At 44.9% G+C, this 72,089-nt stretch overlaps 1 protein-coding gene and 3 non-coding genes across 4 annotated transcripts; 2 read left to right on the forward strand and 2 right to left on the reverse strand.

Moving 5' to 3' along the window:
* The first annotated feature begins 9,651 nt into the window (after positions 1-9,651).
* LOC116976550 lies at positions 9,652-9,843 on the forward strand. The gene has a single exon (XR_004412968.1). It is a non-coding gene; the product is annotated as a U2 spliceosomal RNA (small nuclear RNA).
* A 14,013-nt stretch (positions 9,844-23,856) lies between these two features.
* On the reverse strand, positions 23,857-23,949 carry trnai-uau. The gene is given in 2 exon segments: positions 23,857-23,892; positions 23,912-23,949. It is a non-coding gene; the product is annotated as a tRNA-Ile (tRNA).
* A 4,645-nt stretch (positions 23,950-28,594) lies between these two features.
* On the reverse strand, positions 28,595-28,687 carry trnai-uau. The gene is given in 2 exon segments: positions 28,595-28,630; positions 28,650-28,687. It is a non-coding gene; the product is annotated as a tRNA-Ile (tRNA).
* Positions 28,688-30,889: 2,202 nt separating this feature from the next.
* Positions 30,890-57,188, forward strand: haao (3-hydroxyanthranilate 3,4-dioxygenase). The gene is made up of 10 exons (XM_033025551.1): positions 30,890-31,098; positions 31,629-31,707; positions 38,083-38,166; positions 40,550-40,656; positions 43,884-43,973; positions 46,703-46,746; positions 50,966-51,114; positions 51,743-51,808; positions 55,516-55,598; positions 56,787-57,188. The coding sequence occupies exons 1-10, from the start codon at positions 31,025-31,027 to the stop codon at positions 56,866-56,868; spliced, it is 858 nt and encodes a 285-aa protein (XP_032881442.1). The 5' UTR covers positions 30,890-31,024; the 3' UTR covers positions 56,869-57,188.
* The last annotated feature ends 14,901 nt before the right edge of the window (positions 57,189-72,089 follow it).

A 72,089-nucleotide genomic window follows, 5' to 3' on the forward strand; every position in this document is an offset into this window, starting at 1 on the left:
GTTTTTTGTTTTTTGCACTAATTACATGTCTGCACTGAGTAGGAGCTGCTTTTAATCTCATTGTACATGTGTATAGTGACAATAAAAATGGCATTCATTATTGAGGGTACATTCAATACCCTGCGGAGCCCAGCGGTCCTGGAACTCCCTCAGGGTGCCTGTAGACAGGGCGTATTCCCTTTCTAACCCCACCCAGGCATGGACGTAACCCCGGAAAAGGGGCAGGCAGCTGGCTCGGGTACTGGTAACCAGATTTTTTTTTTTTAATCAAAAAATTTATTCAATTATTAAAAATATTATTTACACTACAATAAAACAAGCCAGAACCCACCACCATAATACAATACAAACATGTATCCATAATAAACTACTATACAACTATGTTACAATCCTTATTGAGGATACATTCAACACCCTGCGGAGCCCAGCAGTCCCGGAACTCCCTCAGGGTGCCTGTAGACAGGGTGTATTCCCTTTCTAACCCCACCCGGGCACGGACGTAACCCCGGAAAAGGGGCAGGCAGCTGGCTCGGGTACTGGTAACTTTTTTTATTTATTTTTTCTTTTTTTTATTTATTTATTTTTTTTAATCAAAAATATTTATTCAAATATTAAAATAGTATTGACAATACAATAAAACAAAACACCACCATAATACAAGACGAACACATATGCTCAGCAACTGCTAAACAATTATATTGCAACCCTTGTCAAGGATACATTCAACCTCCCTCGGTGCCCAGCGGTCCCGGAACTCCCTCAGGGTGCCCGTAGACAGGGCATATTCCCTTTCCATCCGCACCCGGGCACGGACGTATCCCTGGAAAAGGGGCAGGCAGCTGGCTCGGGTAGAGCCCTCCACCGTCTGGCGCCGTGACTCGCGGATGGCCAGCTTGGCCAGGCCCAGGAGCAACCCAACCAGGACATCTTCAGCCCTACCCTCTCCCCTACGCACAGGGTGTCCAAAGATGAGGATGGTGGGTGAAAAATGCAGCCAGAAGGCAAGGAGCAGCCCCTTTAGATATTCAAACAGTGGCTGCAGCCTCACGCACTCCATGTACACGTGGTACACAGACTCTTCCAGCCCGCAAAAGTGGCAGGCGGCTGGCGAGTCTGTGAACCGCGAGAGAAACAGGTTGCAGGGAACACCTCGGTGCAATACCCTCCACCCCAGGTCCCCAATGTAGAGGGGGAGAATCCCAGCGTAGAGGGACCCCCACCGGGGGCCCCCCTCGCGACCGGAAGGGAACACCGACCGCCACTTGGTGTCCGGACGGTGGACCAGGGCGAGGAAGTGCAGGGTGTGGAGGAGGAGCCTGTACAGGACACGCCTCCCTGCGTCTCGGAGGGAGACGAAGGGTGTCGAGGAAAGGCGGCTCAAATTGTGTGGGACCGGCTCCCGGGATGGATTACGGCGCCTTGGTCCGATGAGTACTTCCGGCTGAGCGGGGGCTTGCTCAACCACCAGTACTCCACACGTTTGAGCCCCCCGGTCACCCGATGGGGCGGGACAGGGACCGGCTGCTCTCAAGCCCGGGCCGTCACCCTCCGCCGGTGGAGGTGGGGCCTGGTCAACGGCAACCAGGTTCCAGACTCTCAACAAGTCCCTGTAGAAGCCAGGCATCCCCATCAAGACCGCACGGCTGACCCCCACCATCGGGATCCGCGTACCTCCTTGAAGGCAGCGGCTCCGTTGGAAAAAGTGCGTTGCCAGCACGTGCCACCTGGGAGGATGCCCTGAGTACAGGTATCTCTGCAAGGTCCTGAGGCGGAGAGCCGCCACCTTGGTGCGAATGCACACCAGCGACTGACCGCCCTCCTCGATCGGGAGACTCAGGACCGCTGCAGAGACCCAGTGCTTTCCGTTGCCCCAGAAGAAGTCCACCAACTTCTTCTGGATGATCCCAGCAAAGGTGGCTGATGGGACCAATGTGGTCAATCTGTACCAGAGCATGGAGGCCACGAGTTAGTTAATGACCAACACCCTGCCCCGGTACAAAAGCACTCTGAGGAGACCCGCCCAGCGCCCCAGCCGGGTGACGACTTTCACCTCCAGCTCCTGCCAGTTCGCCAGCCAGGTCTCCGCACCGGGACTCAGGTAGACTCCCAGGTAGAGGAGGTGTGTGGTACTCCACGTGAAAGACCTCATCTCCTCCGGGAGGGAGTCCACCTTCCAGGGACCCACCAAGAGTCCAGAACATTTCCCCCAGTTGATCCTGGCAGAGGAGGCTGCCGAGAAGACTCGTTGGCACTCATGCATCCTCTGCAGGTCGACGGGGTCGGTGACCATGAGGAGCACGTCATCGGCGTAGACCGAGAGGACCACCTCCATGACCGGCTCACGTAGAACCATGCCCGTCAACTTCCTCCGAAGCAGACTAAGGAATGGCTCCACACAGATGGCGTACAGTTGGCCTTACATGGGGCATCCCTGACGTACTCCTCTGTGGAAGGGAATGGGGGCCGTCAAGGATCCATTGACTTTCACGAGGCACTCTGCGGTGGCGTATAAAAGTCGGATCCGGGACACAAAGTGCGGTCCGAACCCAAACGCCCGCAGAGTCCTCAACAGATACTCGTGATCCACCCTGTCAAAAGCCTTCTCCTGGTCGAGGGAGAGAAAGGCAGTGGGTACACCGGTCTCCTGAGCCAGGTAGACCAGGTCCCGGACCAGGTGGATATTGTCCTGGATGGACCGGCCTGGGACCGTGTAAGACTGGTCAGGGTGGATCACTTGAGCCAGCACTGGGCCCAGACGGTTTGCCATTGCCTTGGCAAAGACCTTGTAGTCGGTACAGAGGAGGGAGACTGGGCGCCAGTTTTTTAGACGGCGGAGATCGCCCTTCTTGGGCAGAAGGACCACGACAGCCCTTCGCCAAGACAGGGGCATCTCTCCTGTCGCCAGGCTCTCCCTCAATACCATGGTGTAGTCCTCCCCAAGGATCCCCCAGAAAGTGCGGAGGAACTCTGCTGTCAGTCCGTCTAGGCCAGGGGATTTGCCCCTTCGGATCTGATGGAGGGCCGCGGTCAGTTCATCCAGTGTCAGGGGGGCATCCAGACGCTCGGCACCCTCCGGGTCGACCGTGGCTAGACCTTCCCACAGATCACTGCACTCGTCCCCGCCAGAGCTACCTGGTGAGAACAAGGTCCCATAAAAGGAACGAACCGCTGCGTTGATGTCTTCTGGTTCAGTGACGGAGGAGTCATCATCAGCGAGCAGCTCCACTAACTGCTGACGGACTCCCCGCCACTTCTCCAGCGAGTAGAAGAAGGGTGAACCGCGGTCCAAATCGTGGAGCAATTGGATCCGCGACCTCACGTACGCGCCTCGAGATTGCTCCAACTGTAGCTCCTTCAGCGCGTCCTTCTTCTCCTGGTATTCCCTCCAGAGGATCGTGTCCCCGACGGTCTGACTTAGACGCGAATCCAAATCGAGCAGCTCGCTCCCGAGCTGTCTGATCTTGGAATCGCGTCTCTTGGTCGACCCTCTAGTGTACTCCTGACAGAAACTCCGGATGTGGGCCTTGCCCACATCCCACCATAGCCGCAGGGAGTGAAATCCTCCCCGCTTCCTCTTCCAGGTATTCCAGAACCTCGCAAACGAGTCCCGGAAGCGGTGATCCTCCAGCAGCTGGTTGTTAAAATGCCAGTATGCGGACCCTCCCCTCGTGCGCAGCGGGTTAAACTCCGCCCACACCAGGTGGTGGTCCGAGCACGGCACCGGCAGCATGGAGGCCGCCGAGACGCGGGAGACGTACGCCCTAGAAATGTACAGACGGTCGATGCGAGACCCACCCCCCTCTGACCTCCTGGAGAAGGCCCTAGAGTCGGGGTGGAGGTTCCTCCAAGTGTCTACCAAGTCAAAGGAGCCCACGAGCTCCTTTAACTTCTTCACCGACTCCTGACCACGCTGGAGACCGGAACGGTCTCCTTCCTCGAGGGTACAGTTGAAATCCCCCCCGAGGATCACGCAGTCACCAGGGTCGATGGAGCTCAGCAGCGTAGACACCTCCCGGAACAGGCGCGTCTGCAACACGGCAGGCTTGGGGGCGTACACGTTGACAAAATGCAACGGCACGCCATCCAGGCGCACGGCCAAGTGAAGCAAGCGGCCTGGCACCAGTTCCTGGACCTTTAGGATCTCAGGCCGGAAATTCGGGGCCAACAAAATGGCCACCCCACTGGAAATGGAGCTGAGGTGGCTCATGAAGACCTCGCCACCCCACTCCAGGAGCCAAGTGGACTTGTCTCCTGGGGTGGTGTGGGTTTCCTGCAGGAAGCTCACCGCATATTTCCCATCCCTCAGGGTTGAGAGATGGTTAAACCTGCGGAGAGGCCTCCTGCTGCCATTTATGTTGTAACTGGCTATGGTGATCGCCATGTCAGGAGTACACTAGATCCCCTCAGCAGTCCTCCGGTCGCTGACAGCAGAGCTGCTCCTCCCCCTCCGGACCCTAGATGGATTGGCGGTAGGTTTTACCTTCCGGATCCTGGCTACAAGGGACGCTCTACGGCTCCCTCTACCCTCAGCAGGAACGACGCTGCTCTCGGCCTTGGCGTCCTTCTCCAGGTCATCCAAAAAGGACCTGAGCTGACGCCGGTCGTTCCCCTTCACCCCCTTTGACCCCTTGCCCCTCACCCTCTTTTTGAGGATGAGTTTTAGCGAGCTAGTGAGCCCTTTTATGTTCGGCCACCGAAGGGAGGCCAGTCTGGGCCGATGTTGGGCTCCTTCGGTGGCCGTGATGAACTCGCGGATCTCCTCCACTGAAATGAGTGGAGTGGCGTCAGGGGGAGCGAGAACATCCATTGACTCATTGCCCGAGGAGTCCCCTTCCACCTGCTCACTGCAGATGGAGTCACCATCCCCAACTCCGGACACACCTTCTGTGCTTAAAACACCCGCCTCACCCTGTGCAGTGGTTGCCTCTGCCCCACCCGCTGGTCTCTCCTCCACCTCAGCCCCAACACTGGGATCCGTGGTAGAGGGGCCTTTCCCAGATGTACCCGGGGATTCAAGACCATCGGCAGTGGGGGTGACTATCCCTCCCCCAGTTGGGCCCAGAGAGGACTGGTGCATCAGACTCAGGGAGTACCTCTGGAGCCAGGTCCTGAGGCAGAGAAGGGCTGGGTTCCCCAACCCCCTCTCCATCTACAGTCTCTAACTCCAGAGGTGTGCTCTGCGCCTCGTCCTGGGTGGGTTGCTTCTGGGCTTCCTCAGGCGCCTGATGCGGGAGTCCCTCCCCAACAGGAATCTCCCCCTGCTCCATAGCACCGGAGTGGTCCCCATCACCACCCTCCCCAGAATCCCCTCCAGAACATGGGACCGGGGCCTGAACCAGAGGGTGGGAGTCTTCCTCCACCACAGTACTCCCCTCCACCCTGGAGGATTCCCGTTCGTCCCCCTTCTGCTCCTCCCCAGAGAGATGCCTCCTCCTTTTCTTCACAGGGGAGGAGCTCACAGGCTCTGGTGTCGCCTTAACAGCCTTTTCCTATGGCTCCCCCTCCTCCCGCCCGATCCCCACTGCCCCCGGCTGGATTATGGGGCTTGCGGACTCCCTAATGGGAGGTGAAGGGATGGGTGGATTGCTCTTGTCCTTGGGGTTTTTGTTCCCCAGGTGCTTCACCTTCTTTGCCACCTTGCCCCCCTTCTTTTGAACCTCCCCACCCCCACCCACGCTCTGCGCAACCCCAGGGTTCGCTGCCTCAACTACATGGGGGGTGGGAGCAGGGGGGAGAGGGGGGTTAGTGGCACTGGAGGCGGAGGCCCCCGCCCGGGATTTGGGGCAATTCCTCCGAATATGCCCCACTTCCTTACAGGCATGGCACCTTGGGCGCTCCGATGTCCAGAAGATGGTAAAGTCACGCCCATCCTGCTGGACACAGAAGCGCCCATCAACTACCTCCTCCTGGTCCAGCATTATTGACAGCTGGCGCCGGAGGGAAAGAACGTGCCGCAGCTCCTTCCTGCGGAACCCCTGGGATATCGGGGTGATGTCCGTGAGTACCTTCCCCAGGGTGTGAAGGTGGGGAAGGAGGGCCTCATTTGTGATGCAGGGTGGGACATTGGACAGGACCACCCGCTGCGCAGTGGTCACCAAGGGCTCAACCTGCAAAAACATTCCCCCCACTGTGACCCCTTTACTCACGGCCGCATTCACCCCCTCAACAGACTCAAGGAAGAGCACGGCCTTCCCAAACATTTTGCCCACATACAGGACACCTGCTGGCTTGGCCGCCACGGCAACGGCAGCCGAGCAGTCCTCCAGGTTGATCTGGGGGGGCAAGTAGCACCTTATCACATGCTCAAATGGCAGGTTCTTCATGGGGAACCGGGCCCCCAGAGCAGTAGCCGAAGCAGCTGAAGCAGCCGCCTTTGCATAGCTCCTGGAGGGCCCCGCTCCCCCTGAACACTGACCCAGCATAGTATCAGGTGCTACAATTTTAAAACATATCGCTGAAACAGAACGACAGTCCAAATGGCACGAGGCCAAGTCCAAAGACAAAAAAAAAAAAAAAAAAAAAAAAAAAACAAACGAATGGAAGTTCGAGAGAGGGAGGCAAATTGGTGTCGCCTCAAATGCTGATAATGGCAGCTCCCCCGGAAAACTGCTGCGTCACCACCTCTTCGCTGGATTATCTCGGCTCTCCTGCGTTCCCTGGCGAGCTGCTGACCTTCGCAGGCAATCCCAGCTGTTCTTCGCCGCTCCTACAGCAACAAAAGGGGACTTGCCTGCAGTCTTGTTGTTGGAAGCCTCTTATCTCTCTCGGTCTTGCCGAGAGAAAGGAGGCTTCGTCGTCAGCTCCAAATTCCAAGGCCGCAAAAGAAGGTCGAGATGGTGGAGGTGCAGAAAACCTCCCACACCCCACGAAAACCAGACCGGGCCGGACAGCCTCAACGAGTCAGTAAGGGGGTTGTTCTGGACGCAGTTGTACAAGTCCGGAAAGAATTTTCTCCCCTCTTTTGGTACACAAAACAGTTTCCTGGCAGGTTGCCAGCGACCGTAGTGGGAGCTACGCAGTCAGTTGATAAGACTGCTCGCAGTCCCAAAACAAGCAGAAAAACTTTAAAACAAGTCTCTGCAGCGTTGCAACGATACTCCAAGATGTTTAAAAGTACCGCTGTACCTCCTCCGAAATCCAGAAAGATGTTTAAATTCACGTATTTTTAGTTTGGACGGGAGCTCCTAATCACCACACCTCCTCGCGTAACCAGCTTGGAGGAGATGATAGTATTGAACGCCGAGCTGTAGTCTATAAACAACAGCCTGACGAAAGTGTTTTTATTGTCCAAATGGTCCATTGTGGAGTGGAGAGCCAGTGAGATTGCATCCTTTGTTGACCTGTTGTGATGGTAGGCAAACTGAAATGGGTTGAGGTTCTTGTTGAGGTAGGAGTTGATATGCATCATAACCACCCTCTCAAAGCACTTCTTCACCACGGACGTTAGTGCCACTGGTCGATAGTTGTTGAGGCACGTCACCTTACTCTACTAGGGCACCAATTTTACTTCGGAGTCACGTGAGTGACTACGTGAAGAACCCGCTCAGTGCGCAGGCGCGGCATTACGCCAGCAGTGCAACAGCGGCCTGCAACGGGACTTAGGCTCTCCCGCTACAGAATGAACCGGACCGTCAGGTGAGTACCCTGAGGTCGGGTTTTCTTTTACAGGTGAGCCTTTTTCTGCTTGTGTTTGTTACAGGCAGAGAAAAAGGCTCTGGAACAAAACTGTCCCCCGTTCAAGGAGGAACGTATTCCCGTCAGGGAAGGGGGCAGCAACAGGCGGTAGGAGCGACCCGGTGTTCCGTAATTCCCCGACACCGTGCCGAGGCCAGCCCGCTAGTACCTGAGCAGCGGGCTGGATGCATAGCCACTCGAGAGGCATCCGGCAGGTGTTCCCGATGTCGGACGGGACGTCTCTCCACCCGCACGGGGGGAGAGAGAGCCGCCTGAGCCGCTGGAGCGGCTCACGGAGCAGGTGCCTGCGAGACGCGCTGCTTGAGGGGCGCTCTCGCTACTACAAGGCACAAAAGCTCCAGAAAAGGCGGTAGGAACATTTACCGGGCGTTCTGCTATCCCCATCACCGCACCAAGCCCAGTCCCGCTAGGTCGTGAGCTGCGGGCTGGATGTTCAGCCATCCGAAGAGGCATCCGGCCGGTGGCTTCCGACTTGTCGGAGGGGACGTCTCTCCACCCGCATGGGAGAGAGACAGCCGCCTGAGCCGCTGGAGCGGCTCCTGGAGCAGGAGCTCCTGCGAGACACGCTACGTGAGGGGCAGTCTCGCTGGAGGGTTCAGGCATACCCTCCACAGTGCCTAGGCACTGCCCATCGCTTCCTCCTTAGTGTGGTTAGCTTTGGGGTGACCAGTGGCTGGGCTGGTCATGAAGAGGGGTCACTGGCTGAACAATATCGGGAGTATGCTTGAGGTACAGGATCAGGAAGAGCTGCTGGGTGTGGCCGCTATGTGGCTCCACCACTAGCGAGATGGCTTTTCAGTCTCAACTGATGGCCAGCTTACTACCTGTCTTTTCCAAAAAACCTCTCGAAGACAGGTAGCCATGAGGCGTTGGTTTTATCACGCCTCCCCTAAATTGCATTTACTCAAAGTGCCCGCCATTATTGGGGGATACATTGAGCAGCACATTTAACCTAAATATTTTTAAAATGCATTTGGTACCCTGACGTCGGCTATCATGTCCACCTGCTCATTCCAGAAGGGCAGGGTAGTATGGCAAAACACCTGACCCTACTGTTCAACGGTATACCTCATAACTTCTCAAATGAACTCACAAACCTGCCCTCAATCTATGAAATTAACAGGACTATGAGAACGCCGACCTCACAAGCACAGATCCTGCTACCTGGCACTTACCAAACCAGTCCTAAAAAACTGGACGAAGTGTTCAAACTATTCGGCACAAGAGGGCAGAGTCTGGAATGAGCACCACACTAAACCAGACAGCAGTACCTCTACGTGTCCACCAGGTGCGTCTACCTCATGGTGCTGGTGAAAGCTCGGGGCCTGCATGCCAAACCCGTAGCATTTTAGGCCACGGCCCAGAGCAGGCCCCAGGGAAAATGCGCCACCCCCCAACAAACATCGTCCCTACAAGAACAAGGAACCAGAAACCAAAGAAAACAACAATGAACACAGATAAGTATGGTTCCTACCATCACATAAAGGTTAAGGGTTGTACTAACAAGGGGTGGGTGAATCACGCCTGGTTAGGAAGCTATCACTCTTGGTAGTTATATACCAAAAAATAAATACAAGGGGAATAGAATTAATATCTTGCCACCAATTCAGCAAGCACCCCAAGGGGTCTACCCTCCCACGATGGTGAATGTCGCACCATCGTTGATAAACCACTTGAGTATTTCACCAGGTATACCCATTCATGGGATTTGTAACTACTACCATGGATCCAAGGATACTTTATGGTAGACATCGACCTTGAAGATGCACACTATTCAGTACCTTCTCATATAAGTTTCGGATATACCGCAATTACCTGGATGGAGTAACCATGATGAGCGTTGCGGCATTTAAGTCAAAGTTATCCAGAATCAACTAGCCCTGACACTTAGAAACATTCCGTCATGGCATGTCTATATATTAACGACAAACTATCCTTGGATACACCTTTAGCTGCATCGCTTCTCGGCCTTTTGGCTAAGATCAAGTGTAGTATCTGTTCTTATCAGTTTAATAATCTGATACGTCCCTTATCTAGGGACCATATATTAAATTGAATTTTGGAACAGGGAGATGGAATAGGGGCTTGCTCCGTCCACTCCACGCATCGACCCAGTATTGCAGTGCCTCTGGGAACGGTGCACAAAATATATATCCAGATATTTACGTTGACCATCCACAACTTTATTATCTGGTATTCATTAAGACTATCAGTCATGGTACATTAACCACCAATCAACTGCGTGGCAAAGTAATTGGGATATAGCAGCATTACCAGCAACTGAACGTTGTACCTTTCCTATGAGCTGAGATACTAGTGTTCAAAACTATCTCCATACCTGTAATATGGGGGCAAATGGATTAATCTGTAGTGTTATCATGGAATTTATCGGCAGGAAGGATTATGGTTGTACACTTCCACCTGTTTTGAGTAACATCTTATGTGTCCTGATGTGTTACTGAGCTTGTAATACTTAATGCCAATATGAATTGACTTAAACATGTTATATATTAACTTACTTAATTCTAGTGAAGCATTTGCTCAGTAATCCACCAAATTTGCATGTTCGTTTATAAGATAACAACGTCACAGTGGTGGCATATACCAAACCACTTGGGCGGAGAACATCGATATTAGGTGACAATTTATTAACAATTGGAAACCGTATGTCGTCAAACATGTTTGACCATCAGTAACTCACCTATCAGGTGAGCTAAATACTGTAAACATACATTTAAACCAAAAATATTTGCTGAAATTACTAAGCAATATGGACACCAGATATCGATTCCTTATATCCAATTAAATCACCACGTACTAACTTACGTCACATGAAACCAATCTCAAGGCAGCGGCAATGGAGACATTCCCGCGTATTGAGGGGTGGGGGGAACCTAATCTCTATGTTTTCCTTTCCTTCTACCTCTTCAATAGGTACTACGGCTTCATCAGTCGGGTACTACGCAAATTACAGTGGACCAAGTCCACAAACATGGTTCCCAGTGATCCTCGACATGGTCATTAAAAGAATTGCAGAATTGGGAAGACCATTGCTGTGCTTGGATCAGCAGCACTATCAACCTGATGACAGCATTCCGTCGCATATCCTAGGGAACATGCCTGAGGAGCATCAAGAAATGGTACACTGTTTTCCAAAACAGGAATTACACATTCAACTATAACAAAAAACTGTACTGGAGCTCCTGGCAGGTCTTCACCACAATGAAGGACATGTTCTGTTAGCCTACTCAACTTGGGTACCGCTCACTGGTGATCAGATACAGGAGAGGTATATCAATCCATTCCCCAGAAATAGATACACCCAAATTGGGATGTCAGTGAAATCCTGACATACCTTAGGGGATGATCACCAGCCAGGTTACTCACCCTGGAACAGCCTACCCTGAAGATGGACATGCTGATGGCCTTACATCAACACAAAGAGCCAGCTCTCCCATCTATTGCGATGGGACAACATGGTTATAACACCAGATAGTGTCACATGCCCATTCAAGGGTTGGCCAAACAGAACAGACCAGGAACATCAGGCCCAGTCATGAAATTCCGGGCATACCCACCTGAACCACGTTTTATGTGTCATGACCCACTTAGAGATCGACACAATAAGGAATACCGAGGGAGAGGAAAAAGCCTTATGGGTCAGCCACAGGAAACCTCATGGTCGGGTGACGAGCTAAACTATCTCTAGTGGCTCAAGCAGGTACTGGGAGATGCTGGAGTAAATACTAACGTGTATAAAATCTTATTCCACCAGGACAGCTTCCACGTCAGTAACTAAGAGGATGGACGAGCCTATGGACCACATCCTGGCTACTGCAGGGTGGTCTAGAGAGTATACGTTCCAAACTTTTATAACAAACCACTGACAGAACCTGTATCGTTTGCAGAAAAAGAATCTGCAAAAAATATATAATTTAAGCCCGGGGGAGCAATTGGTCTTGTTGTTGTTAATAACACCATTATTGTTTTTACAAGCAGATTCATGGTTGATTACGATAACATACTTCCTCCCTCGAATGACTTCGGCAGCGAGTGAAGTATGAACTGTTACACGGTTTGAAATCACAGAGCTTTGAAGTCTTCACGTAGTCACTCACGTGACTCCGAAGTAAAATAGTAAGATTAAACGAGAATTTACCAGTTTGAAGTTTGATCTGTATTTTATGAGGAGTTACGATGAGGGATTACGTGCCCTCCGCTCCCACCCTCATTATATGGATCAAACTAATAAATTGATGTCTCCCTATCTTTACTATGTTTACTTCAAATAACTGTGTCTATCTGTGATTCCACACCGCTGCTTGGAAGTATGCCGCGCCTGCGCACTGAGCGGGTTCTTCACGTAATCCCTCATCGTAACTCCTCATAAAATACAGATCAAACTTCAAACTGGTAAGTTCTCGTTTAATCTTACTATTTTATTGATGCCCTCTTAAAGCAGGTGGGAACCGCAGACCTCAATAATGAAAGGTTGAAAATGTATTTTGTGTGTTCTGTTGCTTTTTATTTGTATGACTGTGTGGCAAATCAAATCTGATGTTGCAAAACATACTTGGCTAATAAAGTATGATTATGATTATGATACCATCAGGTTCAGATGCTTTCCGAGGGTTCCGAGGGTTTCCGAGGGTTCACCCCCCTGAAGGATCTTCTGACATCGGCCTCTGTGACTGTAATACCATGGGGCATGTATGGGGGCTCGGGAAGGCACATCAGCGTTCTCCCTATCAAAGCATGTGCGAGAGGATTAGATCAGGTTGATGTTCAGAGTCTCTTGCCCAGAGTAGGTGAATCGAGGACCAGAGGACATGGGTTTAAGGTGATGGGGAAAACATTTAATAGGAATCTGAGGGGTAACTTTTTCACACAAAGGGTGGGTGTATGGAACAAGCTGCCAGAGGAGGTAGTTGAGGCTGGGACTATCCAAACATTTAAGAAACAGTTAGATAGGTACATTAATAGGACAGGTTTGGAGGGATATGGACCAAGCGCAGCAGGTGAAACTAGTGTAGCTGGAACATGGCTGAAGGGCCTGTATTCCACACTGTATCACTCTATGACTCTATGACAATCCCTGCCAATGGTTTTTGTCATAGACACAGAAGAAAAGGAGTCCTTATGAGTCAGTCACTGGCTCATCCAGTAGTGCACAAAGCCCAGGGTGGGGTGTGTTACTGAACAGGCCTCACATACAGACCCAGAGAAGGGGGTCGCAAGGGAAGAATGACAGGTGGCAAAGTGAGGAAGAGAGTAAGATGTCTTAGGGTCAATAGATTGCTAGAGGGCTTGATAACATGTCAGATGCTAGTGATGCTGTTGGGTAGTTGCGGAGTAGGTTTTACATTCAGGAGCTTGAGAATGGCACGCAGGATACAAAGTCAAAGTCAAAGTCAAATTTATTTCTCACATACACCAACGAAGGTGCAGTGAAATGAAAATGCCGGCAGCGATACACTTTAAAAAAGAACACACAATACACAATAGAATTTAACACATACATCCACCACAGCATTCTTCACGGTGGTGGAAGGCACAAAGTTCAGTCAGTCCTCCTCCTTTGTTCAACTGTGGTTGGGGCCATAAACCCTCCGTAGTCGCCTCTACGGACGGCCGGATGTACAGGCCCTCTCGTCGGGATGATCTATCCTCTGACGTCGGGACGGTCGAACACACTACGCGGCTTGGAGCGCGCGAATCGGCACCTTACGACCGGAGACCCCGGCTTCAGGATGTTATAGGCCGCAGGCCGGCGGTCGGAGCTCTTCTCCGGTGATCCCCGGCAAGGGATCCCATGCTCCAGATGGTAAGCCACATTGGTAGCTGTCAGTGAGTGACACCAGTAGTTATATGGGGGCTTGGTGGTCGTAGAGTAATTCTCCAGACCAGGATGAGTTGAGGTGTCAGGGAGTAGTATTGATATTTGGGAACACCAGTGGTAACCTAGGTGAGAACGAGTGTTCAGATGGGAAGTCTGAATGACAGGAGGTGAAGTATGGGAAGGAACTGCAGATGTTGGTTCAAACTGAAGATGGACCCAAAAAGCTGGAGTAACTTAGTGGGTCAGACAGCATCTCTGGAGAAAAGGAATAGGTGACGTTTCGTTCGAGACCCTTCTTCAGAGTGAGGGAGTTTGGTGATTAGGCTCGTGATTAATGGCTGTGGTGTTGTGGTTAGTTGCCAGGAGAGGAACCTGCTATCAGGGGGCATGGGATCGAGTGGGGGCTAGTGGTTTGTCAGGAAAAAGCCAGTGACCAAGGATGTTTAGTTTAGCTCCATTTTTTACAGTTTAATTGTACGGAGGTACAGTGAAAAGCTTTTGTTTGCATGCTATCCAGTTAAAAAAAAGACTTTACATGAATACAATCAAGCCACCCACAGTGCACAAGTAAAGGGTAAAGGGCACAACACTTAGTGCAAAGACTAACATTGATGTACGAGAAATTCTGATTAAAGATAGTTAAATCTCCAAAGGTCACAGCACTGTGGCACAGTTGGTGGAGCCACCGCCTCATATGCCAAAGACCTGGGTTCGATCCTGATTTAAGGTGCTGTCTGTGTGGTTTGTACGTTCTCCCTATGACCGCGTGGGTTTCCTCCTGATGCTCCAGTTTTAATTCGGCACATCGTGACTGCTCCATCAGTCGATCACACCTAATCTATTTTCCTCGCTCAACCCCATTCTCCTGCCTTCTCCCCGTAAACTTTGACGCCCTTTACTCATCAAGAACCGAGTAGTGAGTACTCTGAGTTTGTTGGCCTGTGCTGGGTTTGGTCAATCAGGAGCGAAGGAAGGAGGGAAGTTTGGTCTCAACATGTTTTAGTTTGATACAGGAGCATCCCACGCCTGATCATAGTGCACTGATCCCTGCCACCAGTGTGTTTGTGAAAATAGTTAGAGGTAGCACTGAGCGCTCAAACTCCAGAACCAACAGCTGGCTTTAATAAAGTGATTCTTCCTTCAAAGTACAGTATTTGTGAAAAGTGCTTAAGCAGGTTGCCAAAGTCCCATGGGACTTTCTGTTGATTCATGCTAATTGTTGTCAGTATCAACATTAACTTGAATGTAGAAACAAAGAACTGCAGATGCTGGTTTAGATCAAAGATAGACACAATGTGCTGGAGTAACTCAGCGGGTCAGGCAGTATGTTTAGAGTTTAGATTTTATCTCTACCGCTGTGCTACCCTGCCACCCCATTGTTACTCTTTCATAAACCTTAGGGAATGGGAATCAGCTGCATTATATGTGCATGAGCAGTGAATGCACCAAATTCATGTTTTGAAGGTAAATATAACTTTCTGGCAATTAAGATCACCAGTATTTTTTTATCTCCATTAACATATTGGATGCAGTCCATTTATGATCAGTCTTCAGTTTGGGGTTCCAAAATGGTGAATATCCTGTGTTATCTCTCTCTACAACTTTGTATAGCCATAACTTTCAGATACCTTTCCTTCCAGCATCAGAATGCATCTTTTCTTCCATGTTCTCCATTCAATGGAACATGGCTACACCCAATTCCAACCTTCTCATCCCAACACATATCTTACCTGAAAGGACACAAAGTACTGGAGTAACTCAGACTGATCTGAAGAAGAGTCTCCACCCAAAACACCACATATCCATGTACTCCAGAGATGCTGCCTGACCCACTGCATTACACCAGCACTTTGTGTCCTTTAGTGTAAACCTGTATTACAGTTCCTTTTCTCTGCATATCACTTTTACCTGCTACCTTTTGCATCGAAAGCAGAGATAAGACAAGCATCAAATATGGAAGGAAGTACAGTGTCCTGGTAGAAACGCAAAGACATCTCAAGTTCATGTTGAAGATATACACAAAGTGCTGGAGTAACTCAGAGGGTCAGCCAGCATTTTTGGAGAAAAAGGAATGGTGACATTTCAGGTTGATCCTTTCCTCAGATTTCTTCTCCAGAGAGAGAGAGGTGGCAGAGTGGCGCAGCGGTAGACTTACTGCCTTATAGCCCTATCCCATGGTACGAGTTCATTCCAAGAGCTCTCCCGAGTTTAAAAAAAATCAAACTCGTGGTAAGCACAGAGAATGAACATAGCGGGTACGTCGGAGCTCGGGGACGTCTCTTAGCGGCTCGTAACGCTAACGGTAGGTACTCGGGAAGGCTCGCTAACTGCAGGTAAGCAGGGGAAGACTCGTGAAGATTTTTCAACATGTTGAAAAATGTCCACGAGAGCCCCGAGTACCGACGAGTGGCCATTACCGTAAATATACGAGTTCGAATCAGGGCAAACTCGGGAGAACTCTTGGAATTAACTCGTACCGTGGGACAGGGCTTTTACGGCACCAAAGACCCAAGTTTGACCCTGACCACGTGTGCTGTCTGTAGGGAGTTTTTTGTGTTCTCCCTGTGACCGCGTGGGATTTCTTTGGGTGCTCTGGTTTCGTCCTACATTCTAATGTGCAGGTATGTAGATTAATTGGCTTTGGTAAAATTTGTAAAATTGTCGCTAGTGTGCAGGATAGTGCTAGTGCACAGGGATCGCTGGTAGGCGCAGATTCGATGGTCCGAAGGGCCTGTTTCCATGCTGTATATCTAAAACTGAAAAACAAAAATTAAAACTTGCATTTATTTAGTACCCACAAATGGGAACTCTTATTATTTTTGAGAATACCTTAAAACAACCTTAAGAAATGGTATCTTGTTTTTGTATCAATGACAGATTTAGATGTAAAGCACAATTGAGAGCAATGAAAATCATGACGGCTGCTCTCTCTATTCTGGTCACCTTACCATGCAAGAAATCTTTACATAAAGTGAGTCCTCGAGTGGTGGCGCCATCGAGTGTGGCTGCCTCACCTGCAGCTGTTTGTCCTCTCATCCATTTTGTTATTTTTAGTCTGTTTCAAAGTTTGTTTTTGGAGGTCTTTAGTCTTTTGATATGGGGGGAGGGGGAAACCGTTTTTCTTAGTCACTTCCTGGTCGAAGATGCGTCTATCATCCTAGCCGCATCTTCGCCCCCTCCTTGCGGCCTATCATCTGGATTGGCGCGGCCTTTCCTGCCGGAGACCGGCCAGAGCTTCAGCTTCAGCAGCGGCGCAGCACTGGATTCCATCGCCGAGCGAGCGATGCCTTACCAGGAATCGCCGTGTTGGAACTGTGGTCTGTGGAGCTTACAGCCACGGGCAGCACTGACTTTGACTTTGCGGGGCCTGGGATCTCTCACTGAGGTCGCCAGCATGAATCTCCGCCCAGCTCGGCCTGTGGACTTCGGGAGCCGTGGTCTCCAGTAGGAAGCGGCCGATTCGGAGCCTCCGGGCCGCTGAGAGTGTTCTTCCATTCGAGGGCTTGAATCACCGGGCCGCCTTAGCGGCGATCGCAGAGGCCTCAATAGGCCCCGACCACGGGTGAACAGAGGAAGAGGACTGAACTTTGGTGCCTTCCCTCACAGTGGGAAACATTGATTCCGCTGTAGGGCGATGTTTTTTAAGTTTTATGTTACATTCTAAAGTGTTGTGTTTATCTTATTTTTGTGCTGCATGGTAACTCAAATTTCACTGCACCAATTGGTGTATGAGACCATAAATGTCCTTTGTCCTTTTGTCCTTTGGCTTACTTGAAGATTAAGATCAGACTTCCTGAATGTCTCAACTCATGCAACGCTTCTTTCTCCCTTTTGTTAGTCACAGATGAATGCTTTTACACCCTATGTGCAAGCATAGACAGTAACTGTAAATATAGTTTATCTTTCTTGTCAAACTAATTAAAAATAGGTAGTGTAGGAAGGAACTGCAGATGCTGGTTCATACCGAAGATTGACAGAAAATGCTGGAGTACAAAATTCTCAAATTTCAAATTGTGGAGTACTGACGCAAATAAATAAATGATGATGGGTCTTTGTCCCAAACATTATGAAGGGCACTGTAGGGGCAGTAACAATAGCATCCACAGTTTAGTTTCGTTTAGTTTAGTTTTTAGTTTTAGTTTTAGTTTAGTTTAGTTTTGATTTAGTTTTAGTTTAGTTTAGTGATACAGCATGGAAACAGGCCCTTTGATAGTGAACCATCCACGAGAACTTCTTCAGTCTAACAACATAGCACAAAGCAGATATTGACAATTAAGAGTCCACATATGCTTTGTCAATGTGAAAATTCATATGCAGAGCTAACACAAAGGAATTAATCCATTAGATGTATATTAGAGGAAGTTAGAATGTTGAACATACAGTAGTACAGCATAGCAATAAGCCCATCGGCCCACAATGTCTGTGCAAAATATGATGCCATATAAAATGCCCCATCTAGCCGCACATGATCCACATCTCACCATTCCCTGCATGTTCATGTGCCAGGAAAATTAAACTAATAATGGTATTCATGCCAAGGATGGTGATGTTCAAAAACTGCAGTGAACTTAAAATTATCATTAAAATGAAAGGTCAGAGTATTGTGATGAATATTGATATTGCACCAGATTTCCAAGTGATAGGGCAAGACACCCACAAACACAACAGAAAAAAATAGGAAATAGGAGGAAATTTGGCATTTTGGGCCTGATTCATCCTTCAATATGATCTTCTCATCTTCTGCCCATATATCTTGCAATAAATATTATTCCCTTTAGCATGTATCTGTACACTGTGGATGGCTCGATTGTAATCATGTAAAGTCTTTCCGCTGACAGGTTAGCACAAAACAAAACGCTTTTCATTGTACCTCGGTACACGTGACAATAAGCTAAACTACACTAAACTAACCAATGGTAAACATACAGTGTTAGCCATATCTGCTAACCAGGAGCAATGCCTTCCTATGTATGTCCTCAAGTCCTGCTAATGCATGGTGAAATTAGGCTAAATTACACATGACGATGGGGGTATCAAGCAGGCAAGACTGAGAACATTAATCTCTGGGATCTGATCGCCAACTACAACCCAGAAACCAACAATGTCAGGCATAGACAAGATCATACCCCTGAGATCAACATCCAGTGTGAAAGAAGACAGGGGAAAAAGATGATAGACAGTATGTGCAGGAAGGAACTGCAGAAGTTGGTTTACACCAGCAGATGCAGATTTAGAGATATTAGATGGTAATCCACACAAAGATATAATGCAGATGTTTTGGAAGGTGTGTGTGAGGTTCACAACATATGCTGAGAGATTATTGAAAGAAGGGTTGTGGCTGTAGTAGAGTTGTTCATTTTGGAAACATTGAGCATTGCAGTGAGGGAGACAAAACAAACAGAATGAAAGATGAACTTGAAAAATAACTCGCCTTGAGCACTGCTTTCAGAACCTGGAGAAAGGACAGGCATTGTTAACTGTTGATGACATGGAGCCCAGTGAATTATGGTATCCGACTTAAAGCAATGATTTCCAAAAGGAGACAGTTTTACAAAGCTCTTTGGAAATCTGGACAACGGGAAATTCAAATATGTAAAGAAAGAATTCTTCTTCTGCACAAATTGATTCTGATAGATACAGGTGATTCATATTTTGAGTCTTATCATCAATTGGTGACGACACTCAGTTTATTAGGGGCAAAATACTAGGGCATGCAGTCAAAATGATATTCACAGTGACCCAAGAGCAGCAATACAAAAGCATTAATGGAAATCTTGACACAAAATGGGAGTCTATGTTAGGAAGTCCAACATAGACAATAAGGTGACTCGTGATGTTGCTATATTCAACAAATGGGACAACCCATCCATCGACTTCAAAATGGTACCTCCAAAAATCAACATGGGTCCTCTATGCTTAGGAGACATCAGAGCAAGGGTAAGATTCCACCTGGGGTACAGCCAGGATTAAATAAACATTGCTAGCCTCTTGGGTTGCAATCTGCAGCACAATGAACTGTAAAGTTAATTATTCACCAACCTAGCTTGACATTGATAGTGGAGCAAATAATAGAATATGACAGTGTTCTTAGAAGATGAGATAGGGCAGTCAGCATGGAGTTATGAAAGCAAAATCATGTTTGACATGTATTCACATTTTTGAGGTTATAGCAGGCAGATTTAAGGGCACCCCCAGTTTAGGTGAAATGTTTGGATTTTCACGCAGGAAATTATAAAATAAAATTTATTGCACACGGCATTAACATACTCCCTTACAACAAATAAGAAAGCCACTTTGGCCCATCAAGACTGCGATAGCTGATAGATTATCCTATTCATTAATTTCCCCTGTGACTGATTCCCCCACATGCCCATCTACTCCACCCACATTTTATCAGGAGTAATTTACAGTGACCAATTAATCTACCAGCCCACACGTCTTTGGGATGTGGAAGGACACCAGAGTACTCCGAGGAAAACCCGCACGGTCACAGGGTGAACGTGCAAACTCCACAAAGGTAGTACCAAAAATCAGAACTAAGCCTCGGTAAATTCTGGTAACCATGCTTGCAACTTTTATGTAAGAAGCTTGTACCCATTTGTGAATTAATATACATTAACATGAATGTGTTCACCTTCTTGCACATGTTGATTATTTTCTTTTAAATTGCAGAAGTAGTATAATGTATGTCTACTGTGTGATGGTTCATGGAGTAGTTGGGTGTGATTCTTCCTTAAAGGTTGGTGGTGTTGCTATATTGTACAAAGGGCAGCAGACCACCACCATTCTGGAGAAACTGGTTGCCCCTTTACAAATCTGAATCCAGTTTTATCAAGGTACAATAATCAAATCATGAACTCTTTGATGACTTACTTAATGGCGAGTCACTTTGGTGCTATGACTTCACAGTCTCAATGAATTGGTTCATCATGGTTGCTATATGCCATATTTTAAGGAGGTGTCCTTTTGTCTCTAAATGACCAGTGATAAGAATGAGTTGAGTTGCGAATAAATCATAGAGAGCCCAAAGCCAAAGGACAAAGTGGTGCTCCTGGTAATTGCCTTACAATTCCAACAACTCAGGTTCCTCCCTGGCATTTGGTGACAGCCGTATAGACTTTGTGTGTTCTCCTTGTGGCTGCTACAGTTTCCTCTTGGTGAACAATTTCCTCCCACATCCCCCAAAAAATCATAAATTAATGTTTATAAGTGATAGGAGAAGAATGAAGTCATTCGGCCCATCAAGTCTACTCTGCCATTCAAAATGGTTGATCTATCTCTCCCTCCCAACCCCATTCTCCTGTTTTCTCCCCATAACCTCTGAAGTGTGAGTTAGTAGGTTAGTAGACCTATGTTAATTGCCCCTGGTTTGCGGGTGAATTATAGAATCTGGGAGAATTTGATGTGAAGATAGAGAGAACAAAATGGGTTAGGATCCGATTAGTATTAAAATAGCTGTTTGATGGTTAGCACGGACTCAATGGGTCAAAGAACCCTTTTCAGTGCTCTGTCTCTCTTTATGACTGTATTCATCTGCTTTAGAATTGCTTTGTGATTATATATCAACATGTTATCGCAATGTGTTTGAAATTCAAAACAGTTTCAAATTCATTCTTTTGCATTTTTGGCATTGTATCTGTACAAAAATAATGAAGGATTGTTTCAAAGTTTACCAGACCAAACATAATATTATTCATATTTAAACATAGTTGGTAGTTCTAATTATTAAATGCTTTAGGGATAATTTCATCTCATTTGTAAAGGCCATCTGAGAGTTTTATTTTAATTAAAATGTATTTACAATGACATTTTATGCTCACCCCGACAGTGCCTTCATTGTTGCAGGGGACTTTAATCAGGTCGACCTACGAGTTGCACTCCGCAAATTCCACCAGCATGTGCAGTGCCCTACCAGGGGCTCAAACACGCTGGAAAGTGTACACCAACATCAAGGACGCTTACAGAGCTCTCCCCTGCCCATCCCTGGGACAATCCGATCGCCTCTCATTGTTTCTACTGCCTGCATACAAACCCCTCATCCACAAGACCAAACCTGCAATAAGGACGGTCAAAATATGGCCCGAGGACGCCACCCTACAACTCCAGGACTGCTTTGATCGCACCGACTGGGACCTGTTTGCACAACAGGCAACCGGTGGTACAGAGGTAGACTTGGAGGAGTACACATCCACTGTGCTCTCCTACATCAACTGCTGTGTGGAGACTGTCACAGTGGACAAGCAAATAAAGATGTTCCCAAACCGGAAACCCTGGATGAACAAGGAGGTTCAGAATCTGCTAAGGGCACGCAACAATGCCTTTAAATCCAGGGACACTTCTGCCTACAGTGCGGCCAGGTCGAACCTGGATAAAGGCATAAAAAAGGCCAAAGACATCCACAGGCAAAGGGTGGAAGACCACTTCAATACCGCGGACACCAGAAGCATGTGGCAGGGTGTCAGGGACATCACTGACTACAAGAGCAGCCCCGCCTGCCCCCATGGTGATATCACACTGGCCAACGAACTAAACACCTTCTTTGCCCGCTTTGAAACTGGCAACACCACCAGGAGTGGAATAACCCCGGCCATGGCGGAGGGACAGGCCTGAACACTGAGCACTCAGGAGGTACAGTGCGCTCTGCGTAGGATCAATCCACGCAAGGCTGCAGGCCCGGATGGAGTCCAGGGAAGGGTACTAAAGGACTGTGCTGTACAGCTTGCGGAGGTATTTACGAGAATCTTTAATCTGTCTCTATCTCTGGCAACGGTCCCCAAGTGCCTGAAAACAGCCACCATGGTGCCGCAAAAGTCTAAAGTCACCAACCTGATCAACTACCGCCTGGTTGCCCTAACTCCAATCCCAATGAAGTGCTTCGAAAGGCTGGTCCTCTCCCACATCAAATCCAGCATCCCTGCCTCACTGGACTCTCATCAATTTGCATACAGGGCAAATAGATCAACAGAGGATGCCATCTCTCTGGCCCTTCACACTGTCCTGACTCACCTGGACAGACAGGGCACGTACGTGAGGATGCTCTTCATTGACTATAGCTCTGCATTCAATACGGTCATCCCCACCAAGCTCACCACCAAACTCTACCAGCTAGGCCTCAGCTCGCCGATATGCGATTGGATCCTGAACTTTCTGACGGAGCGACCGCAGGCAGTGAGACTGGGCCCGCACCTGTCCTCCACTATCACCCTGAGCACCGGCACACCACAGGGCTGTGTACTAAGCCCCATGCTCTACTCCCTCTTCACTCACGACTGTGTTCCTGCATTCGACACCAACACCATCGTGAAGTTTGCAGACGACACAACAGCGATTGGGCTGATCACCAAGGGGATGAAACAAAATACAGAGCGGAGGTGCAGAACCTGGCGGACTGGTGCGCACGTAACAACTTGTCACTAAACACCTCCAAGACCAAGGAGCTGATTATTGACTTCAGGAGGTCCCATAATGGAGAATACGCCCCAATCTCCATTTACGGGGATAGTGTGGAGAGAGTGTCCAGCATTAAGTTTCTGGGCACTCACATTTCAGAGGACCTCACATGGTCCACCAACACCACTGCGCTGGTTAAGAAGGCACAGCAACGACTGTTCTTCCTGAGGACATTAAAAAAGACTGGTCTGCCCCAACAGCTGCTGACAACGTTCTACCGCTGCACCACAGAGAGCATATTAACGTATGGCATCTCTGTGTGGTATCTCAGCTGCACGGAGGCGGAGAGGAGAGCTCTTCAGCGCGTTGTCCACAGAGCGCAGAGGATCATTGGGACAGAGCTACCAGCCTTGGAGGGCATCTACCACACACGGTGCCTCAGGAAGGCCGTCAGCATCCATAAAGACTCCTCACACCCTTGTAACGGACTGTTCGAACTACTTCCCTCCGGCAGACGTTACAAGGCCTTCTACACCCGAACCTCCAGACTCAGAAACAGCTTCGTTCCCAGAGCTATAGCGGCTCTGAACCGGCCCTGCTGAGTGCCCCCCATCCCCCCTGGACTGTCTCCCTCGGATGGTCACGTCACACAGCTTATTTATTTATTTTACTTTTCTTTTACATCGGTTGGAAGCTGCATACTAAATCTCGTTGCACTGATGTGCAATGATAATAAAAGATATTATTATTATTTTTATAATAATTTTGGTGAAATAAGTTATTGCAATGTATTTTTAAAACTGGGAACAGGCTGGGAGGGCCTCTTTATCAGAAGTTTAAAATACTGCAAATGTTTTTAAAAATTATAGGCTGGAGCGGTAATTTGGCGAGTGTGTGAGCAAGTGGACCGTCGGGGGTGCCCGTAAAACGTGTGCTCCAGGTGAGGCTCGAACTCACAACCTCGGCATTGCTCACTGCGTACTGCTGTATAAGTACCGCGCGCTAACCGATTGCGCCACTGGAGCTCTGACATCAACGGCAAACAAACCTCCCATATCCCGGCAGCTGCCCAGTGCCGTCGCCGCTGCTGCTGCTGTCGCCGCCGCCGCCGTTGTGTCTGTCCCTCGTCCCCACTCGGCGACGGCACCAGCCACAGACCGGGCGCTTCGGTCGGCATTGCCAGGCCCACAGCGCGGGTGAGGAGGCCCTTCAGGCCGATGCAGCCATTAGAGGAGGGAGGCGGGGAACTGGAGAGTGAGGAGGGAAAACAAGAATCTGCACATAACCTCCAAACACGCTCCGGACTTCACTGACGACATATATATAAAGATAAATAAATAAGCAATAATAGAACATAGTATACTGTACTATAAGATCAGGCATTATTTTGACTTTGCACTATTAATCGTTACTTAATAATTACTTTCTTTGTATATATAAAGAGACAAGTAAATAAGCAATAATAATGCAAAGTCAAATCCTACCGCACCTATGTGTATATATATATATAATTTCATTGTTCCGTGTAGAAATAGAATTGTATATATATATATATATATATATATATATATGAACAATTAAATTCTTGCAGCAGCACAACGGATATGTAAACAGTACTCTGTGAAACCCATAATAAACAACAAAAAATAACCTTTATATATATATATATATATATATATATATACACACATACATACATATATATATATATATATATATATATGTGTGTGTGTCTGTTGTACAATATGTATATATAAATAATGAAATTATAACCCAACCATACCCGTTACCCCAAAGCAATATTCCACCACTCACCCATAGACACCACGGGAGGCGTGGTCCCCCAACCCGTTCCCATCGCAATATTCCACCACTCACCCGATCCACCAATGCAACCCGTTCCCGAAAACAATATTCCACCACTCACCCATAGCCCCCAACTGCGCTGTGGGGCTCATTTCCCCTTATTCACCCTCCCTCCTATTAAACTAAAAGAAAAATCCAATTGTACTTGCTGCCAAGGGAAAAAATCCAATTGCACTTGTGGCCAGGATTCAGTGTCCTGTGATTTGCCACATTGTAACAGGCAGGGCCAGCAATTGAATTTAGATTGTAGTGCGAAGTTAAGTTAAAATTGTAAAGTTTAAAATGTGAATAACTTGTAAAATATACCATCAATCTGAACGAAACTTGATACAACACACCACAGGACAATTGTGAGTAAGGCGGTCCAAAACTTGTAGAGCTATCGTGTACCGTATTGGCTTAATTCAGGGCATTACTCACAGACAGAAACGCACGCAGACTCACAAACAAACAAGATGAGAGTTTCAGTAAAATACTAGATCCTTTTCCCCAACGCAATATTCCACCACTCACCCATAGCCCCCATCTGCGCAGTGAAAGCTCATTTCCCCTTATTCATCCTCCTTATATTTTAAACTTAAAAAAAAAACAATTGCTGCCAGGAAAAAAAGTCCATAAGCGAGGTCAGAATTCCGAAAAAAGCAAGGAATCATGGGATTTGTCAAAGGTCATTCGCCATAAAGAAAAAGTGAACGAAGCGCTGGCTGAATAAACCATGTATAAATTCCTATCTTTATTCATAATTTAGGTGTAAAAATATATTTAATCTGAGGAACAGGGGTGCCAGATAACGGGAGAGAGGCGGCAGATGCGAGTGGGAGACGGGGAGAGACTGGACCAGCTACGCGCACACAGAGCCGCACCTCATCCGCAGACAGGATTGAACCCGGATGCCAAACCGTCCCCCCCCCCCCCACACCCTTCTTCATACATCTGAAGGGTCTCGACCTGAAACGTCACGCATTCCTTCTCTCCAGAGATGGTGCCTGTCCCATGAGTTACTCCAGCATTTTGTGTCTGCCTTCGATTTAAATCTGCAGTTCTTTCCTACATCATCTTTTATATGTTTAGTTTAATGATACAGCATGGAAACAGGCTCTTCGGCCCACCACGTTCAAATTCCTGGGTGTGCATATTTCCAAAGATCTTTCCTGGACCCAGCACACTGATGCAATTATAAAGAACGAACATCAGCGCCTCTACTTCCTGAGAAAAGTACGAAGATTCGGTATGTCAAAGAGGATTCTCTTGAATTGATACAGGTACACAGTAGAGAGCATACTGACTGGTTGCATCGTGGCCTGGTTCGGCAACTTGAGTGTCCAGGAACGGAAAAGATTGCAAAAAGTTGTGAACACTGCCCGGTCCATCACCGACTCTGACCTCCCCACCATCGAAGGGATCTATCAAAGTCGTTGCCTCAAAAAGGCAGCCAACATCATTAAAGACCCACATCATCCTGGCCATACACTCATTTCACCATTGCCATCGGGAAGAAGGTACAGGAGCCTGAACACTGTAACGTCCATCAGGCTATTAAACATGGCAACAAATAAGCTCTGAACTACAACAGACATTTGTTTATTTATTGAGTATGTGTGCATGTGTATATACACACTGAACTTTTTTTCTCCTATTATGTACTATGTTTACATATTCTGTTAAGCAAGAATTTCATTGTCCTATCTGGGACATATGACAATAAAACTCTTGACAACCTCTTGTCACACTAGTTTTATTATGTTAGCCCACTCCCTACTGGAGGCAATTTACACTGGTCAATTAACCTACAAACCTGCACCTCTTTGGGATGTGGGAGGAAACCCATGCGGTCACAGGGAAAACATGCAAACTCCACACAGACAACAACCAGGGCCGGATTTACGTATAAGCTAGACAAGCATAAGCTTAGGGCCTCGAGATCTAGGGGGGCCTCAGCGTGGATGTGGAGAGAGGACAGCCAAGTGTCTGTGTTGCTCACTTGACTGGGTAGGTACAAGGGTATGCAGCAAAAATCCTCGAAAAAAAAAATTTGCAAGATTTATTCCATGCGCTACTCATTAAATTTGGTGGGCCGTTCGGCTGTTGATTGCTGCCTTGATGTAGTCAACTGTTTTGGTATTATCAATAAAATGTATACCTTCTTTTCATCCTCCACAAAGAGATGGGCAGTTCTAAAATTATTTTTGCAACCTCAGTCAAAAGTGCCTAAATATTTGTCAGACACTAGGTGGGAGGCACATGCAAAAGCCACAGAAGCTATTTTGGAAAGTTATAGCGCTATCACTGATGCCCTCAGTTATTTCTACTCTGATGTTAATGTGAAGGGTGATACCAGGCTTCAAGCTAACAATCTTTTGCAGAAAATGGAAGAACTGGAATTTGTGTTTATGCTGCATTTTTGGGCCCGTCTGCTAGGTAATTTCCACAAGGTCAACAAAGCCATTCAGAAATCCAAACTGTTATTGAGTATTTGCGCAAGTTTGTACAGTTCACTTCAGGATTTTGTAAGCAAAATTAGAGAAGATTTTGATGAGCTTGAGCAACAAGCAAAGGCCGCCTTGCCAGATGTTAACTACAGAACTGTCACAGGGAGACAAAGAGTAAGTAAATGGCAAGCAAGATAGGTTTAGGATAAAATCTTTTATTCCTATACTAGATGCACTTGAAACCAATTTAAAAAGAAGAGGTACTGTGGACAGTGAAGTTGCACAACAGTTTTTCTTTCTTGCTAATCTGACCCCCATCTAAGCAAGAAATTCAGCAAGGTGTTGAACTGTTGATGGAAGCATACCCAGAAGATGTTGACCTGAAACTTACTGATGAACCTTTGCACTTTCACTCGTACGTGAGACAAACCCATAGTCATACAGAAGAGCACTCTGTCTCATACAGACTTTTATCAAATAATATACAAGGAAACAATTCAGATGGCCTTCCCTGAGGTGAAAACAATCTTGCGGCTGTTTCTTAGCTTAATGGTCACCAACTGCTCGGGAGAGAGGTCTTTTTCAAGACTCAAAAGAATTAAAAATGAATTAAGGTCCACAATGTCTCAAGAGAGGTTGGCTGCACTGAGCATTCTGTGCATTGAGAGTGACAAACTTAGACAAACAGATCTTGGTGAACTTCTGGATGATTTTGCTATGAAGAAGGCGCGAAAAAAACATTTTTGTTCTTAGTGTATTTGTAGTTTCTTTATTTCTTAATATTCAAGATTCAATTCAAGAGATTGTCACATGCACCAATTGGTACAATGAAATTTGGCGGTCACCATCCGACGTCAGAACGGGAGTACATTCTCAGCGACATGAACTTCCAAATCGGCCATTTCCTACCGGAGACCGCGGCTCCCGAAGTCCACAGGCTGAGCTGGGCGGAGATTCACACTGGCGGCCCTCGGCAAAGGGCTCAGGGCCCAGGGCTCCGCGATGTTGAAATCAGCATGGCCTGAGGCTGGGAACTCCGTAAACCACAGCTCCATGATGTTGAAGCAGCAGGCCCAACACTCCAGAGCTTCAAACGGCGATCCAGGTAAGGCATCGTCCGCTCCGCTGTGAATCCAATATGTATTTTAAACTCCGCTGTGAATCCAATATGTATGTTTAATGACAACATACAGTAGGATCTAAAAGTGGCACACTGTCACTGTCGGGTAGTCATGGTCCTCTAGTCGTGGGGGTGGGGGGGGATAGGGAGGCCTCACAAGTGAAATAGCTTAGGCCTCGCTTCATCTAAATCCAGCCCTGACAACAACCAGGTCAGGGTCGAACTCAGCAGCTGTACTGCTGTGCCTAAAACATGTGCTCCAGGTGAGGCTCGAACTCACAACCTCGGCATTGCTCACTGTGTACTGCTGTATAAGTACCGCGCGCTAACCGATTGCGCCACTGGAGCTCTTAAGAGTTCTGCTTTCAAGAAAGAGGACAAATTCAATTGCAGCATGTAGAAAGGAACTGCAGATGCTGATTTAAACCGTAGACACAAAATGCTGGAATAACTCAGGGGGACAGGCAACATCTCGAGAGTGGGAATGGGTAACGTTTCGGGTCGAGACCTTCTTCAGTCTAAGGAAACGAGAGATATAGACGATGATGTAGGGAGATAAAAGAAGAATGAAAACAAGTAATGAAGATAAAGGAAACAGGCCATTGTTAGCTGTTTAGAAACATAGAAAATAGGTGCAGGAGGAGGCCATTCAGCCCTTCGAGCCAGCACCACCATTCATTGTGATCATGGCTGATTGTCCCCAATCAATAACCCGTGTCTGCCTTCTCCTCATATCCCTTGATTCCACTAGCCCCTAGAGCTCTAACTAACTCTCTCTTAAATCCATCCAGTGATTTGGCCTCCACTGCCCTCTGTGGCAGGGAATTCCACTAATTCACAACTCTCTTGGTGAAAACGGTTTTTCTCACCTCAGTTTTATATGGCCTCCCCTTTGTTGGGTGAAAACGAGAAACTGGTGTGACATGGGTGTGGGAGGGATAGAGAGGGAATGCCGGGGTGACGAAGTTAGAGAAATCAATATTAATACCACTGGGCTGTTAGTTGCCCAAGCAAAATATGGGATGCTGTTCCTCCAATTGCAGCCTTTCCTGTCTCCTTTAGGGAAAGTCATTACTCAGGAGCTCTTCAACAGCCAGGTCCTAGTGACTGAAGCTGTTCCAGGCAACTGCACCATCCTATCAACAACAAGAGAGCAGTCCTGAGCTACTATGTCCCTTATTGGAGACCTGTGAAGTATCTTTAATCTTTACTGTACTTTATCCTGCGCTAAACATTATTCCTTTTATCATGTACACTGTGGATGGCTCGATTATTATATATAGTCTTTCTGCTGACTAGTTAGCACGCAGCAAAATATTTTCACTGTACCTCGGTATACGTGACAATAAACTAAACTAAACTAAACAATAATGAGATTCTGTTTGTAAACCTGTTACCAGCAGCAAATAACTAACTGTTGTTGGCAGTCAAGTGTGTGGGATGTAGGGAGTCAAACTTTGCAGAGGTTATTAAAGTTTTACAAAATTGCTTTTGTCAAGTTGTCTAAGAGACTGTCTTGAACCTAAATAGCAATATGTTTTGCTGTGTAGGGATTTGAACAACATAAGCCCAATATGGATTAGAACACCCCTAACACATGCTGAATATAGTTGATAGCGAAGCTGTAATTCCACTACACCATCTAAGCCAACCTTCAAACCCACCAAGAACACTGTTTCTTTATATCCTTGATATTCAGAAACACACATTAAAAGCTTAGATGTTAAAAATGTTTATTTTTGACCACATTTAATAATGTTTTGATGCCAAAAAATAATATTTCTGAGTATCTAGGACAATACATTGCCTAAAATTTGTCGAGATCCTACACAACCTTTCCTCTCAATTTGCTTGGGTGAACTTTGTATTCCTTTGCAAAATCAATTTGGGGATATTGTTTTGGCTGAGCGTTTCATAGTCCAACGGTTCGTGAATTGCATAGAAGACACGGACAGCAGAACCGTGATGTAATGAATTGATGTCGGCTGCACCAATTAGAATGGCTGTACACAGGAGCCTTTAAAAAAATCAACGTCCCAAGTTTTCAAGAAATTCCTATTAGAAGCAAGCAAAATGGACAATGCCCTAACAATGCACAGATCCTTTCCAGGTTAAATTATGGGCAAACGACGTTTTCGGTCAGGACGCTTCTTCAGACTGAAGAAGGGCCCCAAGCCGAAACACAACCTGTTCATATCCCTCCCCAGATACTGTCTGGCCCGCTGAGTTACCCCAGCACTTTGTGTTTTGCTCAATATTCAACAATCTGCAGTTCCTTGTGTCTCCAGCCAAATTATGCTTGATCCACGCAGATCACATGTTTCATTTCATCTTTCCAAGTTTCATCTCCACCAATGCAACGTAAAGACCTTCAGTGAAATTTTAAAAAGGCCTATGTCGAGCGGTGCATAATGCTTTTAAGAAAGCTGGGAGCAAATATCCGATAGCGAGCTGGGAGAATCAACCGGCGCTTGCAAATTGCTTGCAAATATATCACTACCACGAACGCGGAACAGTCTCCTCCCACCAACAATAACCAATCGCTGTTTGCTCCGGGTTTCCCAACTCCGTGGTGTCTTTAAAATAGGTCTGAAATAGTCAGGGGGCAGTGGATTTGTGAACGGTTTACTCTGACCCGGGCTTCTCATTCACAAGGTGGTCTTTAAGACAGTCTAGTGCAAAAGCATGGCGCTGCTCGTGGACAAATGGATTGCAGAAAACAAATCAAACTTCAATCCTCCCGTTTGCAACAAATTGATGTAAGCCTTGCCTTTAATATTCACAGAGCAGAGACCAAAATCATTCTAAAAAACGCTGTAAAAACCGCGGAAACTGTTCCGTGGATTTTGAACGGTTGGCGAGAACCAAAAATGCAACACCACTAATGTTCTCTGGATGGGATCCCCCCTCAATACAGTTAAAGGGCATTAGCAGTCTCGGTTTCATTTTCTATGTTTCCATCAGAATATTATAGTGTTTTTTTAATCCAATGTACTTGGTTGTAGAACTGGTGCCGTAATGAAGTCAATTACATAAATTACACTGATCCTGTTAGTTTATTTTTGTTTGCTTTACAATCCTCTCCATCCGTGCGATACAAGCAAAGTCAAGTGTTTTATTGTCATATGTACCGAAAGGGAACAATGACATTCTTACCTACCATTTGATACCACAGTTGTCTCCCATCTCAGACTAAAATGTGAAGATTTGAAATGTTGTTAACTTTGAATCCCTCTCCTAAATTGTTGTGCTTTTGGTTAATATTTAATTCTAAAATAATACTTTGCAGGCACGCTGGCCAGCTAAAGGTTATGTTTGTTGGAGGACCTAATGAAAGAAAAGATTATCATATTGAAGAAGGAGAAGAGGTAAAACTGAATTGCTTGGTGTATGCATGTGCCTATTTGGGCCAATTGGTGCGTGTGTACCATACCGTTTTCCTTTTGCATTTACCACATCTAATGGGGGGGGGGGGGGGGGTTATGGGTATCTTATTGTGTCTCCTTCCCTTGAGTACTCATCTATTTTTATTCAAAAGCATCAAAACAGTTTACTTCAATCCCAGAGGGAAGGAGTTCAATTGCAGGTAAAAGAAATGGGTCTGGAAATTAATGCATCGTCTAAAACAGCAATGTGTTTCAACATAACACTTTTTTTGAAATTTCTGTAAATATTGCAATCTTCAATTACAAGATCCTCCAGGCAGACTTGCTGGGTCATTTTCAGCACAGCACTAACTGCAGAAGTCTCATTTGATTAACTCAGTTGATCAACTGCAAGACCCCAGGAGCTACAAACACCCAGCCCAGAGGCTGTGATAGTGACTGTCATCTTGAAAGAGTCATATCATAACACACGCAACCCTCTTAGATTACCGAGGCTTAATGTTTGTGTGTTGAAGATATCTGTAGGTTGGTAAGTGCTCTGGCAAGGCACTGCTGGAAGAGTGACTTGGACAAACTTGTGAAGGAATCTGCAGGAGTATGGCCAACTGGGACTAGCTGTCCTGGAGGATATTCCAGGCAAGTCTCCGTAAACAGTAAAACCACAGATAAATGTATGTGGACGGCATGTTTGTATTCATGATAGTCTGACTGGAGAGCACGCAAACAAAAGCTTTTCACTGTATCTCGGTACACGTGACGGTAATAAACTAAACCAAACTACTCAACTAAATTCTTGCCTCCATCTGTGATGCCCTGGTCCCCATTAAAATCATTGGGACGTGTCACCATTTTGTTCTTCCTGGAATTCTCCATAATTCACATTTATTTTTGCTGCACTATATGTAGTTGTGAGTATTTGTCACTTTTTTCATCATTCCCATTCACTTAGATGTAGCAATTTTGAAACTTGCCAATTCATCTTGGCAACATTCATTTAATCTGATACTGTCTTTAAATTTCTAAGTGGATAACTCTGGTGTGGTTATTTGTCAATGGATAAATTATGATTTGTGTATAAAAGCATTTTCAAGTACCTGGCCTGTTTAAATCTAATTTCCCAGTTTTGTCCATCTGCCTCTCATCTCTAGGTGACTGACTTTATTTAAATTCAGACTCTGGTTTCTGACTGAACAATTTTTATATAATGTTGTGATCACTTTTCTCCAGTGGGTGCCTTGTCCCTTCACATAACAGGTCCCTTCACATAACAAGGTTCACTGTGTCAGAGTTTGTTTCCATGACTAATTGCTCCTGCAATCTGAATGGACTGCACTCCGTGAACTATCCAAAGTACGGTTTGCCAATTTGATTCTATGAAAATTTTTAAAAAGCAGCAATTATTAACTTGGCTTTGCTAAGGTTTATGATTATTTCTTGATTAACTCTCTCTCTCCAGAAGGTTTGTTGCTGCTGGAGTGGAGGAGTGTGCTGCACAACGCTCTTATCTTTTTTGTAAACTTATAATAATCAAACCTTCTGATTTTTCTGCAATAGATGTACTGTTACCGTGCTTTTCAGGAAGTGCCATCTCACCATCCTCCTTTTTCATTTTATTCATTTTAAACTTTTTTTGCCCTGCAGAATATACTTCCTATGTTGATTACTACATAACTACATCTCCGTGACACCTATTAAGTCAAACCAAATTACATTTTATTTGTTCCACTATTTTATTATGAATGCATCGTACATTCCAGTGGGTTAACATTTTATCGTACCTCATTACTTTGTTCAATGATGCACTATTTCTAGTAAATGCTCATCCCTTGAATAAAAGCAGAAAATGATGAAAACACAGCAGATGGTAAAGCATTTATAAAAAGAGAAACTGTGTTGATTTCAGGTTGGGCAATCTTCGACCAGAAAAATGTGTTTGTTTTTTTCATCTGTTGATACTGCCTGATTTATAAAGTAGGTCAAAGGGCCAGTTTCCATGTTGTATAGCTCTATGGCCTTGGGAGTATTTTCAACATTTTCTAATTTATTTCAAACTTTCAGCATCTGCAGGTTTATTTTGATCTTTTACCTTTAAATGAGAATTTGCCCTTCGTTGGTGCTCTGAATGAGTACGCCATTTGGTGCTAATACTGAAATCAGGAGATATATTTCAAAATAACCCAAAATATATTGGGATATTATTAATTTCTCTTGAAAATAGTTAGGGCAGTTTTCATGTGTAGTAAGGAACTGCAGATGCTGGTTTATACCGAAGATAGACACAAAATACTGAGATAACTCAGCGGGACAGGCAGCATCTCTGCAGTAATAATAATAATATATTTTATTGTCATTGCACATAAGTGCAACGAGATTTGGTATGCAGCTTCCATCCGATGTCATAACTTAAATACCTAATAAAATTTAGATTTAGATACCCCGAGAACATGGTTTGTAAAAAGAACATTAAAACAGTAAAACAGTCAAAACAGACTAAAGTGCAAATGTGTCTGTGCGACGTGACCATCCGAGGGAGACAGTTCATGAGGGTGGGGGACACTCAGCAGGGCTGGTTCAGAGCAGCTATAGGTCTGGGGATGAAGCTGTTCCTGAGTCTGGAGGTGTGGGTGTAGAAGGCCTTGTAACGTCTGCCGGAAGGAAGTAGTTCGAACAGTCCATTACAAGGGTGTGAGGAGTCTTTATGGATGCTGAGGGCCTTCCTGAGGCACCGTGGGTGGTGGTGTCCCATGGCTGGTAGCGGTGTCCCAGTAATCTTCTGCGCTCTGTGGACGACGCGCTGAAGAGCTCTCCTCTCCGCCTCCATGCAGCTGAGATACCACACAGAGATGCCATACGTTAGTATGCTCTCTGTCGTGCAGCGGTAGAAGGTTGTCAGCAGCTGTTGAGGCAGACCAGTCCTTTTCAATGTTCTCAGGAAGAACAGTCGTTGCTGTGCCTTTTTGACCAGTGCAGCGGTGTTGGTGGACCATGTAAGGTCCTCTAAGATGTGAGTGCCCAGAAACTTAAAGCTGGACACTCTCTCCACACTCCAGAGTGAAGAAATAGGTGACGTTTCGGGTCGCAAGAAGGGCGAAAAATCAACCCATTCCTTCTGTCCAGAGATACTGCCTGGCCCGCTGAGTTACTCCAGCATTTTGTGCCTATCTAGGGCAGTTTTCACCAAGATTGCTGTGTTAAAAACGGCAAGGTTGTCGGGTTAAGTTGTCAGGTTCCTGCTGCCGCGTCGCTGCGAGGACTATTGAGAAGTGCGTTTTGGACTTGAATAGTTTTCTATAGGGCAGCTTCAGTGATACAACCCTGGAAGGAGGGTTAGCATGTGTTTAAAGTGTGTCTACTCCCTACCCACCCTCCCCCAAGTCCTAGTACTGTTCCCAGCCGTACAAAAGCAAAATTCAATGCAACGTTGTGGGTGCGTCTTTCACAGGGATGCAGTAGAGAACACAACATGTATCTCTGACATGTATCACTGCAGTAAACACTGTGAGATGTAGGATTGTGTGTGTATATATTTTTTAAAGTGTGAGGGGCATTTAAAAATGTAAGGTGGTAGATTATTTTTAGAAACACGTGGCTGCAAATATTGAAACGGAAGTAAAAAAAACAAGCTGCAGGGGAAACTCAGTGGGTCCAGCAGCATCTGTAGAGGCAAAAGAATGGCCAACGTTTCAGGTTGGAGCATAGCCAATGTAAAGAGGTGCGATGGAGTGGTGAGTCAGGGGTTGGTAGGTAATGAGTGGAACCAGGTGACTTGGGGATGATGGAGCCAATGGAGTGAGGATCATTTAGTTTTACATTTTTTATCTGTTCGTTTCTTGGGATTTGAATAATGTGAGGAGTGGCCTTGAATTTTTGCATTCTTTTAATTAGCTCAGTTCCTCCAGCAGTACGTTATTTTGTCACTTGTTAGTCCAGTTTCTGTTGGTAAGTTGGAGAATTACGCACACTGAGAATTAAAGTTTCAGGTTGATGAAGGGTCTCATCCCAACCAAAAACATCACTTATCCATGTCCTCTGGGGATGCTGCTCATTGAGTTACTCCAGCACTTTGTTTTTGTTTGTAAATCAGCATCTGCAGTTCCTTGACAAAATGATGTGGGAAAAATACCTCAAAATCATCAGCTGAGGTGAATAATGCGCAGACCAATTTGCTGACAGGCATGAATCAATTTATACAAAAATAGCCTCAATTAATTAGTGTTAAATAAGTAATATGGCATTTGCAGTTCTTTTTTGATTTGTTAATATATGAGCCTATTTGTGGATTTTAGCGGGTAACCTTGTCCAGTGGTAATTTACGTTTCTCATAAGAAGGGGGTGGCGCAGCGGGTAGAGTGGTAGCTGGTAGCTGCCTCGCAGCGACAGGGACCCAGGTTCGGTCTTGTCCACGGAGTGCTGTTTGTGTGGAGTTTGCAATTTCTCCCTGTGACTGTGTGGGTTTCCTGTGGGTGTTCCGGTTTCCTCCCACATGCAGGTTTGTAGGTTAATTAGCCTTTGTAAATTGCCCCTCGTGTAGGGAGTGACTGCGAAAGTGGAATAACGTAGAAATGGTGTGAACGAGTGATTGATGGTTGGCGTGGATTCGGTGGGCCGAAGGGTCTGTTTCCATTCTGTATCTCTGAAGTTTAAAAAGTATCGAAAAGGCAAGTGCGATTCTTCATGTTGGTGTATCTATTCTAGAAGTTTTGAATTTTGTAACAATGTGTGTTACCAGTGCTTGGATCAATGTTTACACAAAATGATTGTGAAACTGCAACTTTTCTCTTCTGTACACATGTCAATGTACTTACGGACCCATGGACACGAGTTGTGTGGTTAGTCATTAACAACATATTGCAAATGCAATCACAGGAGAAGAATGTGTGCAGACTGCCTTATTCAGTCTGGAAAAAATACTCATGTCATCCATTTCTTTAATTCCATGGTCTTTCTCCTGCAATTTTGAAAGTTCATTTCACCATGTCACACGGAACTGTAGATGCTGAAATCTTGAGTAAACACAAAGTGATGGAGAAACTCAGTAGGTCAGGCAGCATCTCTAGAGGACACGGATAGGCAATGTTTCTCCTGTGGCGCAGTAGTATAGTTGCTGCCTTACAGCGAGGCCAATTAGGAGCAGACGAGGGCATTCGATCCAATTTGTGATCCCAGCTACAAAGACAGATGTAATAATAATAATGGATGGGATTTATATAGCGCCTTTCTAATACTCAAGGCGCTTAAACAGCAATGTATACAGCAATTCGTTTTTCCCCCGCACAATTAAAGCATGGAATAATCTCCACCCAACTATAGTTACCCAACCAGATGCAACTAAATTTAAAGTAGCTCTTACTTCCCAATAACCCTTTCTGGCTTAAGCCCTCCCTTCACCACCTCCAGTTTAAATTCCATTGGGAATATTTTGGAGGACCAAGAAACCAAGAACCAAGAACCAAGAGACCTGGGTTCGATCCCAACTATGGGTGCTGTCTGTACAGAGTTTGTACAGACTCCCCGTGATCGTTTGGGTTTTCTCCGAGATATTCGGTTTCCTCCCACGCTCCAAAAACGTACAGGTATGCAGGTTAATTGGCTTTGTGTATGGGTAAATTGTCCCTAGTGTGTGTTGGATAATTTTAGTGTGCGGGTGAGGATCGCTGGTCAGTGCGGACTTGGTGGAACGAAGGGCCTGTTTCCGCAATGTATGTCTAGGTATAGTAAGTGAGGAGAAAGTTGAACTTCTTCTGGAAACCCCTGCCCATTTTCCAACTTTCTTTCCCCTTCTGCAATCAGGTTTGCTTTTTCTTGGAGGTGTTTGGTAGGTTTTATATATTGTTTTTTCTTTCATTATTTATTTTAGCAGTCGTAGGGGAAATGTTTTCCACGTGTAGTGCTTAACACCGTGACATACATTTAACCTGCTGCTGATTTGTATAACTTGTTCTGTAAGTTTTTAGTTTCCTTCGATACCAAACCTAGTAAGTTTCTAACTTGATATTGGTGACCTGAAATAAAATTATGGCCCAATTCTAAGCTTTGAGTTAATCCTCCTGATCCCTTCGCCCGATGAACATTATTTCCAGCCTTAAGAGGAGTCCGCTCCTGAAACATTGCCTATGCATGTCCAGGAATGCTGCTTGACCCACTGATTTTCTCCAGCAATTTGTGTTGTAAGTAAGATTCCAGCATTCGCAGTTCCTTTTGTCAACATTAATTCCTCTCAGAATTACCTTTTTTTCCGCCAGTTTATTCTCCTTGCCCATTTTAATCTTGAACTTCTCCGCTATTGTAATAAGTTATAAATGATTTTTCAAGTTCTCGCCTGAATGATTCGTGTGTTTTTGTTTGTTTACTTCCTAGTTGTTTTACCAGTGGAAAGGTGACATGTGCTTGAAGATCGTAGAGAAAGGAAAACACAAAGATGTGCACATTCGAGAAGGAGAGGTCAGTGCAGTTTTTGAGATTTAACAAATTTAAAATGTATTTATTGAGTATTTCCAGCAGTTTTTAAAAATATATTTGGCTATATGTTGCATCTCCATTCCATGTTTGTGCACAGAGGAGGGGGAGAAAAAAGTCACCTATTTACATTTACATACAGGTCAGCTGTAGCTAACAAATTCTCATTATCGTCTCTCAGCCAGCAAACTTATGCCATTTAGTTTTTCTTTTCATTTCTTCTCCAACTCCGTCCAATTTATTACAGCTTAAAACATTCCTGTTTACTAACTTTCCCTCATCCTGATTTTTTAAAGCCATCGATCTGAATGTTGATTATATTCCTCCCTCCTGTAAAAGCAAGGATGATGACTCCTTTTCCTAAAGATCTGGAACTAGGGGGGCACCGTCTCAAAATATAGCATCAGTTGTTCAGGACAGATATGACAATACGTTTTTTAAAAAATTCATTCAGGTGGGAGTGAATTTTTGAGATTCTCTGTGAAGGAAGGCTCTGGAGGCTCGGTATATTGTATATTTGAGACGGGGTTCAATAGATCTTTGGATATTGAAGAGAATGGATGAATATAGTTTTAATATAAGAGAATGATGCTGAGGTGAAAGCATTCGTGATCTTATTGAATGGTCGAACAGTTACAAAGGGCCAAATGGCCTAACCTGTAGCGGCACCATACGTGGTGAATAAAGGTGAGATGTCAGGCCGGTTCAAAGAGTAATTTATTCAGTGGTGACGCGTTAGGTGGTGCGCTAACTATAATACAATGTTGCTGTAGCTGAGCGAGGTTGTTATCTCGGGCTCAGCTACATGTCGACTCCTGTAAGGTCTCGAGGTGAGAGACCTTAAGTAGCAGGACACTCCCTCTAGCCCATGACGTCACGTGCCCACCCTTGTATCTCCTGACGAGGGTTCGAGCATGAGTGGCCCGTGTTTAGGCTGACACCACAACCCTTCAATTTCTGATAATAAGGAACTGCAGATGCTGGTTTACCCAAGAAAGACATAAAGGGCTGGAATAACTGTAGATCTGTACATATAACAGCAAACTTTCTACCTCCAAACTTTACAATTCGCCACTCTTTATCCTTTTGGGCTTGCTCCTGTTTTTTTCATCTCTGCCTTTTGTCCGACAAACTGCCAATCAACAAAAAGCCCTTAACTGTGTTCACCTATTACCGAACATGCTTTGTCCTGCCCTTCTTTTCCTTTCTTTCCGATGTAATCAGTCTGAAGAAGGGTCCGGATGCGAAACGTCACCTAACCATGTTCTCCAGAGATGCTGTCTGACCCACTGAGTCACTCCAGCATTTTGCGTCTACTCTTTTATTTGTTTAGTTTAGAGAAACAGTGTGGAAACAAGCCCACCGACTTCATGCCGACCATAGATCATTCACACACTTGTTCCATGTTATCCCACTTTCCCATCCCACACACTAGAGGCCATTTACAGAGACCAATTAACCTGCAAACCTGCAGGGAGAACATATAAACCCTGCAGCACCCATTGTCGGGATCAAACCCAGGCCTCTGATGCTGTGAGGCTGCAGCCCTACCACTGTGCCACATTGTCTTATTTGTTATTTTGTGCAGTATGTTATTTTTGTGCAGTAGCTCCTTCCACATTTAACACCAAGCATTGATTGTACCAGGAGCAGCCTGTGACCTACGATTTCCTCTCCCAGTACAAACGTGCCAATCCCACCTCAAATGAGTTAAGGTGCCCAAATTAAAAGCTCCCTACTCCCATATTCCCATTTTGTCTGTAGGTATTAGTAACAAAGACCTAAAAGTGCATACATCACCTTTGATGGCTACATTGGATTGTAGAATCCAATTATTATTTTAAGATATATCTGCTGGTGATTACAGATTTTTTTTAAACTTCAATTTCATTAAAACTGTTATTGGGTGTAGTAATTAATGTAGACAGTGGACTTAAAGACAAATTGAGGAGTCTGGGCAGCTGAAGACAGAAGATGCAACACACTGTACCGTATTTGCATGGTTTGTTTCTTTACTTAAGTGTGCGGCAACAATCAGTGATAAAGAATGTATTTTCAAACAGATGATCCTCATTTGTAAATTACATTTTATAATTAACTTTGCAGACACTGTTGTTCTTTACTTTTCCATTTAATGTAATCACGTATCAGTAGTTTAGATGTGTTTTCAGAACATGCAGCATTTGAGGCTGATGTTCTGAGGGAGATGGGTGAGAATAGATATGGAGAAACTTGACATTAATCCTCAATGGAGAGACCAAGGGAGTTTAGGTGGTTAAATGAAGAAAATGTTTTGATTAGTTCTCAAATCCAAAGAGTCAAATTAATTTATTTTATTCCCTTCCTATCCTTCCCATATACAATTCAGATGTTCTTGTTGCCAGCTCGAGTACCGCATTCTCCACAGCGTCAGGCAAATACTGTTGGGCTGGTTTTTGAGAGGACTAGGCTGGAAACGGAGCTGGATGCACTCAGGTAAAGAAGGAACAGCAAGTTTTTCTTCATCTTGACTTTTTTTAATTTAAGGATAATAGTGAATGCAAACATTTTGTTAGATGATGAACCTTTTTAAAAACAAATATATTTTTATACTGGTGACATTTTAATTCAATTTATTTTAAATAGTTTCTAAATCTTTAACCACTGTGTTGACATTTGAGCTGCTCCTCCCTGCAATTACTGCACTGCACTGGTTCAGAGGTAACAAAACAGTTACATTACCATGACTTTAGAGTTTAGATGCTCCAGTTTAGATGCTCCATGCCTTTGGATGCTCCAGTTTCCTCCCACATCCCAAAGAAGTGTAGGTTTTCAGGTTAATCGGCGTGTGTAAATTTGCGCCTAATGTGTAGGGAGTGGATGAGCAAGTGGGATAACATAGAACTACTGAGAACGAGTGATCAATGGTCAGTGGGGACTCGGTGGGCCAGAGGGCCCAATGCCCTGGTGCATCTCTAAACTCTAAACCAAGACCTCCATGAAATGAAGATCAGGAGCTGAATGGGATAACATCAAAATTAATCTGCAAATAGCAGGAAAAGAGTGTTTTTTTCCAAAGGAGGCACACAGGGAAAATAAAGAATTTATCATATAGGGAATTCCTGGTCATTTCTGAACTTGAGAGGTAGGCAAAGTGATGCTTCTGTGTCTTAATTTCTGTTCTGCTGCTGACTAACATAATGATTTGGGTGGACAAAGTATCGAGTTCAACCTCTTGCCAAGGAGGAGTTGATTAACTGTGATTTTATTCCTGTTTTTCCCACAAAAATCAAGGTTGCAGGAAAGAAAACTGCACAGCTTCCCAAAGGATGCTGTTTAATGATCTTAACCACACACTAAGTTTGTTGACATTTTTCTTAAAAATCTGATTTTATTATTCTTTATAAATCAAGCACACCGAGGAAACATTCCACCATTGTTGCTTGGCGATTAGAGAAATGGTTCTGTTGATTAAAGAAAACGTTGATGTCATATCGGTTTACGGTGAAGGGGAAACGATTTATTAGGAATCTGAAGGGAAACATTTTCACACAAAGGGTGGTGGATGTATGGAACAAGCTGCCAGAGGAGGTAGTTGAGGCAGGGACTATCCCAACATTTAAGAAGCAGTTAGTCAGGTACATGGATAGGACAGATTTGGAGGCATATGGACCAAAAGGTGGGACTAGTGTATCTGGGCAAGTTGGGCTGAAGGGCCTGTTTCCATACTGTATCATTCTATGACACAGATAAGTTCATTAATTGCTGCTGAGTAGTATTCACCAGTGTGGTAGCTTTGATGAACTCTTATAAAAGTAAGATAGCTTTGAGTAAGCCACGGGATAATTTCATGGACATCGTTCAGCCTCTGTTATAGTAGAGTCCTTGATTTGTGTACACAGTGCCCTCCATAATGATTGGGACAAAGACCCATCATTTATTTATTTGCCTCTGTACTCCACAATTAGAGATTTGTAATAGAAAAAATCACATGTGGTTAAAGTGCACATTGTCAGATGTTATTAAAGGCCATTTTTAAACATTTTAGTTTCACCATGTAGAAATTACAGCAGTGTTTATACACAGTCCACCCATTTCAGGGCACCATAATGTTTGGGACACATGGCTTCATAGGCGTTTGTAATTGTTTGGGTGTGTTTAATTGGCTCCTTAATGCAGGTATAAGAGAGCTCTCAGCACCTAGTCTTCCAGTCTTTCCATCACTTTTGGAAACTTTTTTGCTGTTTATCAACATAAGCACCAAAGTTGTGCCAATGAAAGTCAAAGAAGCCATTATGAGAAGGAGAAACAAGAATAAAACTGTTAAGAGAAATCAGCCAAACCTTAGGCTTACCAAAATCAACTGTTTGGAACATCTTTAACAAGAAAGAGAGCACTGGTGAGCTTACAAATCGCAAAGGGACTGGCAGGCCAAGGAAGACCTCCACAGCTGATGAGAGAAGAATTCTCTCTAAAATAAAGAAAAATCTGCAAACACCTGTCCGACAGATCAGAAACACTCTTCAGGAGTCAGGTGTGGATTTGTCAATGATCACTGTCCGCAGAAGACTTCATGAACAGAAATACAGAGGCTACACTGCAGGATGCAAACCACTGGTTAGCCACAAATATAGGATGGCCAGGTTACAGTTTGCCAAGAAGTACTTAAGAGAGCAACAACAGTTCTGGAAAAAGGTCTTGTGGACAGATGAGATGAAGATTAACTTATATCAGAGTGATGGCAAGAGCAAAGTATGGAGGAGAGAAGGAATTGCCCAAGATCCAAAGCATACCACCTCATCTGTGAAACATGGTGGTGGGGGTGTTATGGCCTGGGCATGTATGGCTGCTGAAGGTACTGCCTCACTTATCTTTATTGAAGATGCAACTGCTGATGGTAGTAGCATAATGAATTCTGGAGTGTATAGACACATCGTATCTGCGCAAGTTCAAACAAATGCCTCAAAACTCATTGGCCGGTGGTTCATTCTACAACAACACAATAATCCCAAACACACTGCTACAGCAACAAAGGAGCTAAAGCTAAAAAATAATCAATTCTTGATTGCCAAGTCAATCACCCGATCTGAACCCAATTGAGCATGCCTTTTATATGCTGAAGAGAAAATTGAAGGGGACTAGCCCCCAAAACAAGCATTAGCTAAAGATGGCTGCAATACAGGCCTGGCAAAGCATCACCAGAGAAGACACCCAGCAATTGGTGATGTCCATGAATCACAGACTTCAAGCAGTCATTGCATGCAAAGGATATGCAACAAAATACTAAACATATCTACTTTCATTTACATGACATTGCAGTGTCTCAAACATTATGGTGGAGTAAAGAAGCAAATAAATAAATGATGGGTTTTGGCCCAAACATTATGGAGGGCACTGCACTAATCATGATGTAAAATATTATTTCGGACAGTTTCTTCCCAGCTATTATCAGGCAACTGAACCATCCTCTCGCCAACTAGAGAGCAGTCCTGACCTCCCGTCTCCCTTATTGGAGACCTTTGCACTAAACGTTATACCCTTTATCCTGTATCTATACACTGTGGATGGCTTGATTTTAATCATCTATATTCTCTTTGCTGATGGAATAGCACACTACAAAAGCTTTTCACTGTACCTCTACACACGTGACAATAATAAACTAAACTACTTTTTCCAATAAGATACAAATGAAGGACGATTAATAATGTTATTTCTTTTGACAGATATTATGTAGGGGATTCCACTGATGTGCTGTTTGAGAAATGGTTCTACTGTTCGGACCTGGGCACTCAGCTTGTACCAATCATAAAGGAGTAAGATTTCTTCTATGACATTTTTATTTTTCATAACTTGGGGTACAGTGAAGTGCGCCGGATCTGGGTCTTGATTGCTGTTGTTCTTAAAGATGAGACGTTTGCAGAGTCGGCATGGAACCTTTGCCCCCTGGTTTAAATGCAAAATTTCAATTGGTAGGCTTTTAATGGCAGGCGACACTGGGGTCCAAACATTATGGAGGGCACTGTACTTCAAAGGTTCAAAGGTTATTTTATTGGTCACATACACCTAGGTGTAGTGAAATGCTTCTTGCCATGCAGCACATAAAGAAAGAATACAGACATAACAGTAATAAAGAAATTTAAACATAAAAACATCCCCCCACAATGGTTCCCATTATGAGGGAAGGCACTCCAGTCCCCATCCCCAGTTCACCCATAGTCGGGCCTATTGAGGCCTCCACAGTTGCCTCCACGGAGGCCCGATGTTCCAGGCCGTTCTCGCCAGGTGATGGTGCTCCGGCGTCGGGAGAATCCTCACAGCGGCATGGGACACCTGGAAAGGCCACTTCCCTTACCGGAGACTGCTTGGGTCTCCAGTAAGGGAAGTACCGATTAGTACTTGGGGTACTAATCATGATGAAAAATCTTATTTCGGACAGTTCTGGTAGAGTTTCCAGTCAGCATTCATAAACTTGGTGATAGAGCCATACAGCATGGAAACATGCCCTTCATTCCAACTTGCCCATGCTGATCAACATGCCCCATCTACACTTGTCCCATCTGCCTGTGTATGGCCTTTATCCCTCCAAACCTATCCTTGTACCCATCCAAATGTTTTTAAACATTGTGATAGTACCTGCCTCAGCTACCTGCTCTGACAGGTCGTTTCACATACCCATCACCCTTTGTTTGGGAAAAACTTGCCCCTCCGATTCCTATTAAATCTTTCCCCTCTCACCTTAAACCTACGTCCTCTGCTTCTTGATTCCCCTACTCTGGATAAAAGACCATGCATTCCCCCTGTCTATTCTCCCTCCTCCCCCGCCATACGAACATACACACAAACCTGGTGATTCTGGATTCCTCCCAACCCAGCAAGGACACCCGATTGGCACAGCCCGCAGAAGCCCACAACTCCTGGCCTCAAGCAATCCATCCGCCTTCACTTCCCAGTAGCCAGAGTCCAGACTCATGTGCCCATTCACACTATAAGACAAATCATTCAATTTTTTTGCAAGATTTATGTCATGACATCACTTTTTATTGCATAAGCATTCCGAGAAGATGGTTCTAGATAGGTTCCAGTCTTTGTCATTAATGGCAGGAGAACATTTCCCCATAATTCGGGCAGTAGAGTTGCTGCCTTACACCGCCAGAGACCCTGGTTCATCCAGGCCACAGGTGCTGTCTCTACGGAGTTTGTATGTTCTCCCCGTGACGTGCGTGGGTTTTCTCTGGGTGCTCCGGGGTTTCCTCCAATATTCCAAAGACGTTCAGGTTTGTAGGTTAATTGGCTTCTGTAAATTGTCCTTAGTGTGTAGGATAGTGCAAGCATATGGGGTGATGACTAATCGGTGCAAACTTGGTGAGTCCAAGGGCCTGTTTCCACGCTGTATCTCCAAAATCTAGCGTCTTCATTTCTGTGTTGTCTGCTCCAAGTTTCTGCATGGTGTTCACACCAATTCTATGTTATGAATCTTTCTCATCCACTTCCCGTACACGAGGGACAATTTACAGAGGCCAATTAAACTACAACCCCACACATCTTTTGGCTGCGGGTAGAAATCTATGCGGTCACATGGAGAAGGTGCAAACTCCACACAGACAGCTCCTCAGGTCAGGAATGAATCCCTGTCTCTGGTGTTGTGAGGCAGCAGCTCTACCAGCTGTGCCACTGTGCACTCTGTGTGAAATGGAAATGACCAGTTCCTGGTGTGCACTTATTTCCTCTGCTCCACTTTGGCAACCTTTTGCAATACCTGACCGATGCGAGGATCAAACCCAGGTCTGTGGCACTGTGAGGCAGCAGCTCTACAGACTGTGTCCATTGAGCTGTAGCATGCTCCATACATCCTCTCCCATCTTTATTTACTCCATACTATGCTCCACTGGAGAACAATACCAGTTATCTGGCCAGTCTGTACAGGGCCCTAGTGAGACCACACCTGGAGTATTGTGTGCAGTTGTGGTCTCCAAACTTGAGGAAGGATATTCTTGCTATTGAGTAAGTGCAGCGTAGGTTTACAAGGATAATTCCCGGGAAGGTTGGACTGTCATATGTTGATAGATTGGAGCGGCTGGGCTTGTATACTCTGGAATTTAGAAGGATAAGTGGGGATCTTATTGAAACATATAAGATTATTAAGGGTTAGGACATGCTAGAGGCAGGAAACATGTTCCCAATGTTGGGGGAGTCCAGAACCAGGGGCCATAGTTTAAGAATAAGTGGTAAGCCATTTAGGACGGATATGAGGAAAAACTTTTTCACACAGAGAGTTGTGAGTCTATGGAATTCTCTGCCTGAGAGGATGATGGAGGCAGGTTCTCTGGATGCTTTCAAGAGAGAGTTAGAGAGAGCTCTTTGTGATAGAGGAGTTAAGGGATATGGAGAAAAGGCAGGAACGGGGTACTGATTGTGGATCATCAGCCATGATCACATTGAAGGCTCGAAGTGCTGGCTCGAAGGGCCGAATAACCTACTCCTGCACCTATTGTCTATAAGTCATCACACCAACAAATCAGCTGAAAAATAATCTTTGTTTCAGATATTTCAACTCTGAACAACATAAAACCGGGAAACCCAATCTAGGTACAGAAAATATGCATAATTCAAATCCAATCTGCTGATGACATTTTTTCGGTGAATTTGGTTAAATATTATGCTAGGCATATCTATCTATCTATCTATCTATCTATCTATCTATCTATCTATCTATCTATCTATCTATCTATCTATCTATTAATATATAAAACTCTCGCCCCATCCGTCCGGCTGGCGTCCGGCTGCCTTTCTGCCTTTCGATTCGTTCCCGCCGTGCGATGTCACAATGCCCGATGCTCGCAGACGTCCAATCGCGATGCCCGACGCTCGCAGACGTCCAATCGGAATGGATCCATTTACATGTACGGCTTCCGGCCGCATTTCTTCCTTTGATTCCCTGCAACTCCGAAACCAGACGCAGAATCGCCGACATCTTTTCCATTTCGGTAGAGATTTCACTTTTCTTTCTAAGTATCCGCTCCTCATTACATTTCGTCGTGTTTAAGTAATAATAATAATAATGGATGGGATTTATATAGCGCCTTTCTAATACTCAAGGCGCTTTACATCGCATTATTCATTCACTCCTCAGTCACACTCGGTGGTGGTAAGCTACTTCTGTAGCCACAGCTGCCCTGGGGCAGACTGACGGAAGCGTGGCTGCCAATCTGCGCCTACGGCCCCTCCGACCACCACCAATCACTCACACACATTCACACACATTCACACACAGGCAAAGGTGGGTGAAGTGTCTTGCCCAAGGACACAACGACAGTATGCACTCCAAGCGGGATTCGAACCGGCTACCTTCCGGTTGCCAGCCGAACACTTAGCCCATTGTGCCATCTGTCGTCCCGAAAAGTACACGTTTTTAATCAAATCCTCCCCCCCCCCCCCTCCCCCCCCAATATTTCAAAACTAAACTGGCTTCTCACCCATACAAGCTGCACCAGCCCCAGCCCCTGCTGAACGTTCCATCGTGTGATGTCACAATGCCCAATGTTCACATATGTCCAATCGGAATGGATTTATTTACATATGCCTATGCAGGAGCCCCAGCCAATGGTGAACGTTCCATCGTGTGATGTCACAATGCCCAATGCTCAAATACATTGTTGCCATAGAGAGGGAGTACAGAGAAGGTTCACCAGACTGATTCCTGGAATGTCAGTACTTTCATATGAAGAAAGACTGGATAGACTCGCCTTGTACTCGCTAGATTTTAGAAGATTAAGGGGGTATCTTATAGAAACATATAAAATTCTTAAGGGGTTGGACGGGCTATATGCAGAAAGATTGTTCCGGATGTTGGGGAAGACCAGAACAATGGGTCAAAGGTTAAGGATAAGTGGGAAAGCAGAATCGCCAACATCTTTTCCATTTCGGAAGAGATTTCACTTTTCTTTCTAAGTATCCACTCCTCATTACATTTCGTCGTGTTTAAGTGCACGTTTTTAATCAAATCCCCCCCCCCCCCAATATTTCAAAACTAAACTGGCTTCTCACCCATAGAAGCAGCACCAGCCCCAGCCCCTGGTGAACGTCCCATCGTGTGATGTCACAATGCCCGATGCTCACAGATGTCCAATCGGAATGGATTCATTTACATATGCCTTTGCAGGAGCCCCAGCCCCTGGTGAACGTTCCATCGTGTGATGTCACAATGCCCAATGCTCAAATACATTGTTGCCATAGAGGGAGTACAGAGAAGGTTCACCAGACTGATTCCTGGGATGTCAGGACTTTCATATGAAGAAAGACTGGATAGACTCGGCTTGTACTCGCTAGAATTTAGAAGATTGAGGGGGGATCTTATAGAAACTTACAAAATTCTTAAGGGGTTGGACAGGCTAGATGCAGCAAGATTGTTCCCGATGTTGGGGAAGTCCAGGACAAGGGGTCACAGTTTAAGGATAAGGGGGAAATCTTTTAGGACTGAGATGAGAAAAACATTTTTCACACAGAGAGTGGTGAATCTCTGGAATTCACTGCCACAGAAGGTAGTTGAGGCCTGTTCATTGGCTATATTTAAGAGGGAGTTAGATGTGGCCCTTGTGGCTAAAGGGATCAGGGGGTATGCAGAGAAGGCAGGTACAGGATACTGAGTTGGATGATCAGCCATGGTCACATTGCAGACTCGAAGGGCCGAATGGGCTACTCCTGCACCTAATTTCTATGTTTCTAAGTTTCCCTCTCCTCACCCCTCTCCCTCTTCTCCCCCTCCTCCTCCCACCCCATCCCTCTCTCCCCCACCCCCTTCCCTCTCTGCCCCACCCCCTTCCCTCTTTCCCCTCGCCCCGTTCCCCCTACCCCTCTGTCCCTCCTCCATTACTCCCCTTACCCCTCCCTCCCCACTCTTCTACTTCTCTTCCCCTTACCCCACCCCTCTCCCTCCCCACCCCTCCTCCTCCCCCTCTCCCCTCCCTCCCCTCTTCTCACCCTCCCCTCTGCCCACCCCGTCTCCCTCGTCCTCCCTCCCCCCACCTGTGTGGTTAGGGGGTGGTTAGTGTAAGTGTGATGCCGCAGAACCCCCCCCCCCCCCCCACAAACGCGCGTTGGGGAAACAGACCCAACGGGTCTGCACTTGGTCTAGTTATTATATAAAACTGTGTGCCTACCGCCGTCCGTCCAGCGTCCATCCGGCTGCCTGCCTTTCTTCCTTTGATTCGTTGCTACGCCGAAACCAGAAGCAGAATAGCCAAGTTTTTTTCCATTTCGGTAGAGATTTCACTTTTCTTTCTAAGTATCCACTCCTGATTAAATGTTGTCGTGTTTATCTACACATTTTTAATCAAATCCTTCTCCCCCCCCCCCACATTTCAAAAGAAAACTGCTTCTCACCCATAGAAGCAGCCCCAGCCCCAGCCCCAGCCCCTGGTGAACGTTCCATCGTGTGATGTCACAATGCCCAATGCTCACAGATGTCCAATCGGAATGGAATCATTTACATATGCCTTTGCACCAGCCCCAGCCCCAGCCAGATCCCCAACCTGTGTTGAAGCGCGTCATCACGTGTGTGGGAATAGAGAAAGAGGATTGGGGGTGAAAGGGAATGGGGAACAGATGGACTGTCCCTACCCCTCCCCCTTCCACTCTCCCTCCCCACTATTTCCCCTCTCTCCCCCCACCCCTCTCCCCCTCCCTCCACACTCTTACCCCTCCCTCCCCTACCATATCCCTCACCTCCCCCTCCCCCACACCTCTCTCCCCCTCCCCTATCCCTCTCTCTCCCTCCCCATCCCTATCTCCCTCTCCTCCCCCTCCTCCTCCCACCCCCTTCCCTCTCCCCCCTTCCCTCCCCAACCCCCTTCCCTCTCTCCCCCAACCCCCGCCGCCCACCCCCCTTCCCTCCCCCACCCCTTTCCCTCTCTCCCCCACCCCCTTCCCCCACCCCTCTCCCCCTCCCTCCACACACTTACCCCTCCCTCCCCAACCCCATCTCCCTCCTCCCCATCCCTCCCTCCTCCCCCTCTCCATCTCCCTCTCCTCCCCCTCCTCCCAACCCCATCCCTCTTTCCCCCACCCCCCTTCCCTCTCCCCCTTCCCTCCCCATCCCTTTCCCTCTCTCCCCCACCCCTTCCCCCTCCCCACTCTTCCCCCTCCATCCACACTCTTCCCCCTCTACCCCCTACCCCATCTCCCTCCTTGCCTCCCTCCCCCTCACCTCTCTCCCCCTCCCCTCTCCTCCCCCACCCCTCTCTCCTCCCCTCTCCATCTCTCTCTCCTCACCCCTCTCCCATCCCTCTCTCCCCATCCCCCTTCTCTCTACCCCACCCCCTTCTCTCTCTCCTCTGTCCCCTTCCCCTCTGTCCCTTTCCATCTCCCTCTCTCCTCACCCCTCTCCCTCCTTCCCTCCCACCCCTCTCCCTCCTCCCCTCCCACCCCCTCTCTCCCCCCTCTCCCACCCCTCTTCACCCCCATCTCCTCCCCACCCCCTTCCCCTCTCTCTTGCACCGCTACCCCTCTCCCACCCCCTACCCCTCTCCCACTCCCACCCCCACCCCTCTCCCCCCCTTCCTGCCCTTCCCCCCCCTCCCCCCGCAAACGCGCATTGGGGAAACAGACCCGACGGGTCTGCACTTGGTCTAGTTATTATTAAAGACAGAAGTCTCTACACATTTTGCTTCCAGTCGATATGCCTAGAGCTCACACTGTGCCCTCAAATTTCTTGTACTCTGCACATTCAATTGGAATGACGGCTCATAGTTGTTTAGGAGAATAGAATGAACAGCATTAATCTAGCTTTTATGTTTCATTTAATTCACAGACAATTTAAGGAAAGAACTTCCATTTTGCATAAATACTGTCAGTACTGTTATGAAGCCCTTTATCTTAAAAGACTGGCTCCATAGCTACAGTAAGGATATTAAAATGAAGCCGCTCGTGGATATGTTTGGTGACCACTTTGAAACTCAGGTGAAATTATTTAATTGAACTTAACTCCAATTAAATTTAGTGATTTTTTTTTGAGGGGGGGGGGGGGGAGGAAGGAGCATACCTTTATAAATTGAAGTAATAATGCACAGATTATTACAGGATTGCAGGAATAAGTGGGTTAGCATATGATGAACGCTTGATAGCACTGGGCCTCTACTCGCTGGGGTTTAGATGGTTGAGGGGGGACCTCGTTGAAATTTACAGAATAATGAAAGACATAGATAGAATGGATGTGGATAGGATGTTTCCACTGGTGGGAGGGTCTAGGACCAGAGGTCATAGCCTCAGAATTAAAGGGTACTCTTTTAGAAAGGAGATGAAGAGGAACTTCTTTAGTCAGATGGTAGTTAATCTGTGAAACCCATTGCCACAGAGGGCTGTTGAGACTGCCCGTGGATATTTTTAAGGTAGAGTTAGACACATTTTTGACTGGAATGGGTGTCAGGGGTTATGGGGAGAAGGATGGAAAATGGGATTAGGAGGCAGATATCAGCCATGATTGAATGGCGGAGTAGACTCTATGGGCCGAATGGCCTAATTCTACTATAACTTGTGAACTTGTAAATTACAAATATTAACCAAATGTCTTATTGTTTTGTTCTGATAGACCATAGTGTATGGGACTGGAAAGGGTGAAGGCAAAGTGAGTGCAGACATTTGGCTATGGCAGTTGGTGAGTGATTACTATTGTTTTATCTCAATATTTTGGCAATGTGTACAAATTTAATCAGTTACAAAACCTGGAAAAGGTACTGTACCAAAAGTAAAGTATCGCTGTGCAGATACTGCTGATGTAAACGGTTTGCAAATTGCTGCCACCAAATTACCCTGACGTAATAAAACCTTCGCTGTGTGGATTAAGGCTCCACAAAGTTAAGGGCAAGTTTTCTCTCTACTTTTCAACACCACTGAAACAGAAGGAGAGAAAATTGATTAAGACCTAGGAAAAAAAAACACAGCACTGCAGTAACTCATTAATAAGTAATGTTTCAAGCCAAGGTCTTCTTCAGACTCACTGACCCAATAGGTTACGAGCACAGTGAGAGCTCACACCCAATCACACAGATATATTTTGTTTTGCCTTCTCCCCACTTCAAATGGTTTCTGAAGAAAGTTTAGTGGAAATGTGTTAAAGCTGAATGAGCTCTGCATACACTTTTGTTCTTAATTTTTATCAATCATACTTTTCCATGTTTTTAAAAATTCCACAAATGGAGAGTTTGAGAAGTGTGGCATCTGTTCGCTCATTTCGTTATACTACCATTAAAACACTCCAATAAAATAAACCACTTTTGACCAGAATGTCACTTGGAGAGATACAATGTATGAACTGGGCCACTCTGTCACTGCTGAAGGCTGTTTAGAAAGTCTGCATTCATTTACAATACAATACAATACAATTCAATTTATTGTCATTTGGACCCCTTGAGGTCCAAACGAAATGACGTTTCTGCAGCCATACATTACAAACAAATAGACCCAAGACACAACATAATTTACATAAACATCCATCACATTGCTGTGATGGAAGGCCAAAAAAACTTATCTCTCCACTGCACTCTCCCCCCCGATGTCAGAGTCAAAGTCAAAGCCCCCGGCGGGCGATGGCGAATTGTCCCGCGGCCATTAAAGCCACGCCGGGTGATGCAAGGTCGCACACCGGGTTCTAGATGTTAGAGCCCCCGGCGTGCGCTCGCAGTCCCGCGGCCATTCCAAGCCGCGCGGGGCGGTGCTGTAAGGCCCCGCTCCAGGAGCTCTTCAACCCCGCAACTCGGGCGGGAGAAGTCGCCGTTGCGGAAGCCCTGAAAAGCGGTCTCCCTCCAGGGACCCGCGGGCTCCCGGTGCCGCCGTCCGCCAGACCCGCAGTTGCAGCCACCGAATCTCCGGAGGTCGGGCCGCAGCAGCGTCCACCACCGCTCCACCCGCTCTGGACTCGGCCAGCTCCGCGACGGTGAGGTGAGTAGTCGGCACCAGAGCCCCCGGTCTTCCTGTTGGAGGCCGCTCCTCGTTGCAGCCCCAACGACAACGGAGACCCGACAAAGAAAAGGTCGGGTCTCCCGTGCAGGGAGAGATTTAAAAGTTACCCCCTCCCCCCCACACCACCCCACCCCCCCACACACATACCCCAACAAAAAATAACAAAAACTACATAAAAACATAGACATAAAATAATAAAAACGCAGACGGACTGCAGAGGCCGCTGCTGACGAAAGTCGCGCCACCCCCTTTCTCATTGGACCCACACATGTTCCCTCAGTCACTTCTCAGTCAGCTAAGCACAGTGAAACAAAGCTCGAGTGATTAATACTAACCCATGCCTTCTGTGCCATTTATTTCATAATAATAAAACTAATGGTGGTTGTAAATGAAAGATATGTAATGACTAAATGGTGAGAAGATGAGGAAGTGGAGGTCAAAAAAGAAATCAAGATGAGAGGTGAAGTAAGTTATAATGTATGACAGGATGCCAAGGGTGTTGGTTGGGAAATTTGTTTTCATCTGGGAGGAAAACTGGTCAGGAAGGCGGAGGAATCAGGAGACTGTAGGGGTGAAACTGAAGCCATCCGGGGATGAGCAGTTATTCAATGCTGAGATGGAGGGAGACGTTGGTTGATAGATAGCAAGAGTTTTAAGGAATGGTACAATGACAAAATAATAACATTTGTAGAAAAGAAAGCATGTGAGGAACAAAGAAATGAGGTTGGAGCAGATGATTTGCAAGTTCATGGAAGTGTTGACTTTTGTAGGTTTTGGACATGCTCACAGGCAGAACCTACCTCCTGCTCGACTGATCTGGGAGATCTGGGGTCTGATGCCTGACTCAAGTCCAGGATCTGCGGCCTTTCCAGTGGCAAAGATGCAAATGTTTTGGAGAGGCTGCAGAAGAAATTTACTGAAATAACTTTGGGGAGAAAGTACTTTAGTCATGTAGACAGACTTCAGAAACTAGGTCTGTTCTCCTATGGTGGAGATATTTGTGAGGAAATCTGATGGAGGCATTCAAACTTGTGAATCTATAGCCACAGAGAAACTGTTCTCAGTAGCAAAGGATTAACAACTGACGGTTAAGAACATGGTCATTGGCAACAAGGACTACAAGTACAGTGAGGAAAAGTCTTTCTCTACAGCCAATGGTTTGGGATGCATTACCAGAGCTACTGCTGAAAGCAAATCAACTCACAGAATTCAAAAGGAAAGCTGGTTAAGGACCAAAGAGGTCGCCATGGAAATAAATCGATACTTTTTTTACTCGTAGGTTTAGTCGTAGTAGGTCAGCATGTTAGTTGAGGGGAGTCGAAGGTAGTCGTAGATAGTCTTCATCATAGTTGAAGGGAGGTTGAAGGAGGTCGTCTTCACTCTCCACTATTCGGTGTCCAATTTTCCCAAAGAGAGTCAAATCTGGTCTTCAACACAGTCGAAGAAGGCCAAAGGAGGTCTTTTACATAGTCGAAGGAGGTCTTCAACATGTCCTTTTTTCAAACTCTCCTAAACTCTTCTAAACTCGCCAATTAGGTTGCCCAAGTGGGACAGCCCCTTAAGTAAGCTTAAACCAAAGAAATATGTTTTCTTAAAATTCTTCTTCTTTCGTGTCCATGTTCCATGTTTCAAATGTTGACATTGCTGTAATCGTCCATCCTGAAAATGATGGAAGCTACTGGCGACAATCAGTGGGAGCCATCACTTGTTGCAATAGATGATGGTGATAGCAGAATATAGAATATATATTAAGCAGTACCTTTCCCCTTTCTCCACTTCCATCTGTGCTATACATCATTGACGTTAATGTGTTTGGCATTTTGCACTGATTAGACCTGGCACAGGATTTGAGTGTCAATGTTCCCCAGAGTGTAGAATGTCAGCAAGATTGAACCACACAGATCAATCGATCAAATGGTGCCAGAACAACATGGCTTTCAATGTCAGTGAGTTCAAGGATTTGTGGACTTTGGAAGAGAAAGGACAAGGATCCCCAAATCTGTCCTCATTAATGGGACGATGAAGATCTGTCTTGGACCCAGCACATTGATGCAATCATAAAGAAAGCTCATGAACTTCTCTACTTTCTTAGAAGATTGAGGAGATTCCGCATGTTAACGAATACTCTCTTGAACTTCTACAAGTGTACTGTCGAGAGCATGTTGACTGGTTGCATCACGTTCTGGTTTGGCAACTCAAATTCCCAGGAATGAAGATAATTGCAAAAAGTGAAGAACACAGCCCTGTTTCAGGATGTGTGACCATAAAACACTCATGACTCCTGAATTCATAAGTGGTAGTTGACAAAGCTCTGCATGGTTGCTGCCTTGTTTGGATCACCAATGTCCAAAATCAATACCTCTGCTCAAATTTAATTTTCTTCTTCAATATATTATTTTTCAGGAGGGTACATCCAGGGTGGTAATGGGTGGCAAAACTATCAGCCTAACAGCCGGAGACAGCCTTCTCATCCCTTTAAACACAAAGTAAGTGTGTATTTTTGCATAGAAAGGGATCATTTGCTCATTGAGGACCTAATGACATTGTGTAAAAGCAATTCAACTAGTCTCCCCATCGCTACTCATAATTCCTCATAATCCCTGAAAATTCTGTCCTTTCAGGTACCTCCCCAGCTCCTTTCAAATGCTGCAATTGAGTCTGCCTCCACCACTAACCCGAGCAGTACATTCTAAAACCTAAGCACTTAAAGAAAAATTAATCTTTCCCTTATTTTGTTTTTTTCCCCTCTATCCTCATTTATTCCATCTCTCGATTCTTGAACTCTCGGTCAATGGGAGTAAGTTATTTGGTCAATCTATATCCTGCATGAATTTAAATGCCTGTTGGACTTTTGTTCAAACCTTCTATTTTCCTGGGAGAATTACCTTGGGTTCTTTAGTCTATCCACATAAACAAAATCCCTCATCCCTGGAATCATGACGATAATAGTTACGATGATGCACAGTCTTTTGCCCATGGTGGGCAAATCAAAGGACTTGAGCTTAAGGTGAGAGGGGCAAGATTTAACACGAATCAAAGGGCCAACATTTCTACTCAGAATGTAGTGGGTATATGGAATGAACTGCCAGAAGAGGTAGTTGAGGCAGGTACTAAAACAGTGTTTAAAGGACACCTGGACAAGTGTAGATGGGGCATGTTAGGCAGCATGGGCAAGTTGGGCCGAAGCGCCTTTTTCCACGCTCTATGACTCAGTTCAAGCAAGTGGGACTTGCTTGGTTAGGTAAATTTGTAGGCATGGATGAGTTGAGCCAAAGGGCATGCTTGTGGACTCGACATTTTTGGAATAAAAAGTATGGGCAGATAACAAATTTGAATGTTGCTGGCAACATCTGCACCTTATGAAAGAATGAAAACAAAATCAACTTCTTTCTAAATATAGCCACAAAGTGCTGGGGTAAACGAATGGATAAGACAGTATCTCAGGAGAAAAAGGATGGGTGACGTTTTGGGTAGGGTTCCAACACGAAATGTCGCCCGTCCTTTTTCTCCAGAGTTGCTGCCAGGCCTGCTGAATTGCTCCAACATATGGAGCAGGAAGATGCAGGGTTTTATTTACTGCGCTCTGAGTCCAGAGATAAAGTATTAATACTGCTGGAAAAAGAGAATGCATGTGTATTAAGTTCAAGCCTGCTGCCTTTTTCTTTACATACCAGGTACACATGGAAAAGGGATGAAGGAACTATCGCACTTTGTGTCATTCAAGATGCAGGAAGAAAAAGATCATATGAGAAATAAGACCTCAAAGCAATGAATATTTTCATTTTACTCAAATAATTTAAACTTAATTCTCAATATTGCAATCATAGATTTTGTATCAGTAATTAATATCCAAAGGTTCCTATAAAAGACTGAAAACAATAACATTATTCTGTCAATCATGACGTGAACAGAACTATAACAATGATTCAGACATGTATCATCATGAATTTGTAACCAAATATATTCCAATTATTGAAAATCATTGCTTTGGTACTATAACATTGTGCTATTTAATTTAGTATTTTAATTGCATCGTATGTCTACTATGTAAATGAAATCCTTGAATTTAAAAGTTTTTGTTTTAAATGATAAACTAAAAATACTGAAGCAACCAAAAATCGTGGAAAATAAAAATGAGGCAATGCTCGAGGAATTCTCAAAGGCATATTCTGTAACTAAATAAATAAATAAATAATGACATTTCAGCTTGATAACCTTTCATCAGGTCTTAGCAAGGAAAAGATCCAATGATCAATAAGTCCTTAAGGCATGGGTCAGGGCCAGAGGGGAGGGAACCGGGTTCTGGCCTTCTATGTCCTAGTAGACGGCTGTGGGAGGCACCCTTTGGGAACGCAGTTTGATGGGAGAGAGACGTGGCATCCAAGGAAGGAGATGTCTGGAGCCCTGCAACAGCATGGGGCTTGCCAGGAACTGAGCGAGGACTTTGAAAATAGCTCAAACATGGCACCGCTTATATGTGGGCTCAGTAGATTATTTCTGTGCATTTTTTTAATCAGCGATCGGGAGTATGGCAATAGTCTACTGGGCTGTTTGTAAAATAAATAATTTCACTGTGTTAGCACTTCGTATGTGTGACAATAAAAGCACCATTGAAGTTGACCTAGAAAGGTGCACTCAAATATCTTTGGGTCTAATTGCTGTGGTAGTGAAAGTATTGGAAAACATCCCGAGGATAGAATTAATCTGCACTTAGAAAGAGAGGAAATAATATAAGTTAGTAAGGAGTCCTGTCCGACAAATGTAATAGAATTTTTCAGAGGTGACAAAATATGTCAATGGGGACAGTGAGGTTGATAGAGCCCAAATGGAATTCAATAAACCTTTTGACAAGATGTCATAGGATCCATGCAAGATGACAAATTGGATCCAAAATTGGCTTAATTGAAGCCAGAAGATAATGGTGGGTGTAAATCTAAAATACTGCAAAGGCTTAAAATGGGAAATAAAAACAGAAAGTGGTGGAGGATTATTTTTGTGACTAAAAGCCTGACTTGTGGTGAACCACAGGAATCAGTGCTGAGACCTTTGCCGTTCATTCTGGCTTCAATTAATGATTTGGACGAGGGAATTGAATGCAACATCTCCAAGTTTGCGGATGACACGAATCTGGGGGGCAGTGTTAGCTGTGAGGAGGATGCCAGGAGGCTGCAAGGTGACTTGGATAGGCTGGGTGAGTGGGCAAATGCATGGCAGATTGAAAGTAGGAATGCAGGTGCAGCAGGCAGTGAAGAAAGCAAATGGTATGTTAGCATTCATAGCAAAAGGATTTGAGTATAAGAGCAGGGAGGTTCTACTGCAGTTGTACAGGGTCTTGGTGACACCACACCTGGAGTATTGCGTACAGTTTGGTCTCCTAATCTGAGGAAAGGCATTCTTGCCATAGAGGGAGTACAGAGAAGGTTCACCAGACTGATTCCTGGGATGGCAGGACTTTCATATGAAGAAAGACTGGATAGACTCGGCTTGTACTCGCTAGAATTTAGAAGATTGAGGAGGATCTTATAGAAACTTACAAAATTCTTAAGGGGTTGGACAGGCTAGATGCAGGAAGATTATTCCCGATGTTGGGGAAGTCCAGAACAAGGGGTCACAGTTTAAGAATAAGGGGGAAGTCTTTTAGGACAGAGATGAGAAAATCATTTTTCTCACAGAGAGAGGTGAATCTGTGGAATTCTCTGCCACAGAAGGTAGTTGAGGCCAGTTCATTGGCTATATTTAAGAGGGAGTTAGATGTGGCCCTTGTGGCTAAAGGGATCAGGGGGTATGGAGAGAAGGCAGGTACAGGATACTGAGTTGGATGATCAGCCATGATCATATTGAATGGCGGTGCAGGCTCGAAGGGCCGAATGGCCTACTCCTGCACCTATTTTCTATGTTTCTATCATATGCATTAGTTATTTAGATATGTGTGCAAGAGATAAAATTAGTAAGTAATCAGATGACCTAACAATGAATGGTGTGAATGGTCTGAGGCTGTAGGAATATATTGATCAAATGGTAAAATGGGCAGAACAATGGCAGATGGAATTTAATCCCGATAAGTGTGGGAGTTAGCATCAGACATATGCAATGAATGACATACTGAGGAACAGAAGGATCTCGACACGCAAATCCAAGAATTATGAAAGAAAACTGGCAGGGCACATAAAAACTGACTGCAAAGGTTTTTATAGATATGTGAAGAGGAAAAAATTAGTTAAAACAAATGTAGGTCCCTTGCAGTCAGAAACAGGCGAATTGATCATGGGGAACAAGGACATGGCAGACCAATTGAATAACTACTTTGGTTCTGTCTTCACTAAGGATGACATAAACAATCTGCCGGAAATAGCAAGGGACCGGGGGTTAAATGAGATGGAGGAACTGAATGAAATCCAGGTTAGCCGGGAAGTGGTGTTAGGTAAATTGAATGGATTAAAGGCCGATAAATCCCCAGGGCCAGATAAGTTGCATCCCAGAGTACTTAAGGAAGTAGCCGCAGAAATAGTGGATGCATTAGTGATAATTTTTCAAAACTCTTTAGATTCTGGAGTAGTTCCTGAGGACTGGAGGGTAGCTAATGTAACCCCACTTTTTAAAAAGGGAGGGAGAGAGAAAATGGGGAATTACAGACTAACTAGTCTAACATCGGTGGTGGGGAAAATTCTGGAGTCAGTTATTAAAGATGGGATAGCAGCACATTTGGAAAGTGGTGAATTCATTGGACAAAGTCAGCATGGATTTATGAAAGGTAAATCATGTCTGACGAATCTTATAGAATTTTTCGAGGATGTAACTAGTAGAGTGGATAAGGGAGAACCAGTGGATGTGTTATATCTGGACTTTCAGAAGGCTTTCGACAAGGTCCCACATAAGAGATTAGTATACAAACTTAAAGCACATGGTATTGGGGGTTCAGTATTGATGTGGATAGAGAACTGGCTGGCAGACAGGAAGCAAAGAGTGGGAGTAAACGGGTCCTTTTCAGAATGGCAGGCAGTGACTAGTGGGGTACCGCAAGGCTCAGTGCTGGGACCCCAGCTATTTACAATATATATTAATGATCTGGATGAGGGAATTGAATGCAACATCTCCAAGTTTGCGGATGACACGAAGCTGGGGGGCAGTGTTAGCTGTGAGGAGGATGCTAGGAGGCTGCAAGGTGACTTGGATAGGTTGGGTGAGTGGGCAAATGCATGGCAGATGCAGTATAATGTGGATAAATGTGAGGTTATCCACTTTGGTGGCAAGAACAGGAAAGTAGACTATTATCTGAATGGTGGCCGATTAGGAAAAGGGGAGATGCAACGAGACCTGGGTGTCATGGTACACCAGTCATTGAAAGTAGGAATGCAGGTGCAGCAGGCAGTGAAGAAAGCAAATGGTATGTTAGCATTCATAGCAAAAGGATTTGAGTATAAGAGCAGGGAGGTTCTACTGCAGTTGTACAGGGTCTTGGTGAGACCACACCTGGAGTATTGCATACAGTTTTGGTCACCTAATCTGAGGAAAGACATTCTTGCCATAGAGGGAGTACAGAGAAGGTTCACCAGACTGATTCCTGGGATGGCAGGACTTTCATATGAAGAAAGACTGAATAGACTCGGCTTATACACGCTGGAATTCAGAAGATTGAGGGGGGATCTTATAGAAACTTACAAAATTCTTTAGGGGTTGGACAGGCTAGATGCAGGAAGATTATTCCCGATGTTGGGGAAGTCCAGAACTAGGGGTCACAGTTTAAGGATAAGAGGGAAGTCTTTTAGGACCGAGATGAGAAAATCATTTTTTACACAGAGAGTGGTGAATCTGTGGAATTCTCTGCCACAGAAGGTAGTTGAGGCCAGTTCATTGGCTATATTTAAGAGGGAGTTAGATGTGGCCCTTGTGGCTAAAGGGATCAGGGGGTATGGAGAGAAGGCAGGGATGGATACTGAGTTGGATGATCAGCCATGATCATATCGAATGGCGGTGCAGGCTCGAAGGGCCGAATGGCCTACTCCTGCACCTATTTTCTATGTTTCTATGACACCATGTTTGGCATGGACATTGTGGGCTGAAGGGTCTGTTCCTTTGCTGTGGGATGGAGTGTTTGCTGGAGTTATGAGGAGAGATTGGTTAGGCTGGGTTTGTTCTTGGAGTGGAGGAGTACTGACAGGTATAGAAAATAATGAGTGGCATAGACACGATAGATAGTAAGAAACTTTTCCCCATAACCAAGGTGTCAAAAACAAGAGGTCATAGGTTTAAGGGGACGAGAAAGAGATTTAGAGCCTGGATAGAGTGGATGTGGAGAGGATGTTTCCACTAGTGGAGGGTCTCGCACCTGAGCCACCACAAATCTGTGTGCCTGTTATGCTGCCTCAAGCAAGATTTGTCATTGTACCTATACCTCACTATACTTGTGCATATGACAATAAACTTGACTAGACTTAATCCCAAACTATACTGCTGTTACCAGACTGCCTTCGGTAAGTATTAGTATATGCTGAGAGTTCAACAAATATTGATAAGGAGTAAAGATAGTTTTTAATCGAGTTGGCATATGGGAGAGCTAAATAGAAATAACTGGAATAATCTTTTATTGCTCTCTTTCTGTAGACGGGTCTCAACCTGAAACGTCACCTATTCCTTTTTTCTGGAGATGCTGCCTGACCCGCTGAGTTACTCCAGCCTTTTGTGTCTATCTTCGGTGTAAATCAGCATCTGCAGTTCCTTCCTACACAATCTTTTATTCAGTTGGCACGATGGCATTAGGCAGCATTGTCTTCTATGCCACATGATTCAATGTGTGCTTTGTATACACCTGGGCAAACATGAAGAGGGACATATCTAAAAGAGGACAAGGACAACAGTAAGATCAGTTTGTTCTGCATTAATGTGGCTTTGGGGAGATGGTCAAGCCGTTCTGTTTATCTTTGGATTAGTTTGGAAACTCCTGGGTGCTGTCAAATCTAAATTAAACATGTTTAAAGATTTCCCTGAAACTTTCTGGGTACAGTTTTACTGCAAGGACTGAACTAATACAATATGATGCTGTCACACAGAACTCCATTGATGGCTGCCTTTACCTGCCTAGCATTGCAATTCCCTCTACAGCTCAATCATTTACTCTCTCAAGGTCAGGGCTTGTTAATGCTGTTAAATGGAACCACCGTGATAGAAGACTAGCCATAATCTTGGAAGAAAGTTGCAAACTTCAGGGTTATATTACCAAAGGCTTAAATTATAAATTAAAATCAAACTCCTGCCCTGATAGGTGTAGGAAGGAACTGCTGATGGTGGTTCCAACCCAAAATGTCACCTATTCATTTTCTCCAGAGATGCTGCCTGACCAGCTGAGTTACTCCAGCTTTTTGTGTCCCTTCCCTGCCATGATATCCCTTATTCTTTTCTTCCCATTGTTAGAAGTTTTTATTCCACACAGAATGGAAAAACAGGGATTAGAGGGATATGGGCCAAATGCAGGCAGATGTCACCAGTGTAGATGAAACATGTTGGTCATTGTAGGCAAGTTGGACCTGTTTCCACGCTGTATGACTAACAGGCTTGAAGGATCAAAGGATCCTGCGGCTTTTTCTATATTTTCGTATGTTACTTTTTTAAGATCTTTTTATTTCAACTTTGTGATAATATCAGTATGATCCCTCTCTCTCTCTTATTTCCCTCACCCTCCCTCCCCTCTCTCCCCCTCCCCCTCCTTCTTGCCCTCTCTCCCTCCCCCTCCCTGCCCCCCTCTCTCTTTCTCTCTCTCCCAAAAACTGAAATAACCCTCATTCTGTTTGATGTACGTATTAGTAACTGCTGTTTTTAATGACAGTTAAAGCAAAGTTACCGAAGTGACATGTTTGCTGTGTTTTATTTGTCCATGCGAACCAAGAGTATTCATGCATAATCTGTAGAGTCCAATCATAAAATACGTACTGTATATATTAAGCTATATTAACACATAACTATCAACTTTCTGATAGGAGCCAGAAGAACAGCAAGTACATTTTCAGCAGAGATCATTTCTGTATTAAAATAAACAATGGCATACATTGTCCTCCTTTTCCAGGTTCCTGCATTTCAATTCAGTTCTACAAAATTCTTACTTCCCTTTTGCAAAGATTGTAGATGTGACAATGTTGAGTGGAACCAAAATTCAAAACAACGATCTGGCAATAAAGAAGCGACCGTTCGTTAAGACATAAAGAAGGAGCTACAGTAAGTTTAAATAGTCGCTGGGTTTTGTTTGCTACTCTTTGTGGACGATATGATAACACTGGCAGACTTCTCTTTGGCACAGCAACCATGTCTGATGAGCAGATTCATTCAATACAGCAAGATGTGATAAAAAAAATACAAAAATCTACAAATAACAATGACAAAATGTGACATTTATATTATTTGAGGCCTACATAATAGTTGTATAGGAAGTATGGCTTTGCTTCTCATTGCGCTGTGATATTGGCTCCTGCAAATCACCAATGGTGCAGTACCACTGAATGCAATCATAATAATCTACTTGCTTCCAAACAATTGGAAGAATGACTAAAACCCACAATATTTTTCTGCTATGCTGAAAGCATCATCGAAGGGATCTACGGGAGTCGCTGCCTCAGAAAGATAGCCAGCATCATCAGAGACACACATCATCCTGGCCACACTCTCATTTCACTCCTGTCATCAGGAAAAAGATACAGGAGCCTGAAAACGCTAACGTCTATGTTCAGATGCAGCTTCTTCCCAATAACCATCAGGCTATTAAACACAACAACCTCCAACTAAACTACAAACTACATAGACTTTGGGGGGGGAGGGGGGCGTCATTGTTTTTGTCTTTGTGTTTACATTTGTTGTTTTGCTTTTATAAGTTTTGAGATACAGTGCAGAAACAGGCCCTTTGGCCCACCGAATCCATGCCGACCAGCGATCCCCATACACTAGCACTATGCTACACACCAGGGACAATTTACAATCATTATTGAAGTCAATTACCCTACAAACCTGTAGAGCATTGGACTTTGGGAGGAAACCAGAGCAGCCGGGGAAAACCCACGCGGTCACGGGGAGAACGTACAAGCTCTGTACAGGAGTCCAGCTCTCTGGCACTGTAAGGCAGCAACTCCACTGCTGCTCCACCGTGCTGCTCGATATACTGAATATTTATATACTGAACGTATAGTGAAATTATTTTATTGTTATTTATTATGGTGTTTACGGAGTGCTATGTTTACATTTCTGTTGTGCTGCTGCAGGTAAGAAACTCGTTGTTCTGTTTCGGGTCACATGACAATAAAACACTCTTGACTCTTAACTCATGAACAATTCCAGGAAACATTGTTAGCTGACTGCAGCTAAGCAATAAATGGAATGGCCGCAAATGGCCACACCTCAAACCCAAACATAGCATCAATGACAGTCTTGCAGAGGACATGTGCAAATTGGGACGCAAGATATTAAAATAATTTCAGTTTCTTTTCTTCAAATTAAGATTCATTTTCAATTTATTGCAGTATATCGAGACTGGGCTATCTATTGTGAATCAGACACATGGCAAGTCATGCAGTTAAATGATAACAACAAAAATCAGCCATTTACTTTGTCACTTTATTCTCTTTCAATAATATTGACTGATGTTATTGGTAAAATAACTGGAATGATTTTGTGACAAGTGGCCTTGGAAAAGCTAGTAAATGCAGATAATGTACGTCAGTGATAACCAAGAGAAGAGGAAAGTGAAATCTGGACGCCATTTAATCACTTTGGAATCTGGAAGGCTCATGAGATGCAAAAGAACATATCTGTGCTCAGGGTCCTTCGGGCCAAAGGTAAATTAAGTAGCAACAATATATTTTAGATGACCTTTGATTCTTCGAGCCTGTCAGAGTCATCGATTAACCGTAGGACAACAGAAATGTGCTCAAAATTGGTAGATGCCAAAAAAAAAACAATGAATGATTGATGGGGCAATCGTATACATTAAAAATTGGATGGATATTTGAGAGTGGTTTAGGGGACCACAGAAAATTATTATAGAGGCCTTCCTGGTTCAAGGTTAGGACACAGCTATAAAGCATAAATCAGATTTCCAATACAGACTAAGTGAATTTATCTTAAGGGAGGAATTACCAGAAAACGTGAAATAGCAAAGGGTTAAAAAAAACATTTAAAATGCCACTATTATTTGCTATTGATGTTGCTCACTGATAAATTAGATATGTAGGCATGGAATTAGAGTCTTACAGCATGGAAACAGGCCCTTTGTCCCAACTTGCCCACACCGGCCAACATGTCCCATCTACACTAGTCCCACCTGCCTGTGTTTGGCCAATATCCCTCTAAACCTGTCCTATCCATGTACCTGTCTAAATGTTTCTTAAACGTTGCGATAGTACCTGTCACAGCTACCTCCTCCTGAGATTAGGCATTAGGTTAAAACAGAATTAGTCTTATTTGTGATACTTCGAAAGGATAGAAGAGAAAGAAGCAAAGTTTATGTACGCAAAATTCTCATTCACCTTTATTGGTATCTTATGGAACTGTAAAAAGAGTTAATCATTTCAGAAATCAAGGTGAAAACTGGAAGCAAACAAAAAAAAAGTTAAATAGACCCCAAAAGAGAATTCAACTGATGGATGTTACGTAGGTAACATTAATCAAACCAATTCATTTAGAAATACTTTTTCAGTGTCACATAACTTGAAGTTGAGTCTCCCTGTCCATCCAGACGTAACCGCAAAATGTTTTTAATCACAATCTGCTCTGCAACTATCGAAGCGAGGAACCACGGCATTGCATATTCAAGAGTAATTAGTCCCATAAAGTTCCCCCGGAAAGAGGAATAGTCCCAGGGGCAAGCATTAAACTGCTGCAGGATAAAGCCTGTTGTAAACTCCCAAACGTACGTCCAGAGTGTATAAATGAAGCCCCTTGTTAGAACATTATACTTAGTCCGAAGGTGAAGGTACATCTTTTCCACAACGAGGATTGAAGTACCGTAGATAAGAAGCGACCATACACTGGTAACTCCACGGAACTTCCAGTTTGCATTCTCCACAAAGTCCCATCCAGCTGTAAACATTACCTCGCAAAAATAACCGTGTATGGCATACAAGTACCATCTGGAAAACGGCGTGAGGGCCTCCATGATGTTTAGCAGTTTAATTGCTGTGATTCTTCTTTTCTGCAAAATACTTTATCTGTCAGACTGCAAGAGAATATTTATAACGTTAACAACAACTTGTACAGGAATGAAGACACAGAGCGCTGGAGTAACTCAGCTGGTCAGGCAGCACCTCTGGAGAAAAATGATGAGTGACATTTCGGGTCAGAACCCCTCTTCTACATGAAAGGGGAGGGAGGAACTGGAGGCAGGAAAAGTCCACAACAAACCAGGACTGACAATAGTTCAAGGAAGGGTGGAGCCCATAATGGCTGGGGAAGAAGTGATAACGAATGGATACAGATGCCAACAGTGGAACTAGTACGATGACTAGGTTGGGGAGGGGAGAGAGAGGGAATGCAGGAGTCACTTGAATTTGAGATATCAATGTCCAATGTCCTCAGTATTTTTTTAATTAACCTCACCGTTTTTTGTTTTTTTTGCTTAAAATCTCAGAATGGTTGAATTTAAAGATGTGTTCTTGGTTGATACATGGGAAATAAAATTAAATTTGCTGAAAAAGATTTAATAAGTTGAATTGTTTCTTCTGGTTCCATACTTAACTACGTTCTTACAGGCCAGATACACACACAGTGGTGTTTTTACACACCCATAATCCTTGTCTCTCTAGGTAACAACAGCATTCATTGCTAAGATTCTGTCTCCCTGAGAATGCAGTTCCCGTTGCAGGTCAAACGTGAGATAATTCCAAATCTTTTCCTCCTGCTTCTGTAAATCCAGAACAGAGCAGACACTTGATTAACACCCCATCATCCACTAAGTATTTGCTCCCTCCACCACAGATGCACGTTGGTTGCAGTGTGTAGCATCCACAACATGCACTGTAGTTGCTATTTAAACTAACAGTGATAGCACCTCCCACATCTGCACTGCCTATCACCAAAAACATCAAGGGAACAGTTTCATAGGAACTCCATTACCCGAAGGTTCTTTTCCAAGTCTCGTGGACTTGAGGGCTTGAGATATTGAGACTTTTAGTTTTAGTTTTAGTTTCAGAGATACGGTGTGGAAACAGGCCCTTCAGCCCACCGAGTCCATGCTGACCAGTGATCCCAGTACATGAGCATTATCCTACACACTAACCAAAGCCAATTAACCTACAAACCTGTATATCTTTGGGGTGTGGGAGGAAACCAGAGCACCCGGTGAAAACCCACCCGGTCATGGGGAGAACGTACAAACCTCATACAGACAGCAACCGTAGTCAGGATCAAACCTGGGTCTCTGGTGCTGTAAGGCAGCAACTCTACCTCTTTTGATTGGGACATTTTTTTTGGAGCATAGGAGGCTGAGGGGGTGTCCTTTTTGAAGTATGCAAAATCATGAGGCCACAGATAAAGTAAATGGTCAGTCTTTTCCCTAGAGTGGAAGATTCTAAATCTAGAAGTCATAGGCTTACATTTTGGGGGGAAGAGATTTAAGAGGGATCTCAGACGCAAGCTTTCCACTCAGAGTCTGTGCATAGAATGAATTGCCAGAGGAAGCTATAAAAACAAGTACAGGCATAAGAAACAAGAAACAAGAAGCTAGAGAAACAAGGGTTATGGGCCAAATCCACACAAATAGTACTAGCCCAGAATGCCAACTTGGTTGGCATGGACAGGTTGTATCGAAAGGCTATATAATGTTCATGCTAGTCTTGGTGAGACCACACCTGGAGTATTGCGTACAGTTTTGGTCTCCTAATCTGAGAAAAGACATTCTTGCCATAGAGGGAGTACAGAGAAGGTTCACCAGGCTGATTCCTGGGATGTCAGGACTTTCATATGAAGAAAGACTGGATAGACTCGGCTTGTACTCGCTAGAATTTAGAAGATTGAGGGGGATCTTATAGAAACGTACAAAATTCTTAAGGGGTTGGACAGGCTAGATGCAGGAAGATTGTTCCCGATGTTGGAGAAGTCCAGGACAAGGGGTCACAGTTTAAGGATAAGGGGGAAATCTTTTAGGACCGAGATGAGAAAAACATTTTTCACACGGAGCTAGTGAATCTCTGGAATTCTCTGCCACAGAAGGTAGTTGAGGCCAGTTCATTGGCTATATTTAAGAGGGAGTTAGATGTGGCCCTTGTGGTTAAAGGGATCAGGGGGTATGGAGAGAAGGCAGGTACAGGATACTGAGTTGGATGATCAGCCATGATCATATTGAATGGCAGTGCAGGCTCGAAGGGCCGAATGGCCTACTCCTGCACCTATTTTCTATGTTTCTATGTTTCTATACTATATAACTCTATTACACTAGTCTCAAACCATTACAATTTGGAACTATATCACCATTTCTCCCATATTGTTGTTTTTTTTATCATGGAACTCCCTGCGTGACCACATGTAGGAGCATGCTTATCAGTTGGGCTGCAATAGGCCGAGAAAATGGGCCACCATAATCTTCTCAAGTGCAGCTAGCAATGGGCATGACAGAAAAACCTAGATCCTCGTAATTGAATGAAAAGTCAGCAATTCAAATCACATTGATAATTCAGAAAACCTTGCAACACAGGGTAAAGATACTCAGCCTGCACCACTGGTGCACCTTCTGAGAAAGAACCTTCCAGTTAGTTGCCTTATCCTTTTACATATTTATATATATATTTTTTTAAAGGTTTTTATGGGTGCAAATTATGAGACTAAGTGTCATATTTCAAATGGGACCAATTATTCCTAAAGCAAATCATAACCTAAATCATAACCAGCTGTGAAATAATTTAAACTTCTACCCATGTAAAAAGTATTTAAGTTCATATAGTGTGGCAAAGTGTGGAGTCATGCATTTTGGTAGAAGGAATAAAGGCATAGACTATTTTCTAAATGGGGTATAAACCAGGGGTGCGAAGGGACTTGGGAGTGCTGGTGCAGGATTCCCCAAATATGGAATCTGCAAGTCGAATTGGTGGTAAAGAAAGCTAACTCAATGCAAGCATTGTATACAAAAACTGATAAGGCCGCATTTGGAATATTGTGAGCAATTTTGGGCACCATATCTGAGGAAGGGTGCGCTGGCTCTAGAGAAGGTCCAGAGGAGGTTTACAAGAATGATTCCAGGAATGAGCAGGTTAACCTGTGATGAGCATTTGAAGGCACTGGGCCTGTACTCACTGGAGTTTGGAAAAAATGAGGGGGGAACTAATGGATACATACAGAATAGTGAAAAGCTTGGATAGAGTGGATGTGGAGAGGATGTTTCCACTAGCGGGAGAGTCTCGGACTAGAGGTCATGGCCTCAGAATTAAAGGACATTCTTTTAGGAAGGAGATGAGGAGAATTTATTTTAGTCAGAACGTGGTAAATCTGTGAAATTATTTGCCACAGAAGGCTGTGGAGGTCAAGTCAGTGGATATATTTAAGGCAAGATAGATAGATTCTTGATTAATACAGGTGTCAGAGGTTATGGGGAGAAGGCAGGAGAATGGGGTTAGGAGGGAGAGATAGATCAGCCATTATTGAATGGCAGAGTAAACCTGATGGCCAGAATGGCCGAATTTTACTCCTATTCCTTATGAACGTATGACCTTATAAGTTATAGGAACATAATGAGGCCATTCGGTCCATCAAGTCTACTCCACCATTCAATCATGGCTGATCAATCTTTCCCTCTCAACCCCACTCTCCTGCCTTCTACCCATAACCTCTGGCACCTTTACTAATCAAGAATCTGTTAATATCCACCCCAATAATATCCATCATCAGTCTCCACAGCCTTCTGTGGCAATGAATTCCACAGATTCATCACCCTCTGACAAAATAAATTCTTACTCATCTCCTTTCAAAAGGTACGTCCTTTTATTCTGAGGCTATGGCCTCCGGTCCTAGACTCCCCACTCGTGGAGCCACCCTTTCCCCATCTACTCTATCCAGGCCTTTCACTATTTGGTAAATTTCAATGAAGTTATCCCTCTTTCTTCTAAACTCCAGCGAGTACAGGCCCAATGCCGTCAAATGCTCATTATACATTAACCCAATCATTCCTGGGATCATTCTTGTAAACCTCCTCTGGACGGTCTCCAGCACCAGCACATCCTTCCTTAGATATGGGCCCCATAACTGCTCACAACACTACAAATGTGGAAGTACCAGTGCCTTATAAAGCCTCAGCATTACATCCCTGTTTTTTTTTGTATTCTAGTCCTCTCAAAATAAATGCCATTGCATTTGTCTTCCTTACTACTGATTTGACTTGCAAATTAATGTTTTGGGTATGCTGTGCCTGGACTCCCAAGTCCCTTTGCTGTTGATAAACGGAACACTCGACCTTCAACGGCCATTCGTGGGTCCAGTTGACGTTGATGTTATTAATTTGACGATCATTTGTTTGTAAACTGTCAGCATAGGCAGTCTTTGATTGTGTTAATACTCTATGTTTATGTTTATTTTTTGAATAAAAGTAGTTTCATAATAATTTTTAAAAATTTTTTTTTAAAAAAGTCCATTTGCACCTCCAATTTCTAAATTCTCTCCCTATTTAGAAAATAGCCTACTGTGGCGGCACCTGTTGGTAGGCCACAGGCAGAGCGAACCCTCGGCTCTGGAGGAAGGAGTTAGGTGTCTCGATGTGGGAGGCGCAAGGGTTGACCCTTGGGGGTATTTAAGGTTGGGCAACGCCCGTGCCCATTTGAGGAGTAGGGAGCAGCACTGCAATAATAATAAATATGGTTCATTCACTTTGTGTTCCGACTGATTTTTGGCTGGACTCCTGCGAGTCCCCTCTATACTACACCTTTATTCCTACTACCAAAATGCACGACTCCACGATTTGCTACGCTGTGTTCCACCTACCACTTTTCTGCACACTCTCCCAACCTGTCCAAGTCCTTCTGCAGAGTTCCTGCTTTCTCTACACTACCTGTCTCTCCATCTATCTTCGTGTCACCTGCAAGCTACAAAACCTTAAATTCCCTCATCCAAATCATTGACTTACAACATGAAGAGAAGTGGCCCCAGCATCGACCCCTGCGGAACACCACTAGTGACTGGCAGCCAACCAGAAAAAAAACCCTTTATTGCCACTTTTTGCCTTCTGCCATCCACCTCACCTGCGACGCATGCTAATGTCTTCCTTCTGATACCATGGGCTCTCATCTTCTTTAGCACCTCACGTACAGCACCTTATTAAAGACCTTCTGAAAAACCAGGTGAACCACATCCACTGACTCTATCCTTGGTTTTAGTTGTGCATCATGGATATAGCGAAGTTATTGACAAGTAAGAAAAGTTTTCCTCCTTTATTTCAAGAAAGTGTTCTAAATTTTGGACCCCACATTACACCACTATTTTTCCTTCTAATAGGATACTCAGTATTAAGAAATTTGTCAGGAATAACATCAAAAGCCAGCCCGACTATAGCCAGTCCAAACGCAGCCAGATCCTAAGGAATTATATTTATTGTTATACCAATCAATGCTGGGTATGGGACAGGGGTACTGTGCTCTTAGCAAAGTATTGGGCCTTACTGCACTTTACACACTGCACAGGATTTGATGCTGAGCCGACCTGGTTCTACGGAATATTGCTGAAGAACTTGCAAACCTTCTTTGAAATACAATCTAGTTGAAACCAGATTACTAGTTGAAGCCTCACATAGATGCCAACTTCAGCAAGTCCTCATATTCTATCTAAAGACGCTGCCCAATAGTATCACAATTTAAAAAATTTTACTACTTTACTAATCTACTTTAGATATTCTACCAAATTATGTTTAATAACAGGATCTTACTGAGGTCTTCTGGAAGGTTTTCTCTTGGTCTGAGTGTCTCATACAGGTTATCATGTACTCACGGCATACCTGCTCAATAGTTGTCGAGAAGGCACAAGTGGCT

Source organism: Amblyraja radiata, chromosome 8 (assembly GCF_010909765.2).
Source record: "Amblyraja radiata isolate CabotCenter1 chromosome 8, sAmbRad1.1.pri, whole genome shotgun sequence".
Classification (NCBI taxonomy): domain Eukaryota; kingdom Metazoa; phylum Chordata; class Chondrichthyes; order Rajiformes; family Rajidae; genus Amblyraja; species Amblyraja radiata.

Excerpts from the sequence above, each read along its gene's own strand:
- haao (XM_033025551.1), top strand. The coding sequence starts at position 31,025 with ATGGCGCTGCTCGTGGACAAATGGATTGCAGAAAACAAATCAAACTTC. Across the intron at positions 38,167-40,549 it reads TGCACATTCGAGAAGGAGAG|ATGTTCTTGTTGCCAGCTCG; the intron begins GTCAGTGCAGTT and ends TATACAATTCAG. Across the intron at positions 40,657-43,883 it reads ACGGAGCTGGATGCACTCAG|ATATTATGTAGGGGATTCCA; the intron begins GTAAAGAAGGAA and ends TTCTTTTGACAG.